At 41.3% G+C, this 72,089-nt stretch overlaps 1 protein-coding gene and 1 pseudogene across 1 annotated transcript; both read right to left on the bottom strand.

Annotated features, from left to right (window-relative positions):
* Nucleotides 1-13,143: 13,143 nt before the first annotated feature.
* Nucleotides 13,144-47,842, bottom strand: Ptgfr (prostaglandin F receptor). Its single transcript, XM_035451816.1, has 2 exons — nt 47,045-47,842; nt 13,144-13,446 (listed from the first exon to the last, which is right to left on the bottom strand). Exons 1-2 carry the CDS (start codon nt 47,840-47,842, stop codon nt 13,144-13,146), a joined length of 1,101 nt encoding a protein of 366 aa, XP_035307707.1.
* Nucleotides 28,571-30,524, bottom strand: LOC103162519 (annotated as a pseudogene).
* Nucleotides 47,843-72,089: the final 24,247 nt, after the last annotated feature.

The following is a 72,089-nucleotide window of genomic DNA, read 5'->3' as shown; positions in this document are numbered from 1 at the left end:
TAAAAGAAACAAGCTCATGGATATATCTAAATTTTGTCTCTCTTCCTCCAAAAATCCACACACTGATGACCTATCCCCTCCAAAAGTGATTGCATTTATGAAAAGGTCTTTAGTGGGGTATATAAGTTAAAGTCAATTGTGAAGGTGCACCCTAATCCGGTTGTGACTGGTGACTGTATATGAAAAGGAATACAGTCACAGAGGGAGGACCATGTGAGGACATGAGCATAGGTCTGCATGGCAGTGAGAGAGGTCTTAGAAGAAACCAAACTTGAAGATATTTTGCTCCTATATTCCCAGAACTGTTGAAAATTAATTTCTATTTTAAGTCCCCAGCTATGATATTATCTTGCAGCATACCTTACAAGCAATGGTTTACCTTTTTTTTCCTCTTGCAACAGAAACAAAAATTACCTAAATGTATAAAAATCAAAGTTGCAGAGTAGGAAACATAGCAAACATCTTGCAGTAAAATCCAAACAATTTAAATGGCTACAGAGTGGACAAGTGCGGACTGGCTTTGGTTGTTTTTGTTTTGTGTTTTCTCTAAAATGAGAAACATTTCAGACTTACTCTTAAAAGTGACCCTTATGTGTACACACATGTTTAAGCATGTTTGTTTCCTTATTGTTTAGTTTTAAGACTTCTTACTATATACTGGACACAAGATCTTCACCGGATATTTTGTTTGCAAACACTTTTAAGTTACTGTGCTTTTATTTGCTGAACAGAGTGCCTTACTAAGAAAACTATTTTATTTAGATGACGTAAGACTTAGTCCTTTCTTTAGTGAATCATGCTTTTGACATTATATCTAAAACTCATTACCAAAATAAAGACGAAAATGTGGTTTCTGCTCTGCTTCCTTTCTGAGTCTTTCAGTTTTGTGTTCACATGTTTGTCTCTAGTGTACTGAGAAAAATTTTATATAGACCTTGCTATGTGTCAAGATTCTTTTTCTTGCATATGGTGTTGAATGCCTCTCATTCTCTTTCCATATGTGTTAGACATTTATTTGACTGTGTCTATTGCATGGAAGACAATATGTAGAGCCCAAGTAAAAATACAAATACAATGTTTCAAAATACATCCCAACTGTCCCCTGAAGACACCCTAACTCTGTATCTCTGTAACTCTAACACTACTGAAATAGATTATACCCAATGTCTCTCATAAATTTGATCTGTGGGATTCTGTGTCTCTTTTAAAAATCAGCAATTGTATTAAAGTAGCTGAAAATGAATGAGCAGATGGATCTCTTGACTGCACCATACAATTCTTATTTCTAATTCAATAGAGCACAATTCATCCTTGTTAACTCCTGCATCAGACTCCATCTTTCTATCTTTGTACCTACCTCTACCTCCAGGTTTTTTGTTTAATTATATTTTATAAGAATGATAATCTTCACTTTCCAACTGGTCATTTAAATTATCCACACAAATCTTTGTTTTATTTGATGAGACTAGACAGCTCCTAAATAACCCACCATAATTTGTATACTGTCTTCTAGTTAGTTACATTTTCTACCTCAGTGCTCTGGGATTTTGTGGTGATATATTATTTATGATTTAATAAAGTTTGCCTGGGAGTTCAGAATTCAAAGCTAGCCACAAAGCATAGAGGCCAGGCAGTGGTGGCACATGCCTTCAATACCAGGACTCAGGAGACAGAGCCAGATGGATCTCTGTGAGTTCAAGACCGTCTTGGGCTACATGAGTCTAAAGAGTAACAGAGCTCACACCTTTAATCCTAGCACTAGGGAAATGGAAACAGGAGTGATATGGCCAGACAGAGAAAGGAACATAAGATGGGAGGAGACAGGAACTCAGAGCATTGCATTCTGAGGTTTGGTAGAGAACATTGCACTCTGAGGATTTGTGGAGACAGAATCACCTATTTCAGTCTGAGGTAGAAGTAAGAAATAGTGGCTGGCTTGAACCCAGATATTTGTCTCTGGGTTTTTATTATTCATGTTACAGACTTTTGCTTTCTTTCTCTTGTTATAATGAATAAAATGTAAGTTTATAGAAAGCCAGATATACAGATTCCCAGTTGAATTATTATTTTCATGAACAATATGAAACACATGGTTGTTTTGTTCTGAATTACTAAATGACCCATCCACTGGGTAGTTGGTCACTATTTCTCCCTGATCTTATCCAGGAATGGAGTCCCTCTACATAAATCTATCATAGGAACAGATAGTAGAAAATTTAAGGGGAAACTAGATGAATACCACTTTTCTTTGCAAGTCTCTCAGCAAGTAGACCTCAGCCAAATAATCAAGGAACTGGCCCAGTCCTCTGCCTCACTCACTCTCTGAAAATACTCACTATTGCTTTTTAGTAGCAGACCTTGTCCTGGTGCTTCTTTCAGACTGTTCATCTTAGTCTGTTGAAGATTTCATACTATTTTCCTGTAGACTGGTGGCATAAAGAGCAAATGCTCATGTTTTAGAGCTAAAAGGTTAATATGAAGGTGCCCATACCTCCTGTTTCTGGTAAAGGCCTGTGTCCATATTGGAAGATAGCTATCTTATTCATGACTCTTCACTCAGAGGAGACAAGAGAAAGACAACCCCTCTCTTGCCCTTTCTTATGTGGGTACCAATCCCACTCGAGGGACTCCACCCAGGTCACCCCCATGTATCTAGGCCCCACTTCTGTCTTGGACCACAGTGGGAGTTGGGTTTCAGCGTCTGAATTTAGGTAAACCCAAATGTTCATTTCATAGCACTGTTGTTGATATTACTTAGCAATACTTTTTTAAGTTTTAAAGTAAGTTTCCCAGAGATTCTCCAGAAATAAACTAGTTAAGTGGGAGATACACACACACACACACACACACACACACACACACACACACACATATATATATGTATGTATTTCTGTCATAGCTGAGTAAGTTAAAGCAAAATAAAGAGATCAAGTTTCTACAGTTGTCTAGTGCATAGAACTCCACTAGAACATAGGGCTTTCAGGCATGTAACAATCAATACAGTCCTTAAATATCCACAAAAATATAAAGATGAAAAATATAAACTCACTGAAAAGTCCTTTATGACCACTCAAAAATTAGAAAATATCTTGATATTTCATTTTTCATATATTTAATGCATATTAAACATGTATTTTGTTTTAAACATTGAGTTATCTTGAGTTTTCCCAGACTTGATATCCTATGAGGTATAAGAATAGCAAAACTTTTCATGTTTTCATTATAGAGCTTTCAGACATTAAATATTTTCTCTCCAGGTCATAAAATGGATCTTTGTGGTGAGCTTTTTTCTGATGAGGAGAAATATTGTATTTATTAATATTTCTCACTCTTGTTAGGAGGCTCTGCCTCTATGACTTCATGTGGTCCCTGAAAGCTCCCTGGGTCCTATCCAGGAAATGTTATTACAAGACTCTGTGTGATGTTTCCTGAAAAACTGGCTTCCTGTGACTCACGAAGAGCCATATAGGATTCTGCTGCAATTCCATGCAAAAAGGGTAAGGAGACCAGGTGGGCAGGAGGACAATTATATACAGTGATCACTAAACATGGTTACCTCTGAAGGTGAATTCAGGAAAATCATTCTAAAATCTTACAAAACCAAATGAAAACAAAGAGAAAAGAAAAGAAAAGAAAAGAAAAGAAAAGGAAAGGAAAGGAAAGGAAAGGAAAGGAAAGGAAAGGAAAGGAAAGGAAAGGAAAGGAAAGGAAAGGAAAGGAAAGGAAAGGAAAGAAAAGGAAAGAAAAGGAGGGGTGGTGATGTGACCCAGTGGTTAACAGCATTGGCTACTCTGTAGCAGAGAGGATTCAGTTAGCATAAAGATACTACAGGCTCCTTGAGTTTTCCCTGACCTGGTCCAGGAAGCAACATTATTCCAAGGAGTATGTTGCTAATTTCGCTCCAGTATGACACAGATAATCCAATACTTAGGGACTGAGAAAGATTCTGAGATCATTAAGAACCAGCCAGAATATTTGCTCATAGACTTAAACAAGAGGTGGACATCAGGACCATTTAGCCTAAGCAATAAAAGAACCAGATGTGCCATTAATTAAAATAAATAAGTCTGTTTGGCAGATCTGTGGGAGGTGGGAAACCAGGCTTAAATTTGGGGCATTATTAAAATACAAGATATTCTCCTGGAAAAGTTGAGTAGCCAATTGCTTCTGACTATAGTGCATGCATGGATGTGCTATCTATCCTTGAAAAAAAAAAGTTAATGTAGAGAAAGTGGAGAACTGCTTATTGTATGAATGAATTCCATTATTGCTGTCTGCCTATTTTCTCAGACTGAAACACTCCCTTAGGAGAGAGAAGAAAACTCACACAGCTTACCAACCTCAAGAATTTCAGAAGTGACACAATTTATAGGGCCTCTCCCAAAGCTTTTAAATGCAGTGAGCAATTTCAGGGGGAACAAGCTCTCCAGATATTGAGCCACTAAACAGGTCTCCTGAGGATAGAGTTTTTTCAAGTCAGCACCCATGCTGGTGAGCTCTACAATGGCCCAGATGGCTCCTGTAGTGACCTCCAATCCACGCTACATGAATAATCCCAATAATTTATCTATTCATCAAGTTAGGCTTGGCTAAAGTCATTTCTTTTATCTATTTTCAGTGTCCTATCTGGGATTAATAGGTGTTTACTTACATAATGGGGGCGGGGCATGCAACAACTACAAAGAAGAGAAACTCCAATGTGAATGTGTTGTAACACTGAAATTAATTACCTTTAAGAACATAGTTCCTGCCGAGCGTTTGTGGTGCACTCCTTTAATCCCAGCACTCAGAACATAGTTCAATGATAGAGTTTTATCCTAACATATGTAAGGCCCTGAGTTTGATTTCCAGCACACAACAAACATACACACACACACACACACACACACACACACACACACACACACACTATGGAATTCAACTGTATAAAGATTTATAAATAGATACATTCTACAACAGAACTCTATATAACATATTCATGATAGAAAGCCCACAGTAAACCCAAGTGTCAGTGAGTTCAAGGCTACCAGGAGGACAAACAGGCAAAGGAAAGCCATGTCAATAAATAGTGTTGAGAAACTGTCTATACATATACCAAAGAATAAAACTGTACCCCCATGTAACATCATACACAAGTCAATGCAAAGGACATTCAGTACCTGAAAGTAAAGCCTAAAACTGTAAAGCTGCTAACCAAAAAAGCACTTTCAACCAAATGAAACTTAACTTTCCCTGGCCATTGTTAATTTTGACATTAGCCATTTATGAATTGTTTAATATGTACAAGAATTAATTGAATCAAAAATTCATTAGCAGAGAATTAATCAAGTTTTCTTGTCCTAGATAAATTAACCCCTGAATCGGGTAACACGATAAGCATCTAAGTTATTCCTAAAATTACTATTGCTGTATGTCTACACTGCCCACAATAGATACTCTTGCTTCTAATGGTATGAAATTATCTTAGGGTTTTTAATTTTTAGGCAGAATAGTGACTTTCAATGCTGAATTTGTGACACAAAATTTCTTAGATTTTTATTTAATGAAGTGCTCAACATACACAGGTTTGCACATGATCTTTCTGGCCACAAGTCCTGAAAACCATGTAAGTTGTGTATATTTTTCCATACAAGGTCTTTCATTCTCAACTGGCTATGCACAAGTACTCTCCAAAGAATAAAGTTACTATAGAAAATAATTGGTGTCTTTCTGTTTATGTGTGTGTGCCTGGCAGGTAAAGTCTATGTCATATTCTCTGCATGATGACCTTCATGTCAATTTTTCAGCATAACAGATTTGTTTAATTCCAACATAATCATTCCTTGGTGTTCACACAGGATACCAAAATTTTCAGGTATTCGAGACTCATTATATATAAGATGAAATTATCTTCAAACCAAGGCATAGATATACACATATTCCTTTAAATCACTACTGGATTATTTTATATCTTTCTAGAACTTTATTTCTTAAGAAACGGCATCACTAAAAAGATGCTTAAACAATGATGGGCAATGTTTTATTAGAATTTTTAGATCTCTGGATGGTTGAATGCTCAGCTGTGACATCTGTGGGTGAGGAACCCACCTTTTTTATAATAGCAAGTAACTATAATACTCATTAATGGTTCTAATATTGTGCCTTAAATAGTAGGCAGTTTATATGACACTTTAGTTAAACTGTGATGTTTAAATTTCTGTTCACAGCTGTAGAGCAGCCTGGGTGCTAGGAAGCTGTAATTTTAGGTAGTTTCTATTTTGTCTATTTAATGTGATAGGTTGTTAAGATGCCAAAATTGTGCCAAAATAAAGATAAAATTGGAAAATTGATAAGCATATGAATCTAAAAGTCCAGGCAGAGAAGTTTGATTTTTCACAACTTCATGAAGCCTGTGGGAAATCTCCTTCATCTTAGCACGGAAGTAGAGAAGTGATGAAAGAGACTGGAATCTTACAGGAGAAAGGGTACTTTACACAGGTACTTTCTCACAGGAGAAAGGGCATTATCATCTACAAAGTTCATGCTCACAACTTCCAAAGTGGGGTTTCAAAAGGAGAATGTTTTAAGTAGGCTCACAATTTTGTGTTGGATCACATTCAGAGCTGCCTCAACCACATGTGGGTGCATGACTTCCGGCTTGGCACACCTGTGTGGGGCTGTTTACCCCCCAACATGATACACTGAGGCAGAGAGAGAAAGACTTCTCTTTGTCACATTAAATAGTTGCAACTTGATTCCGGGGGACAATGAAGACTAAAAGAGTTTCAAAGCAAATGTGTCAAATAGTTACTATTTTCAGGAATCAAATTCTGAATTTGTTGTGAAAAGTCAAAGCACTAACAGCACAGGAAAGAGTGGGAAGAAAGATGACAAGCACAGCTACATATCAAGCCAGCGTGGCCAGGTCTGACCTGTGGTGGTAAAAGCTATGAAGTGAGAGTAGGGAACCATTGTCTGAACAGCAGAGCAAATTATGACTTGCATCTATAAAAATATCACTGGACACTGGTGCTCCAAATGCAACCTCTAGCATGATGGTGTCAACCTTTTACAATGTAATGACATTTATACCAGCTTGCAAACAGTATCTGGAACTGCTGTAAGAATATTGAATTTCAGAGAGAGCTTGTAATCTTATAAAGAATTACTGGCAATGCCTGTGAGAAACAAATGGTTTCCAAAGGCCGCATCAAAGCACAGTGCTAGAGCGGCTTCCACTCTCACGTTGCAGGTTTTCTTCTGACACTGTTGACACTAAAATCGTCCCTGTTTTCTCTCCAATGCTTCCCCACAGGGCACCTCAGTAGTCTAGGAAGTTCCTGAACACATGGTCAGGTGGGTGATACTAATGCCAGTCAACAGGCTAAATGGCTGTTGTTACTTCCTTAGCTCAGAAAGAACTCCTATTTAATTCTGAAATCAATTTTGGCAAATGGGTCCACAATAATTACACTTTTGTTGAATAAACTATAAGGGGATTAAATCTATGGAGATCTAAATGACCTGTCTCTCCTGGGGTCAAAAGCTGAGCTTTCTGTCTGTTTAGGAAACATGGAACTGAAAACCAGTTGGTTTTCTAGATTCTCTCTCTCTCTCTCTCTCTCTCTCTCTCTCTCTCTCTCTCTCTCTCTCTCACACACACACACACACACACACACACACACACAAACACACACACACACACCCCGAGTCTGTAGCGCACATTACCCTTTTGCAAGGCTCCACTCCACTGAGGATGTTCCTTCTTCTCCCGGGGGGAATTTATGGTTGGTCACTGTACATTCAAGTGTGTTGGATTGGATTTTTATTGTTTTTTTTATATTATTTTTGTTTACTAGTTGGGTTTTTTGTTTTTTTTCTTTCCTTAAGAATATCATTTAGATTTATGTTAAAACTTTAATAAATAGCAGGGTGGCGCACAGCTTTAATCCCAGAACTCAAGAGGTAGAGGCAGGTGGGTCTCTGAGTCCAAGGCCAACCTGGTCTACAGAGAGAGTTCCAGGACAACCAGAGCTACACAGAGAAACTTGTTTTGGAAAAAAAACATTTAATAAATAAATGCCTTTAGGTTGAGACTTGATTGTCAATGTATCTTTATTTTGTTTTCAACCATTTAGTCTCAGTTGCCATTCTGAGCCCATTGGATAGAATCCACTGCAATAATTTACTCACCATAGCATGAAAATATTAACCTCTCTGTCATCTTAGTTAGAAACAAATACTCAGAACTCATCTAGAAACCAATTAAACATTTTTTTTTAGTATAGTGGGAAGTGATTTTAAAACCAACTGGACTAGACAGGGGTGAAAAAATACCAAGATCAAAGGATAATAGAAATATTATAAACATTGGAATTGCAGAGAGAAACATAAAATCAATCCGAATGGCCTCAAATTCTTTTAAGAAGGAAGGAGGGGGGAGACACAAAAAGAAAAGAAAAGTTTGGCTACAAAGTCAAAATCTCAACAATATCCTAAAAGTCTAGTGTAGAAATTTTGTCTGCTTTCTGAACAATCCTTCTGAAACTAGTAAGAGACTAGAGACCAGCTAAACCTTGTTTCACTGTCTACTTGGGTCATTTTTATACAACTTCTTGTCTGTTTTTTTTTTTCTGCAGACTTTTTTTCTATTCAACTTGGTTAGAATTGGGGAGAAAACACAGGCTAGGTATAATATGGCCAGCACGAAAATAGTGATGAAATTTTACAGATTTTTTTTTGAAATTTTACAGTTTTACAAGCTTCTTTGTTCTTTGTGCATTTCATGCCACAACTTATGACTGGTTAGCCACATGCTCAAATAGAAATAGACCAAAGTGTGTTCTTCAGACTAGCCTTGCCTGATACTCTCATCTGCAATCCTGTTGTAAAACAAATTCCCCTCCCACAACCCCAGACTTACCAAATAAGTCAAGGCAGCAGATCACAGCAATTTAAGAAACCACCCATCTTCTAGGCATGAACACCAATACCTAAGACTCAGCCCCCGTGTGTCAGTCACTGTATCTGCATCTCAATGTCTGTGCTGCTGCTACAACTGAATTGTGACCTTCTACATGCCGTACAAATTGTAATTATTTTTGATGGTAGGATCTAGAACGAATCCTATTCAAGTCTGACTGCTGCTACAGAGGCACAGAAACTCACATGAAGGATGATCACATGAAGGCACGAGGGAAAGACACACCTACAAGACAAAGAGACAGACCCTAACCATACACTGATCCTTCTAGCTATGACAAATGTAAGAAAAAGTCCAGCTAATGTCACTGGCTCAGTCTGTGGCAGTTTTCAACAGATCCAGCAAGCTAATATCTTCCTCTCTCACCTCAAACCATGTGACGTGAATAGAAACATATAATGGTGGCTAATTCATGTTTAAGTCCTCTGAAATGAGGCCAAGCACCACACTGCTTACTAGACAGAAGCCATGGGCATGGTCCAAACCTTTGTGAGGATTATGGCATTAGCATTTGAAGTTCTTTGACATGACGGACACCTTGAGACTACCTCACAATATCTACCCCACGAGTTTAGAATCAATGAAATCTTCTTGGGGGAAGTGAGGCTCCGATAAAAGAACCACAAATGCCACAGAAGATTGGGTGGAGAAGAGGTAATCAAAGCATACAAAGCAGACGGAAGTGCTTATCATCTAACTACAAGTTTAAATAAAATTTCCCCTTGGGTGACTTCCTAAAGCTAACTAACCAAACTAGCCAAAGCTTTTAATATGCATGCCATTCATATTAGTGCAAGCACCATCATTTACTCTTTTACTACAAGTATGAGGAACACAAAAATACATTCATTCACATAACAAGAGAACTGCTCGTCCTCTGCAGCTAAAATGTGTCAGTAATGAGGTGAAGTCCAACACTATTTACCAGGTGGTAAATTCTTTATAATCCCAGTTTTCATAATCTGATCCTGGAAAGCAGTTCATTTGCAGTAAAGCAGGCAACCCAGCGTTTCTATAAAATGTCATGCTATCCAATGAGTACCCTCATTTAGGTCCTAACCTCACATTAGGCACAAAACAAGGTATCATTGACTTTTAAGACTGAAGGTGAGAAAAGAAAACAGATCTCCACTTATGTGCGAGTTGGCATCTAGGAATTTCCTACTTCGTAGACATCCTGTCTTTAGAATATTTCTATCCCCTCATTAAACCCACCAGCAAGTATCATGTTTTTTGGTTGGTACCCACAGCTAATTACAATTCAGTATGCAATCTTAGAAAACGTGACATGTATTTTATCCCATTTTCATTAAATAGTTACAAAGACTCCAAAAAGTTCAACCATGTTTAGTGTTTGTTTTCCTATAAGAAAGTTATTCTCCAGAAACCCAGTGTTTGAATAACACTTGAAGTTGTGTATAATAATTGACCTCATGAAACAAACTATATATGTCAAAACAGAGCTTAAGCACTCACATTGGTGAGCTTGTTGAAAATATTTCTAGTATTTATTATAATGAATAAGAACACACTTTTATTCACACTGATAACTCAGGAAGCTATCAGGGAATGTTTCCTTCCATTGCTCATTACACAGCAAACTGCGCTGTAAGTAAGCTCTATACAACAGCTACAATAACACACAGAATTTTGGAGTCAGGTGTAACATTAAAGTTTTTTTCAAAATTTTTTTGGTTTACATTGTGGGTTTAGCCTCATCTTAAGATCAGTTAAAATGTCTGACAAGTTTGCTCAGGTACAATGGACAAATCTGCACAGATTAACTCCTTCCTCCATTCCCAGAGCCTTGCCTCCACAACCTGATGATATCACAAGATGATCTCACTGTAGATGCACATAGCCAGGGTGACATCACAGCAATAGAGAACAATTCTGTCTGTAGTAGAGACTCACCGAGAAGGGACCTGGGACCTTGGAGCAAGTTCCTTCTCAGTGCCTTTTCTCAGTTGAAATGCAGGGAAATGTGAATGGCAGAGTTTTATCAACTATGATGGAGAAAGATGGAGATTTGCTTCTTTGTGCCTCAGTTTACAGGATGTCAACACCTTATCACTGCAGGAAATAAATATTTGCTCTAAAAATAAGTGAACCATCCAGAAGTTTTTCCAAGCTTTAAGTGCTCTTGAAATTAAACATGATAATATTTATGTAAAGTAACAGCAATCACTAATTGTAATGGCTTTTTACAATCATATGCATTATACATACACATGCACATACAATACATAGACACACAAATTCATTTACACATGCATGTACACACAAACACACATACATACATGTCTACATATATACACCACAATAACCAACATGCAGTTGTCAGCTTAACTTTAAATAGGACACAACCTTTACAACTCCTGCCCAATTTACACCAGGATCTTGTTGCCTATTATCTGACATATTCTCCACATAGGAATAAATTGTGTGATTGATCTCTTATCGTCTTTAAGTTAAGATTATCACATATTAGTATGAATTCCTTTTCATTAATTCACTACAAATAATTTCCTTTAAGCCTTCAGCAAGGCTACTTGTTTAATTTCTTTTAATTTACTCGTGAGAATTTACCAAAATCATTAATCACATCTAATGTAAACTGCCAATCAAAAGCAGTTTATAAAAATTACTAATTTAATTTCATTGAATTCTCAGTGTTCCTAGAATCTGAAATCATTTTTTACAGATAAAAACAACTTTTAGAGGCTATAGGAACAGCTCAGCAGTTAAGAGCACTGACTGCTCTTCTAGAGGACCTGGGTTCAATTCCCAGCACCCATATGGTAGCTCACAACTGTCTGTAACTCCCAGTCCCACAGAATCTGATGTCATTTTCTGGTCTCAGTCGGTGCCAGAAAGATACAGAAATGCATTCAAGCAAAACACCCACACACATTGCAAAGTTGGGGGAAAGGCAGTATTTTTTTTAAAATACAGCCAAACCTGATGAAAACAAGAACTTTTAAATATTTTTAAAAAATGTATTTCTTTGTAAAACAAAACCACTAACTCTAGTCACTGATGGACCTACAATGCTTAGAATGGTTACTGAAATTAAAAACCTTTATGCTAAATTACACAAAAAAGCAAAGGAGAAGTGTGAATTAGGATTGGGAAACTTGGAGACAGAGTCTTATCCCTTGGTCTCTAATTAACTATAACAATGGATCGCCAACTCTTTCCCCTAGACACTGATAACACAGGCTTTTGAAAATGTGGTCTGACAGATTTAGTGAAACTGCTGTCAACAGAACTTCCTATTGCCTGTGCTTGTAAAGCGGAAGCACACTAGCTGCAGGCAGACTGGATATGTGATTGTTTTCTTTTATTCTCTGACACAGAAACGACAGCTCAGGTAAAGCAATATTTGTCATGTTCTTGGCATGTATCACTGGGACTTAGATGGTTTGCATAGTTCATGATAGGGCACGTTATCAGGAGCTGAATCTGTGCTAAGATAAAGCCCATGTTTCTCTGTAATTTTCAGAGGAAAGCGAGACCATTTAAACACTGATACTCTATTACTTTATAGAGAAAAATTCAAACAATGGTTGACCTTCAAAACAACAAATGCAAGAAAGTACATGTGTCAGTTGTGACAAGAATGGCCATGCTCATCAGCCTCATGAGGTCAGGCTAACACAGCGTATGTAGTGACCATCACGAGCACTGTGAATCTCAGATGCCTTGGTCATGCAGACATTGATTAAGGCTGTGTGGACTGGTAAACTCACGAGAACCCCACACACAAACAAGTGCAGAGTCTCGTGTTACTTTGAGCCTTGTCTATACGTCAATGAAATGGCCATTTCATGGTGCAGGTAGCATTAAGGTGTCTTGAGCAAACAGGTCAAGTATTCATCCTCATTGGGCCTCAACGGATACGTTTATTCCAAAAACACAAGTCACACAGCTAAACTCAAAAAGTTGTGTTCCACTCAACTCCACCGTATTGCATCAGTTTACCTCCTGTTGACAAAAACCAACAAGTGAAAAGGCACAACCATGCAGCAACAGCCAGTGTAACAATATTCGGAAGCTGTGTCAGTCCAGTGTACTCCCAAACTACACAGTGAGGTCCAAATGTTCCAGTTAGGCTATGTATCCCATCAGCTGAGATGTTTCCAAATCTTTCCCCAATTTTCTTCTAGCCCTGCGTTGGCCTACAGTCCTACTTCAACGGATGCTTGCTGACTCTCCTTCTCTGCAGCTGGTGACTCAGAAATGGCAGCAACCTTTAAGGAATTCTTGATGGAGCTGAGCTCCCAGATGTGCACACTGATGATGTGCACGCCACAGCAGTGACTGGCAAGCTTATATAAGTTCTTAAGGACAGCCTTCCGGAGCAGAATGTAGACCCAGGGATCCAAGATCTGATTCCACGTGGCCATTCGGAGAGCAAAGAGTGTCGTTTCACAGGTCACTGGGGAATTACTTCCGTTTATTGCAATGTTGGCCATTGTTACCTAGAAGACAAGCAAAATGGGGAAAGCTGTTGATCACAGGCATTCCTTCAGCCCCATAGTTTTCAAATGGACTACAAATTCGGCATGACCTTTGCATTACATCCCTCAAAGTGCTACTATTCTGCAAAATACTGGTGAAAGGTGGCATAAATTGCAGACACGAACCATAGAACCTTTTAAATTCAAGCTGACATGAAGACTACAAAAATTATATTCCACTGTGTACAAACAGACTTATGGGGAAACAAATATTGATATCAGCAATTATATATCTGGGAATAGGAATTTTAAAGCAAACACACATTTGCTTATTCAATAGAAAATGAAAGTATTTTTAAACAAATTATGCATATGCTTTTAAGTACTTTAAAACAAGAGCTTTGCTGAACACTGTAATGCTTGTATCCTAAAGATGGGAACAGGAGGATCATGAGTTCACGGCCAGTCTGAGTTGTAAAGAAAGACTCTGTCTCAAACAAGAAAAGGAAGAGAACTTTAGACTTTCCCATTAGTAGCTACAACATTACCAACTTTTCACTTGATATCCACAGCTCTGCCTTCCTCATCTGCCGCCTTTATTGAGTTACATTCCCAGGAATCTGCACAGAACTTCCCAAGGAATTTGCAGAGACGAGTCCCTTCTACAGCTCTGGCTTAGCCACACCAGTGTCTCTTGGGGTACACTTGATCCACTTCGTGCATGAATTGTAAAGATCATTTGTAGAGCTGGTTCCATAAGTCATTATCAATATATATTAAAATAAGGAAAATCACCAAACCTAGATTTCACTGCCACATACAAAGTTGCACATAAGAGAATATTGAAAATATCCTGTCTATGAAAATAGCAATTAATAAATGAATAGAAGATAATTCATAAATATTATACAGATGCTTGGAACATTGTGCCATCTGGGTTAAGAGATAATACAGCAAAACTGAAAATCCCGAACAAAAAGAAAATCAAGAGTATTGTAGGAAAGAAAGGTCTTTATGGCATCAATGACTGAAGAGCGGGGCCCTTAACAAAACTGTCATTGTCCATACAGCACACTCCATAGTGACCGATGCATGATGCACCCAACACTTGGCCCTGAAAACCTCCTATCACGGGCACAAAGCCTCTGCTCCCACTGCTTGGGAGGCATCACTTGCCCCAGAGGTGTGGCACCCTTTCATGTATCCACTTGCATTGCTTTTATTTTAAAAATCCTCTGCTTTATCTTTCTGTCCACTAATTCCTACTCATCCCAAAAACTGTACCTAAGAATAGCCTCACCTCCAACTCATCATCTCCATCAAAATGAATTTTCAGCTGCAGTGGTTCTGGTCCCTACCCAAGTCTCCATAGCCACTCCAAGCACATGACAATCCTGAACAGGTTTAGGCACCTTTGAGTGTCTTTTCATTTCTGCTACCAAGTACAAAGTCAGTGTTCAACATGCACTTCATAAATTCACTCATGTTTTTATCCCTCGAGGCTGTACCTCATAGTACGACTGATTACCAGAGAAAACCCTGCCCAGTTCTCACAAAGGTCCAATATTTTGAGCCACTAAAAGTTTCTAAGTGTTTCTGCAGTGCCATAAGCTAATGGGAATTCCAGGGTAATTGGCTATCACTCGAAAGAAACAGGATCTTCAGCCCAAGCAGATCTTTTGGGAAGCAGCTTCTTTTCCAGGAAAATAATGTATCAAACTGCAGACCTAAATGTGCTACAACCAACGAAGTGAAAAATGTATCTTGACAGAGCACCCAGATCAGATGCAGACACAGGTGTTATTGCTTCCCCTAATTACGCAGTACAACTGAAGAAACGTACCTGCATGGGCCTCACGCCTCACACAAGTGGGGCCAAGACTTGTTTGGCAATTGAAATGAGATATTTTCACTTTGCTTTTTGTCTCCACTCCTCAAATATCTGTGTAGCTCCTTTGGGCCAGGCAATGGGCTAGGCATTGAAGACACAGAGTGGATAAAGCAGACACTGTGAAATCTATCATCTGCCCGTGAGAATTTTATCGTGTCAGTTTTGGTTCAAGGATGAATGAGTCAATATTTCTCTTGCCTTACAAATGTAAAAAGCATGTGCTTTCTATTAGTGAACAAAATGTGCTCTTGGTATCTCAAAGCTCAGGCAGGCACAGCCCTGTAAATCCTGTAAAACCTTCTCCATGCAATTGTATCAAAGAGCCTGCCTTGAGCTGGATGGAGATATGCACATTTAAAGTGTGGGTTACATGGCATCACCCCTCTGATTCTCCTCTCCTGGGAACAGTAGTTTGATCACCAGGTGACTGTGAAGAGATAATCAGTCATCTGCTGAAATTGTCCATGTCCTAGCTTCTCTCTAGAACACAAAGCCAGTGCCCAGCCATTCATAGCTCTCCTCTAGCCGGTAGCTTCAGCCCAAAGAGCAGGGCCCACCCAGATCATTAATTAGTTAGCCATCAAGAAAAATATAGGTAGAATATTTCTATAAAAGAAAACACCAATTAGGATGTTATTGATAAGAAAACATTACTGATAGTTTACAGCAATCATGGTGTCCAACAAAGGATAAATTGGGGTCATTTTACACACTGAACTATACAGAGAAATTGGTGTTAGGATTCTTAAAGAAAGCAAGTCATCAAATGATTTTATATTATCTCAAATCTTAAAAAATGTTATTTTGCATACAATAAAACTATAGAGGTATTTACCAATGTTTCATTGGTTAACTCTGGATAATAGGATTCTGATTGATTTTCCTTTGGTTTTGTGTATGTGTGTGTAATTTACTAATTGTTTTTAGTGGTATCACACATTGTTTTATTAAGCCATACTTCTCCCAGCTCCAGTAGTTTGTGGAAATAACTATTTTACTAAAGAATAAGAACATGTGGGGTATTTTGTACATTTGCATATAAGTGAAACAGTATTGAAGGTGTGGGGAATTTCTGGAAAGCAGAGCTCTGATACAACTGGCAGGATGTTGGGGAGCTAGGATCAAGATGAGGACTGAGTGTCTGCAAGCTGTGCAGATGGTTTCATTTTATAGTCGTGTACTGTGGCCTCTAATGACAAGCATGTCACAAGCCTAGAAAGCATGCTCTGACTGGCCAACCCAAACTTACATTCCAGAAAGACTTTCATCAAACAGCCTTCCAACTAGTATACAGAGTTTCCTAGCTACAGAACTATGGGAAGGTACAGTGTGTGTGTGTGTGTGTGTGTGTGTGTGTGTGTGTGTGTCTGTGTGTGTGTGTCTGTGTGTGTGTGTCTGTGTGTGTGTGTCTGTGTGTCTGTGTGTCTGTGTGTCTGTGTGTCTGTGTGTCTGTGTGTCTGTGTGTCTGTGTGTCTGTGTCTTTGTGTGTGTATCTCTGATTGTGTGTCTCTGTGTGTATAAATTTGCATGTGTTAGGGTACACATGTGTTGCCAAGGATTGACATTGGGTATCTTCTAAGATTTATCTTCACTGATATTCATCTCATACACTGAGCTCATGAAATTAGGTAGTCAAGCTAGCCAAATGGCTCTAGGGATGCCCTGTGCTGGGGTAACCCCTCCCAAGTGCTGGGGTAACAGGTGGGCCACCATGTCACCTGAAATTTAGCTAGGGCCTAGGGTCCTAAACTCCATTCCCCACATTTGTGCATCAAGCACTGTTGCCATTAAGCCATCATCCACTTTTCAGTGGTTGGAAGAAGTAGACATATGAAGTGTTTGGATTGTGTACGAAAACAGTCTACTGTTTACACTGATAATTTCTCAGACCCTCACAACAGTGTCAAAGAAATGTATGAGGAGAGTTCATGTGAATTTCCAGGTTACAAAGAGCAAAATAAATGACATAATGACTTTTGTTCCATTCAGGCTATAAAATAAAATTATGTCAACTACTTAAGGTTATAATAGTAGTGGATCTGTGACTTCAGTGACAGCAACAGAGTCCATGTTACCAAAGTTTTACTATGGAGATTATCAAAGCTACACATACTCTGTGTCTGCACATGTCTTGACCTGAGTCAGGACTCCAATGGACATTTACAAGGGAAAGCAGTGGTAAATCAGACATGATGACACATAATCCCAGCACTTGAAAGGCTGTAGCAAGAGACTCTCAAGTTTGAGAGCAGTGTGGGCCACATGGTAAGTCTAAGCAAGCCTGAGCTACGTGGTAAAACCCTGTCCCAAAACCAGAAGAGCAAAATCGGACAGGAATGGCAAATTCAAGAAGCTTGTCTGTGTTTCTATCTCTTTGAGCTTCCAAGAAACACACTAATCTAGCAGTGAGTGGATTTCCAGATGTTATGCAAGATGACAATAGTACTGAAGCAAAGCTTTAGGAAAATCCTCTCTAACAAATGATTTAGCTTCATTACCTAGCAAATCATCACACTGAAATATTGTCATCTCGAATGCACATTCTTTTGTCTAACCAATTCTTAGCTCTGTTCCAGCACCGGGCTTACAGGAGGACAATAGGATTTTGCTGGGTGAGTTGGGATGTGTGATGTCTCTAAGTGGAGGGACCAACATGGTGCAGTTACAATGCTGCATGTAGCTCAGTAAAGACAAGGAAATTGCTCCAAGGAGGGCTCTTTATAAAACACCATCATAGAAGTTTGTAGTGCATTGGTACTTCATTGTTTGGGCTTCATTAATTTTAAAGCACTGGCGATGCAGCTTAGTGGTTAGACAATTTCGGAACCAGCCTGAGATCCTGGATTTGACCAGAGCACCATGAGAACATAAATACCCCTGTTGTCTGAGGAGTTAGTTGTAAGCTTAGCATCCTTCAGATGTAGAATCAATTTCTTCCTGGCACAACATTTTTTAAGTGATTTAAGTGAATACATAATCAAATCATTTCCTGGAGAGATGCCCTATTCTTAGATACCAAAAGCCTTTGTGTAATAGTCACAAGATCTCTTTCCGTGCGAATGACGTTTGTGAAAATCACATAGAGTTCTCATCTAGTCATTGAAGCAGACTATGCAGGCTAGCTTTATGTCAACTTGACACAAGCTAGAGTCATCTAAGAGGAGGGAACCTCAACTGAGAAATTTGCTTCATAAGATCTTGTGTAGGCAGGCCTGGAGGACATATTCTTAGTGATTGATGGGGCAGGGCCTGCCCTTTGTGGGTGGTGCCATCCCTGGGCGCTGGGTTTATAGGAAAGAAAGCAGGCTGAGCAAGCCAGTGAGCAGCTCCCCTCCACAGCCTCTGCATCAGCCCCTGGCTCCAGCTTCCTTTCCTCTGAATTACCGCCCTGATTTCCTTCAGTGATGAACTGTTACATGGGAAAGTAAGTGAAATAAACCATTTTCTCCCTGTCTTGCTTTTGGTCATGGTGTTTCATCCCAGCAATGGAAACATAGCTAAGACACAGAAGTTTTCACTGTGCCTGACTTCACGTTATAGTTTCTCTAAGCAGACCATTCTCCCTCTTTCGGCTTTGGAGATGGCTGATCAGTCCTACAAGGAATCACTTGTGTGTGAGGAAGTCAAATGCACTGGCTGGCACACTATCATCATTCACAACTGTGTTACCCAAGGGGTGATCATTACATTTTACACTGAAGTCCGGAAGGCTGACCATGATTCAGTGACAACTCATCTTCTCATATAACAAAAGCGATTCTTCCCGGTACTTTGTGGAGGGGCTGCCCTGGGGACCTTAGCGTTCAGAAAATTGACATTTACAAACTATTTTGGTATTGAATACATTTGAGGTGATTTAACTCTACAGATTGACCCTATTCTTGCAAACAGAATCTTATTTTTACAAGTTCAACTTTTTTTTTTTTACATTCCAATCCCAGTTCCCCCTCCCTCCTCTCTTCCCGCTCCTCCCACTCCCTGTTCCTCCCATCTGCTCCTTGGAAATAGTAAGTCCTCCCCTAGGAAGTCTACTAAGCCTGTCCCATCATCTCCTTGAGGCAGGACCAAGGCGCCTCTCCACCCCCACACCCCTGTGTCTAGACTGGGCAAGGTATTTCTCCATATGAAATGGACCCCACTAAGTCAGTTTGTGCATTAGAGTGAGATCTTATATCCACTGCCAGTGGCCTCATATAATGTCCCAGTCACACCATTGTCACCTCTATTAAGGGGTCTAGTTTGGTCTTATGCAGATTCCCCATTTGTCAGACCCGAGTCAATTATCTCGCACTCACTCGGGTCAGCTGATCCTCTGGGTTTCCCCATCATGCTCTTGACTCCTTTGTTCACATTATGGTTCCTCCCTCACTTCTATTGTACTCCAGGAGCTTGGCACATTGGTTAGTTGTGGATTTCTGCATCTGCTTCTGTCTGTTTCTGGAGGAGGGCTCTAGCTTCTCTGGGGTTGTGGATTGTAGGTAAACAATTTTTTTTAATTCTTTTTTTATTTTTGTTCTTTTTTAAATTTTTAATTTTATTTAAATTAAAAACAAGACTGTTTTACATGTCAATTCCAGTTCCCTCTCCCTCGTCTCCTCCTCTGCCCCCAACTAACACCCTATCTATCCAGTACCATTTCTGCTCCCCAGGGAGAGTGAAGCCTTCCATGGGGGTCTTCAGAGTCTGTTATATCCTTTGGGGTAGGGCCTATGCCCTCCCCCATGTGTTTAGGTATCCCTCTATGTGAAATGGGATCCCAAAGTCCATTCCTACGCTAGCAATAAGTACTGATCCACTACAAGAGGCCCCATATATTTCTTAGGCCTCCTCACTGACACCCACATTTTTGGGGTCTGGATCAGTTCCATGCTGGTTTCCCAGTGATCAGTCTGGGGGCCAAGAGCTCCCTCTTGTTCAGGTCAGCTGTTTCTGTGGGTTTCACTAGCCTGGTCTTGACCCCTTGCCCATCACTCTTCCTTCTCTGCAACTGGATTCCAATTGCAAACTTGTACAGCCACTTTGGAAATCAGTATGGCGGTTCCTCAGGAAAATGGGAATGAGTCTACCACATATACCCAAAAGAAGCACATTCATACGACAAAGACATCTGTTCAACTATGTACATAGCAGCATTATTCGTAATAGCCAGAACCTGGAAACAACCTAGATGCCCCTCAACTGAAGAATGGATAGAGAAAATGTGGTACATTTATCCAATGGAGCACTACTCAGTGGGAAAAATAATGGAATATTGAAATTCGCAGACAAACAGATAGAACTAGAAGAAACCATTCTAAGTAAGGTAACCCAGTCACAAAAAGAAAAACATGGTATGCACTCACTCATATATGGATTTTACACGTAGAGCAAAGGATTACCGGCCTATAATCCACACCACCAGAGAAGCTAGGCAACAAGGAGGACTCTAAAGGAGACATACATGGTCCCCCCCGGATAAGGAGAAAGGGACAAGATTTCCTGAGCAAATTGGGAGCATGACGGGGAGGGGAGAGGGAACTAGGAGAATGAGAAGGGGAGAAGAGGAGGGGTGAGGAGGACATAAGGGAGCAGGAAGGTCGCTGATGGCTCTGATAGGCTGAGAATCCCATAACCAAGGCGACTGTCTATCTGTCAGAACCCAGATGCCAGGACTGGAGAGGCAGGTCCATGTTTAAGAATACTTACTGTGCAGTCTTGGGGGCTGGAGTTGCAGTCTCAGCAGGGCATCTCACAAATGCCTGCACCTCTAGCTCCAAGGGGTCTGGTGGTCTCCCCAGCTTCTTGTATGTACACACAGGCACATACATACATACATACATACATACATACATACATACATACATACATACACACACACACACACACACACACACACACACACACACACACACACACTGTTTTTTAAGACATAAAGAAATGATAGTTGCCAAAATGATACTAGGTTAGAATCTGTTCTGGAATAAAAGGGTGATTTTTTAAAATTATGAACCAACAAACATAAAATGATTGCTAGCATGAGGCAATGCCAGCATTTTTTATTTGTTTCTTTTGAGGCAGGGTCTCACCAAGTAGACCAGGCTGGCCTCTTAGCTTTGCTCCTGCCTTCTGAGTGCTGTAACCAAAGGTATGCACCACCACACCTGGCATTTTTAAGGTAAGATGATAGCATAAAGTGGTGTGTCCTTTTTAGGTGTCTTTATGTCCATCCCATGATGAATGCATGTTTTTCATTTTGATAGTCTCTGTCATCTCATCCTTACATGGGTGCTCAGATGTTTGTTGGACCTGCTTTTTGTCATTTATTCAAAGCAGTCATTATTCTGGTTGTGATCCTTACTCCATCACTTCTGTCTTTGGCAATTATGAAAGTAAAAAGTTAATAGTCAAAATATCAGTTTTAGAAGAGAGTTGGCATCTATCCTGCCAGCATTTGAGGCTTTTTTAAAAACTATGCATTTTACGGCATGGGGACTTCTGGTTTCCAGTCATGATGACTGCTATTAAACCCACAGTTAATATAAAAATTTGTTTATATTCTAAATATAGACATAGGCATTTTCATTCTAATCAAGAAGTGTTTATCTTTTATGGCATAACCAGAGCAATCACAAGCATCGTGTGTATGAATTATGATGAAAATGAGTAGCTGCAAGTTGGTCACAGAATTAGAAAGGCATTGTTTCATGAGCAAACCCTACTTTATTTGACTGTTTACAACACGCCTTTTATAGCAAAAGCAGACGGTACCAATAAGGTGTTTTGGTAAACCATCTGTCCTGAAATAGAGAATGTTTTTCCAGAGAGAAATTTCCAATTGCCCCAGTGGTTTATTATTACAATAGTTTGAAAAGATTGCCCAAAGCATTTCCAAGAGCTAATATGATCATTTGTCACTTGATGGGAACTCTTAATGAAATGGGTGTTCCATTAAAAATAAAAGACATCCATAAATTCTACAGAAACTAAGGATTTCAGAAAGCTATCCTAAGCACATAGACCACATGTACTCTCCAAAACTCTCTGTATATTTTTATGTTCTCTTTCCAGACCAAAGGAAAAAGGAAAAAGAAAGAAAGAAACAGTGGATTGCACAGCTGGGAGGAGCTGGACCTGGAGGAGAAATGAGGTCTGCTTGACTCTAAAGCAGAACTGAAGTATAGTCAACAGCAAAATCCACACAAGCTTCAGCTCAGGAAACAGACCTTGCTGATCAAGTTAATTGATTAAATTAACAGTGGAATTAACAGTCAAGTTAATTTAAATAATTTTAGTTATCATGATTTTTTAGTCCATCCACTTAATAGGTAACAAGGATAAGGCAATATTAGATATTGTTTTTCAGCATCTGAACTAACCCTTCAGGGTCACACATAATTATGTTTTATGTTTGGTCTCTGGTTAATTCTCATTTTCTTACACAAGGTTTCAGATAGCCAAGGGTGTCCTCAATCTCGCTGTGTAGCTGAAGCTGGCCTTGAATTTCTTTTTTGTCCCTATCTCTTGCTTCTTCTTCCTCAGTGCTGGGATTTCAGGTGTGTGTTACCATGCCCTACTAAAATTGTGCTTTTAATTTTTTTCAGCAGAGCAGCAGACTCAAATTCCTCTTCTTTAGTTATAATCCAAGATAGGCTCTGGCGTTTTCTAGATTACAACTTGTTGACTTGAATCTTTGACCGAATATGCCTTTGCCCATGTAATTTTCAGCACTTTGAATACCGATCCTATGATGTGTATAGATATAGATAGGTATCTAAATTTATAAATACATAAAATAAGTATAGCCTAAAACATTTGTCCATAGAATGCCATCCTTAGTCTATTTCCATAAAATATCTAAGTACACAGTTGTTGGTACAGTCTAGTCATGGGTCAGAGGTTTGAATCCATGTTCATTGTGTATCAAGACTGTTGGTGTTTCGTGGCAAATCAGAGAAAATTGTTCAACTAATGACAGTCAGGAGTAAGGAGGAACAGAGCAGGTGTTAGGACCCTAATATCCTTCCAAAGGTATGCCTACCATTGTCTAACATTCTTCTGCTAGACACCATTCCCCAAAGCTTTTACTGTGGACCAAGCCATCAACAAACAGGCCTCTAGGGTACATGAAAGATCCAAATTATAGAAATGCTCTTTAAGAAAGGTGTGAGAATGACATTGATGGCTAAGGAAATGGCTTAGTAGGGGAAAGCATAGTTGTTCTGCAACTGTGAGGACCTGAGTTCAAATCTGAGTATCCCCATAAAAATCTGGGCATTAAGACAAAACGGCAGCCCACAGACTGGGAAAAGATATTCACCAACCCCATATCTGACAAAGGGCTGATCTCTGAAATTTACAAAGAACTCAAGAAGCTAGTCTCCAAAACACCAAACAATCCAATTAAAAAGTGGGGTACAGAACTAAATAGACAATTCTCAATAGAGGAATCTAAAATGGCTGAAAGACACATAAGAAAGTGTTCAACATCCTTTGCCATCAGGGAAATGCAAATCAAAACAACTCTGAGATACCATCTTACTCCTGTCAGAATGGCTAAATCAAAAACACAATGACTGTTTGTGCTGGAGAGGATGTGGAGAAAGGGGAATACTCCTTCATTGCTGATGGGAATGACAACTTGTACAGCCACTTTGGAAATCAGTATGGCGACTCCTCAAGAAAATGGGAATCAGTCTACCACAAGATCCAGCAATTCCACTCCTAGGCATATACCCAAAAGAAGCACATTCATATAACAAGGACATCTGTTTAACCATGTTCATAGCAGCATTGTTTTTAATAGCCAGAAACTGGAAGCAGCCTAGATGCCCCTCAACTGAAGAATGGATAGAGAAAATGTGGTACATTTACACAATGGAGTACTACTCAGGGGAAAAAAAAAAAAACAATGGAATCTTGAAATTTGCAGGAAAATGGATGGAACTAGAAGAAACCATTCTGAGTGAGGTAACCCAATCACAAAAAGACAAACATGGTATGTACTCATTCATATGTGGATCTTAGACATAGAGTAAAGGATTACCAGCCTACAATCCACACTGCCAGAGAAGCTAGGAAACAAGGAGGACCCTAAGAGAGACAAACATTGTCCCTTGGAGAAGGGAAAAGGGTCCCGATCCCCTGAGCAAATTGAGAGCATAGGAAGAGGGGGGCGGGAGCTACGAGAATGAGAAGGGAAGAAGAGGAAGAATGCAGAGGTCATGAGGGAGCAGAAAGGTTCAGTCAGGTGAAGAATACAAGAAAGGGGATGTGATAGGTAGGGTTTTAGTTAGGGGTGGTAGTGGAGGACGGGAGGGAGAAGGGAACTGGGATTGTCATGTAAATCAATCTTGTCTCTAATTCAAATAAAAAAATGATAAAAAAAAAATCTGAGCATTGCTACTCACGCCTATAGCTGTAGCATGGGCATGGCAGCAGAGAGGTGGATCCTGAAAGCTCTAGGGCTAATCAGGGTAACAGAAACAGCAAACAGTTCAGTGAGAGACCCTGCCTCAGGCAATAATATGGAGAGGAGCAGGAGAGCACACCCAGTGTGCTTCTTTATAGAAGATGAAAGTCCAAACAGTATCATAAGACTTCAGTGTCTGAGCTTTGGCTACAGAGCCCTGGTGACACACAGCAGAGGCAATGGCAGCTGTCCATGTGGGAGCAAAGACAGTGAGTCCATCTCAACCAGGAGAAGAGAGAAAGCAAGCTGCCAGAGTCAGGCTTTTGGACACCCCTTTCTTTCTTTTTTTTCTTTTGTTTTGTTTTTGATTTTGTTTTTTGAGACAGGGTATCTTTGTGTATCCCCGGCTGCCTTAGAACTAGTTCTGTAGACCAGGCTGGCCTCAAACTCATAGAGATCTGCCTGTGTCTGTCTCCCAAGTACTGGGATTAAAGGCGTGTGCCACCACCATCCTACCATTGGACACTCACTGGAAGTAACAAGGCATCTACAAAAATTTAGCCTCCCAAAGGAATACCTCTAGTAACATAAAGTGCTCCCACTAGGTCTCTCCCTCTAACAGGCAAACCTGAGGACAAAGCCTTTGCTGGCAGTCCTTTATTCAGGGCAAAGAGCACACTCAATATCCAAATTAGATGAGGTGGGGGCTGGTGGAGGGTTGGATAAGGGAGAAGGGATTGACATGTGAAGCAAGCTTGCTCCTAATTTGAACTAATTTATAAAAAGAGAGAAAGGAATGGAAAAAAATCAAAGACACTTCTCCATACTCTATACCAGCAACACCAATGATATCCTATAACAAAAATAAAATCCCTTTTAAAATACCACTTACACTGGTAATAACCCAGATATCTACTTAAGGAACAATACTTGTAAGATTATTTTTATTTATGTTTATGAGTGTCTGTGTCTGTCTGTGTGTCCACACATGCATGTGGATACCTGCAGAGGCCAAAAGAGAATTTCAGGTCTCCTGGAGCTGGAAATACATATGGGCAGTTGTGAGCTGGCCAATGTGTGTGCTAGGAACCAAACTTCGGTGTTCTCCTGGACCAGCAAGCATGCTTAAGAGCTGTTAACTGTTGAGTCATCTCCCCAGTTCCAACAACAACCAATTTAAAGTACTGAAAATGTCAACTTCTAAATTCTTGATGTTATGTGATGGGTACACATCACTCACTTTGTTCGTTGCAATGTGCCTTGCCGTGGTCCTATTTAAAGTATTTAGAACACCAGCACAAATAAGTTAGAGTGAAATGAGTCATAACCCTGTAGCTGAACTCTATGGAGATGACACAATTGCATAGGAGAGTTTCGCTCTATGGTTTAACCAATAGCTGTGTTTCCCTCCTGGAAGTAACTGGGGGAGATAAGTACTAAGCTTCTACTCCTTTTATGAAGAATTTCTGGAGTTAGGTATGGGGAGATGGCTGCTAAAGTGTTTGCCATGTAAGCAGGAGAACCTAACTTGATCCCCAGAACACTCACAGAAGCCTGGGCATGGTGGGTCACACTGGCACTCCCAGCACTCGGGAGGAGACGGGTGAGTTATGGGGCATGTTGCCTACCCAGCCTATCAAAGGGGGGGTTATCTCAAAAGAACAAGGTGGGTGGGGTCTGAGGCATGACATTTGAGTTGACGTTTGATCTCCACAAACAGGTGTGTACATGTGCAATTCACCCACATACATGTAGATATACATATACAAGCATACACAAGGCATGCGGGCATACACACAAACACACACACACACACACACACACACACGCACACGCACACGCACACGCACACGCACACGCACACGCACACGCACACGCGCACACACACACACACACACACACACACTTTTGTAAAGAAAAAAGAATTTCTCTCATCTAACAATTTTCCCATCATTGGAGAAAATAGCACAATCATGACACAAAGGTTAAAACAACTCATATTAGAGGTTTCAGAGATCAGAAAGGGCTAGCATAGAAGAGAGAACGGGTCTACAGCTCCAGGCTAGCATAGAAGAGACAATGGGTCTACAGCTCTGGGGAAGGGGATTAATAAAGGCAGCTAGCCCATGTGGCCAGAACCTGACCAGAAGGATGGCTCTCCTGTCCTGCCTGAGGGGACAGGGTCAAAACTACAGCTCAGATGCCTCTCCATGTATGAGCTCAGACTTGCTCCAAACATATGAGCCTAGAAACCTTGCCGTTACATGACTTCAGATTGGGAAATGACAAAATTAAAAGGCTCCCCTGGAATTTACTCTTGGGCCCCAAAGAGTAATGAAAAGGCAGTGTTAAAGCCCCAACATCCTTCTTCAGGACCTTGACACAGCTCACCATAGTTAATCTATGTAAATAAACATAAAAAAACAGTTTCTAGTGTCAAATTATGTTTAAATTGTGAATACATTCAAGATAGGCAATAGGGACATCTTTGTATGTATTTTATAATCATTTCCAAATCCAAAGCACAGTATCACCAATCTCTACTCACTGTTCACTCCTGTCACTCCATATCACTGAGGCTCTCTTCCTCTAGAGAAATCAGTAAATATCAGGAAGGTTATTTCTTGCATGACTGTGAAAACTGAAACCCCACTGCTACCACCTTTTGTCCATCATATTATTTCTATTATTGTCTTCTATCAAGTTGCCAGGTCTTGTGCTGTTATTTGTAACACCAGAAAGCCAAGCCCTTCCTCTGCAGTTATGTGAAAGACACTGTATTCATGAGAGGTTTTGCAAATCACACCTCAAAAATGGCCTCACTTCAAACAATATGGTTTCTCTAGAAGCACACAAGAGAAAATAAATGAGCCGATGGTTTGGACATGGGTAAACCATTCAATACAGATGATGAAGTGGATTAGCATGCAGCTGGCCCTGAGTGGTTTAACTAGCTGCTAGGATGAGATCCTGAGCCCGCAAGGACTAAATTCCCTAAAGATAGCGGAGTCTGTATGGCACCCCAGAGAAGAGTTGACCTTATTAAGCACGCTCATAATAAAAAGAAAACCAGAATATGGCATGAACTTCTATTGTCATTTACTACATTTATGGCAAAGAAATGTATGAGGAAAAGACAGGGTCATTTAACCCCCTCAAGAAAGCAAAGTTCATGAATTATCCAGAAAACTCAGAAGGCAAGGATTGCCCTTCTGAAACAGAGCACAGGTCAGAACTCACTTCATAAAACAGAGTCTATATGAGCCCAATTTCAAGGGCTTTGGCCAAGAATGCAGTATGTACCTGTAGAAGAGGTTCCTCAGAAAATGAGTCCCTTGAAAGGCCATGCATTCCGTGAGTCTTTTGTAACAGAGCTAGTTCTGCCCATACTTCCACAAATGAACTGTGCATTCATTTGAAGTTAAATCTTATTTTAGTCATGTTTATATGCCCATGTAACACATGTGGTCACTACTTTTCAATTACCACTGAATTTCAATAGAGGATAGAGTACAACCACAACCATGGCCATAATAAATGAGGACCAGGTAGCACCTTAATTTATTAGATACTTATGAGATAATATGTCCCTTATCATAAGGTCTCTTATCTATTTTTATCCAAACTGAATTTTACATAGACTCTTTTTTTGTGCCAATTTAAATAGTTTTATTTAGACATTCCATTTTCCACCTTATTAGACATTGTATTTTCCATTTAGGATACAGTGTGTATAAAGTGCAATGTTTTATTTCCTGTGTACATTTTCCATGTTTAAATATTGAGAATGCCCAGGAATTTATTGTTAGCAGTTTAAATTTAAAAACTACCATGAAACTTTGCTAAATTTAGGTCCTTCTAATGTTTCCCTGTGGAACAATGCTACACCTCTACTTGGACTGACTTAATCCACCTCTTCGGTGGTAGGCCCTGAGGAAGCACCATCAGATAGATGGCGGCGCTCCATCACCAGGGAATCCCCCAGGCATTCCTCCAGGCTTGCCACCAGCACTCTGGTACAGCTTGGTAATGATGGGTTGCAGACTTTCTCCAGTTCTTTCTGCTGGTGTTCAAATTCTCTGCAGTCTGATTCTCATCCAGCCAACTGATGATGTCATTACACTTGTCTAGAATCTTCTGTTTGTCCTTATCATTGATCTTGCCTTGAAGTTTCTCATCTTCAACTCTTGCTTTCATGTTGAAAGCATAGGACTCCGGTGAACTCTTGGAGGAAACCTTATCTCTCTGCTTCTCATCTTCAGCTTTGTACTTCTCAGCTTCCTGGACCATGCGTTCAATATCCTCCTTGCTCAAGCGACCCCTGTCATTGGTGACGGTGATCATGTTCTCCTTGCCTGTTTTCTTGTCTACAGCAGAGACATTGAGGATGCCATTGGCATCAATGTCAAAAGTGACTTCAATCTGAGGAACAACACGGGGTGCTGGAGGGATGCCTGTAAGTTCAAACTTTTCAAGCAGGTAGTTATCCTTCGTCATGGTCCTGTCGCCTTCATAGACCTGAATGAGCACACCAGCAGTTTCAATACCAAGGGAAAGAGGAGTGACATCCAAGAGCAACAAATCCTGAACATTCTCAGATTTGTCACCAGATAGAATGGCCTCCTGGACAGCTGCACCATAAACAACAGCTTCATCAGGGTTAATGCTCTTATTCACTTCTTTTCCATTGAAGAAGTCTTGAAGAAGCTTCTGAATCTTGGGGATGCTGGAAGAGCCACCCACTAAGACAATGTCATGGATCTGTGACTTGTCTAGTTTAGCATCTCGAGGGGTCTTTTCTGCGGGGTCCAGCGTGCCTTGGAACAGGTCAGCATTCAATTCTTCAAATCGAGCACAGGTGATGGAGGTTTAGAAATCGATTCCCTTGTAGAGAGAATCAATCTCAATACTGGCCTGGGTGCTGGAGGAGAGGGTGCGCTTTGCCCCTTCACAGGCAGTACGCAGTCGCCTGACAGCTCTCTTGTTCTCGCTGATGTCCTTCTTGCGCTTTCGCTTAAACTCAGCAATGAAATGGTTGACCATTCTGTTATCAAAGTCTTCTCCACCCAAGTGAGTGTCTCTAGCTGTTGATTTGACTTCAAAAATTCCATCCTCAATAGTTAGGATAGACACATTAGAAGTACCACCTCCCAAGTCAAAAACGAGCAATTCCTTTCAGCTCCAACCTTCTTATCTAGTCCATAAGCAATAGCAGCAGCAGTTGGTTCATTGATAATTCAAGGCACATTGAGGCCAGCAATAGTTCCATCATCTTTTGTAGCCTGTTGCTGAGAATCATTGAAGTAGACTGGCACTGTGACCACAGCATTCGTAACAGTCATCCTGAGATAGGCCTCTGTGAGTTCCTTCATCTTGGTCAGAACCATAGAGGACACCTCCTCTGGGTACAAATTTTTTGCCTTTCCTTTGTATTCTGCTTGGACCTTGGGCCTCCCTGCATCATTCACCACCATGAAGGGCCAGTGCTGAACAACAGTATCAGACTGAACAACAGCATCATCAAACTTACGTCCAGTCAGACATTTGGCATAAAAAACTGTGTTGGTGGGGTTCATTGCAACCTGATTCTTCGAAGCATCCCAATTAATCATTCTGTGTCAGTAAAAGCAACATAGTTTAGCGTGGTTCGGTTACCCTGGTCATTGGCAATTATCTCCACCTTTCCATGCTGGAAGACACCCACACAGGAGTACATGGTGCCAAGATCAATACCAACTGCAGGTCCTTTAGACATGGTTGCTTGCCTGTAGGCCCGGCTGTGCTGTCGACGAGACCACACAAAACCTCACAAGCTGCCTCCGCATTCAATGAGACCACACATAGACTCTTAATAATTTGTCAAAGGACATGCGGATAGTATGCTCAAAGTTGATGGGAAGCAAACACTGCAGCATGCACTGAGCTGACTTTATAGAGGTCCAAGCATGGACCAAGGAGACTAACTTCATACTCTCACTGAAACGGAGTCAGCGCTGACAGACATGCTCAGTGACAGAAGTCATACACTTGAGATCTGTCTGCACACAGTGACTGTCTTACAAATGTTTGGTAGGTGAATACAAGATCAAAGGAGGAAATGCAGTTTCCCTGTTTCTCTGGGAATGAACACAAGCCCTTCTTCCTTCCTGGATGCAGAAGCCTGAGTGAAGTGTGTCTACTCAGAAACCATTGATATTTCAGGACAGAACTTGCTTAGACTACTCAAGGCAGCACCATCATTCTTTTTATCTCTAGAAATGTTTGCTTCTTTAGGGGGACTTCTTAAAATAGTCTAAGGGTTTTTTTAGAAAAAAACAAAACAAAACAAAACTTTGCAGTGTCATAGATAGCTGTATTCTTTTAAACACGCAGCAGTTAGTTCCTGTGATACTGCCCTTGGCCATCTGATCTGAAATATCCCCCCATACCCACCCCCACTTGGGGAACCATAATTTGAAATTTTCCTGAAAATTTTTGTGCTAACTTATCTTCTGTCACACTCTACACTGAACTTTACTCTCAGCAACCAACACCTACAGAAGAGCCCAACCTACATAAGGGAAGACACTGCTGATCACCTAGCAGCACTGCCTTAGCTTTAACAAACATTGTCTGACAAACACAAAACACCGAGGAGATATTGATTGGATAAATGAATGGAATTTGTAAACATAATACATTTACATGTGTGTTTTCATTGACTTCTTTTAAAAATAGTAAACCATCATTAAAGCCATACCTTTGGATCTGCTCAAAAACCAAGAACTTAGAGCAGGAGAGATGTCTCAGCAGCTAAGAGCAAGTACTGCTGTTGAAAATTCAGTTCCCAGAACCTATATCAGGTGTTCATAACTGTGTGTAACTCCAGCTTCAGGAGACCCAACTTCTGGCCTCCAAGGGACACTGTACTCATTCATGTGTGTGTGTAGATACACGTCACACATGCATGTGCACACATGCATGTACAGGAGTGGGGCGTGAAAGCATGAGGACCTGAGCTCAGATCCCAGCACTCATATAAGAAGCTGGGTGTTGCCATGACTGCCTATAAACCCAGCACTTCAGAAGGGGACACAGGAGGGTCTCTGGAGCTCCCTGGTCATCATCTTGGCTCTAGCTTCAGTAAGAGAACCTGATTCAAGGGAAAAAAATGAAGACAGAGCAGCCTCCCTCTGCTATGTGGACATACATAGAATTCACACAAACACAAAGAACTATAGTGTCCTCTGAGTACACATATGTCTGGGTATGAGTGCAAGCAGTGGTGTCTGGGTCTTAAACCATCAGAGGTTGCAAGACCCTTGGGCCAATAAGCATTCTGTTCAAAATGAGATGAATACATCAAGATAAAGGTTTGCTTTGCTGTAACAAAAATGCTACAGCTGGCTCCTTGAAGCTCCGTCTGGTTTTAATGGAAGTCTGAGAGGTATGGGTCTTCTGTGAACACATGGGGGACTTGTGACCTCTGGGTGGCTGTGAACACATGGGAGGGACTTGTGACCTCTGGGTGGCTGTGAACACATGGGAGGGACTTGTGACCTCTGGGTGGCTGTGAACACATGGGGGGACTTATGACTACAGGGCTTTAACATTTCAATGACAGGAGTAAAGATGCTTCTCAAAGACCAAAATGCTTCTTACAAAATCAAGAGTGATTTTAATATCAATTGCCAACTAACAGAGCTGCCTATTTTTAAATTTTAGATTTTTCTCAGGTAAATTAGAGGCCAGTTTAGAAGGAGGGCAAGATGAGAGATTAGGAAGTGTCATGATCTATAAAGAAGAGAACAACTATTTTTTAGAAAATATTTAAGTGTTAATTTTAGCAAATTCGTCCAGACAACCCTAGAGTCAGATCTACATTATTATAACAATAGAATATAAATTGGATACTCTTTTTGGCCACATTTCTTTTTCTCCACAAATCATGGTCAAATCAATTTTTTTTGCATTTTGCTTCCCCTATGCCTGGGGATATTTTGTTTTTAACTAAAATTTCAGATATGGCTAATTGTGTTGGATAATAACTCACAATACTAAATACAGACATGGAAAATTGTTACATCTTTTGGGTGAAGACCTCTGAACACTTACTAATGTTCTCTGTGTCTGAGCACAAGTACAAGAAGAATGCTGTGCAATTCAACATGTTGGCATCTATAAGGTACCTTGAGGTCCTAGCTGCCTGTGCAAGTAGGAGATGAGCTTGAAGGGCTTTCGCTAATACAATAATTAATTCTGAATTCTTAGAACAAAACTTCTAAGCAAGAACTTTAAAAGCAAAACAATCACCATCATGACAGTTTTATAGTTATATTTCAAAAAAGTGATAACATTCTTCAAAAAAATAATATTTTTCAAGCAAAACCCTTATATGATATCCTTGGCACTTAATAGTCATTGCCATAATGATGTTATTTCCTTCATGATTTTTTATATGTGATTAAAGGGTTCTAAAGGAGGGCTATATTTTCCTTGGACCTTTCCAAACCACATATGAGGCACAAAAAGAAGCAAAGTAGAAACAGATGACATTGGCTTGTCATTGAGGATTTTCCACTAACTTGAGAGATGGTCAGTCACAAAACAAACACACTAGGAGCAGATTAAATTTGATCTGTTTTGTCCAATGTGAGATAAATGTAAACCAGAATAATTAACACAGGTTCAATATAGAATACCACAAAAGTAATGAAAGGCAAGTCAAGAATTTCAGGACTGCAATTTAAAAAAAGAATTCAATTAATGTAATATGCTATAGTAACATACTTTTGGTTGTTTGTTTTTGTTTTGTTTTGTTTTGGGGGTTGGGATATCATGTATCCCAGGTTGACCTTGGACTTAATTTGTAGCTGAGACTGAACCTGAGCTACTTATCCTCCTGCCTCTGCCTTCCAAGGTAAAAATACTCTTAAAGATGATTTCCACTAGCCACATATAGATTTGAATATTCTTGTGATTTTTCACTTGAAACCATGCAAGTTTAGCATTTTATCAACTAAAGAATGTGTTGGGGTTTTTTTTAATACTACAAGGAGAAGCATTATTGACATCTAGCATTCACGGGGAAACGTTATGATTTTAGCTATAAGAATGTTACTTAATAAAGTCACCTTTTCCAAGGAAAACAATCCAAGGAGGCCAAGATTTCTCCTTTCATACAAAGCCGAGTGGCCTTCCATGGACAGGGTAAATGAAGTTCATTATAAAGACAGACCTTCATCCTCTAAGTCAAAGTGTGTTGGCAGTGCTTTGGTCTTGCAAGGACTGGAGTGGAAGCAGAAAACTTCCTTGGGACTTCTTGCATGATAGGCCTTTGTTCTGTACCCGACCCGAAGGTGCAGGGCACCATTCTGAAACCACACTGAAGCATGCCTTCTAAGTGATTTCTCCTGTCTCCTTACACTGTTTAGCAGATAAATAATCTCTGGGTGAGCTGTATTTATTTCAGCTTCAGTTTTCAAGAAACAAGCAAAGCAAACTCAGAAGTCCAAGAGAAAGGGGGTCCATCTGGATGAACACAGAAGGATGCCTGTCTTCCAGGGTCATTCAAAAACAAAAGGAAGCGTTTGAGGCAAGGGACGGATGCATGCAAAACATGTTACCCCCGCCCCACTGTTTCAGCCACATATAAATAAAATGGTCTCCTAGATGGACAGTGTGGAGTAGCAATCTCATCTGACTGACTGGCCTTGCATTGTGAATGCTTAGCTTACAGAGACAAATCAGAATTGCGTAAGTAGGGAAAGGCATGTAGAATTCATTCCTAGATAGGGCATGGTCTTTCTTCATACCCAGAAAACACATTTAGCAAGTTGGCCTCGATGTTGTACATCAGCCTTTTCTAAGTATAAATGGTTCATGATGATAAGCAAAGCCCACTGTTCACTGTCATGCTTTTGTAATTATTTGATATTATTTTCTTTGTTAGCAGAGTGGTTGTTTGCATCGCCTTGAATTAAGAAAGAGCTGGCCTTAGCTTCTTCAGGCTTTCAGTGGGGAAAAGAGTCACCACATACCCTATAAAAGTGCCAAAACCTACCAATTTTTATAAGGGCTTTAGATATTTGTTTGTTTGATAGATTGTCTTGTTTTTTAGTATTCAGCAGGGTGGGCACTTTTCTCATTTAAGGATAGATATGGCCTCTCTGGTTTAAGGCAGTTCTTTCTTCTTGCCCTGATTTCATTGGTATGGCCAAATTATCAACACCATACAAGTCTATCAACCTTTGCAAAAAAAAGGGGCAAAGAGCTGAGATGAACTCAGAATAGGGAGAAAAGGACCACACAGTGGAAAGTGTGAGAACTACGGGTGGTAAAAATATAGGAAGAGAGAAATGTAATTAAATTGTAAGCTCAGAAATGAAAAAGTTAAAAACACATAAGTTGCAAATATGTGATACTAAAGTACACCAGAAATGAACTCCCCATTCATTGGAATGACAGAGCTGTCTGTCGCCCTCTTAGTTGCAATTAGAAAAGGAACTTATGTACTAGGATAAGGGATGCAGGGGTCTCCAAACGGTTTCTCCTCCTCTATTCAAAGACATTCTGAAAAGGAAGATTTCTTATTTAAGCAAAGCCTTAGGGTGTACCACACTGAAGGGGAATTCTCAGAAGTTTCTTACTAATACACAGGTCTTGGGCAACACTGAACCCAAACCATGGCAGGACTGCAAGAGTGATACAGCAGTTCCAGGTACTGAGAAACTCTGTGGTCAGCACCAAGTTCCCGGAGCTCTTTAAAACCAACCTTTTAAAACTGGATTTATTCACACGCTTCCACCCCTAGCCCCATCTGGTATGCCTTCCCATTTTTCTGAATTAGCAGAGAATGCACCCATGCAGGCACAGGCTGCTACATGGGGATGGGAAGTTGCAGTTGCATGGGAGTAGGGATTTTCTGTTCACATTTGTTTTCTTGCTCCCAGCCTCAAGCACAAGCCAAAAGGCACTAAAGGCATGAGAGAAGAGGAAAGAAAATCTTGACCTGTTTTGCTTGAAAGATGCGTTGCAGGAATGTCTACACCCAAACACGAAGACAGCTCAGGACAATCTGAAAGTTGACTCAGAACTGTGTGGTTATGCTGAGCGTTCCAGCATCTTACAGACAAAAAGACTGCACTGGCAAAAATCACATATTAAATTAATTCGACAATGTAAAACCACTTTTTTATTATTTATACATAATATTATAAGAAATATGAGTTTTGAGAAACAATGGCCTCTGTGGTTTAAGCAAGTGACTCATGGTTCTTGGCCTGATTCCATCAATATGACCAGTTAGTGGCACCTTACACATCTACCAGCCAAAGGGAGTGCAAAGAGTTGAGAGGGGCTCGGTTGCAGGGAGTGATGACCACATGAACATGAAACATCTCTGCAGTGTACAGTACGCTCTGGCACTCTGTGGGGGACAGTAACTAAGTCCTGGGCTGTCTGTGGCATGATAAAGGCAGTCATAGCTTCCAAACAAGCTAACAAGGGTCAAGATGAAACAGGGGTTGTGTGCAGGTAACCCTGGCTGTAATAGAACTTACAGAAAGGGGTTCCTTATCTAACCCATGCTGTCTTCAAACATGCCTTAAAGGAAACTACTATTACTGAATTTCAGAATACAAAAGGTAAAATAAAAACAGGACATCAAATTTCTTTGGACAAATTGTACAGAATTTTATGAAGAAAGGGATGAAAAGATATCTATGCTGAATAAAAGAGAGATAAATACCTGAGCACTATGGCCCATATCTTTAATCCCAGCACTCGGGAGGCAAAGTCAGCCTGGTCTATGATATATGTTTATCTTATTGGTTAATGAATAAAACACTGTTTGGCCAATAGCCAATAAAGGCAGGAAGATAGGTGGGAGTAGGAGATGAGGAGAATTCTGGGAATGGTAGGCAGAGAGAGCCTGCCAAAAGAGAAGACATGTAGCCGCCAAAGGAAAAACAGGTCTGGGTATTCTCTGTTAAGCTAAGACCATGTAGAAATACATAGATTTATAGAAATTGGTTAATAATTAAGACAGAGTTAGCCAATAAGAAGCCCCAGCCATCAGCCAACATTTCATAATTAATATAGCATCTGTGTGCTTATTTGGGGCTGAGAAGGGTGGCAGGACCTAGCGGGACAAGAAAATCCATCAACAGGTCCACATAAAAAACTTCCAGGACAGCCAGGGTTACAAAGAGAGACCTTGTCTCAAAAACAAACAAACAAACAAAGTAGAAAAATAGATTTCGCTAACAGGTTCATGAAGATCCAAGTATGTGCTATGTAAGAATTCCATATATAAGACAGGTAGAAATTTAAAACAGTTGCTAGTTATTTAAGGGCAACTAGCTAATTATTCAAAACAAAACTCAGATTATTAATTTCCAAATTTAGTTGTAAATGTATTTAAAATGTAAACATAGTGGGGACTACAGAAATGACTCAGTGGTAACAGCGCTTTCTATGGAAACATGACATCCACACCCTGTTTTCAAAAGTTTATGGCAATTGCTTTGGAAAGGTTTTTCTCTTACTGGGGTCTCTGGCCCCTACCTGGGAGACACTCACCCAGTTCTCACCTCAGGAAGGAATAGGCCAATGAAGGAGTTAGTGTGTTAAGGAAAATATAATTACATTTTTCAGGTTCACAATTTCTATTATTAAAATTCTTAGAAATTTTAATTATTTTTTAATTTTTAGTCTTTTCCAAGATATTTTTAACTGCATTCTTGGAAAGTACTAAAAAACTTCTGCAGCCCGTTTCTCACCAATGTTTTCTGTGTCTTCTACTTTCTGAGTCATGTCACTTATCTAAAGATTGTATGAAATATTAATTTAGTCATTCAATATTTATTATCCAATTCAACTGTTCCAGTGTTCATCTCATTGCTTGAAAAATATCTCCCAATATTAACTCACTGCAGGCCCATACTGGGAAGAGTGGAGGGAGGCAAAACTATAGTCACAATGAGAGAAGAGTCTATTTTCGATTTGAAAATACTAATTCTCTGCAATCTACTGTTGTCTAATGTCGAAACCTGCACAAACAACACCATCTCCGATGCACACTTTCCCATCTGTGACTTTATTCTATGGTAGACTTCATTCTCTTTTCCTTTGGGTTTGAACACTTCCGTGCCTTGGCTTTGGATTTCCATGCCAAGTAACTTTTCTTTCTACGAAACATTCTCTAGACACCTTTCCATTTTATAAATTGTCAGAGATAATCTCATCTACAATAAAATAGCTATTACTTTATTTCAACTTCTGACACACATCCCTTCACCTTATTCAAGTAGCCTTGCTTCTGGAACAGTTGAATCATAGTGATTGATACTCTAGAATAACCTAACAGTGCCTGTCACATGACAAGTGAATAATAAGAATTTGTCAAATCCGTAACTAAGTATTAGTGAGTCTCCAAAGAGGAAGGGACAGCCCTTGTGTAACACTCACTTCATTAGCTAAGTAATTTTAAAGTCCTTTAAGATTATCTCATTAACAAAATTACTATATGACAGGATTACCATTTAATAGTAACAGCAACAATAAAAAATAATAGCATAATAACTGAAAATACATGGCACTTGATGTACATGAGACACAATTTTAAGAGCTTCTTCTCACATATTAATCTATCCAGTTTTTGCCACAAACCTATAAAGCGGGTACTGTTGAGATGCGAATTTTTGTGTCATGGTCATATGGGAAAGGCAGCTTGCAAGCAGGCTCTGAACCACTGCACTCTGTCCCTTCTCCAAGAGCAAGCCCTACTCCTCTTCCTTTTTCTGAGTTGTCCCCTCTCTCTTGTCTTCTTCTCCCTGACGCCACTCACAACCCCAAGCACAGTGCCTTGTGATGGCTCCAACAATTTTCGCTAACTTTCACCTGACTCATTACCTACAGTATAAGAATGTTTAAATGGAGCAAGTTACAAAGGATTGGCAGGCACCATCTACTTCTGATGAGATACTAAAAACAGGGATCAGAATCAGGAACAAGTCAAAATGTCCACAAAGCTTTTCTGAAACTACAAAAAAAAAAAAAAATACCTTTCAGTCAGCACTTCTTAGTGGAAAAAGCAAGAAGCTCATCTGAACTAGACACAACTAGCTCATCTCAACGACTTTAATCCAATAATATCTCTGAAAAAGTATAATTATTTCGATCAGTTGCCATATGCACATAATTAGCTCAGAATAACTCCAAGGTGATAGCTAAGAGTTGGTGAGGCTAGCAGTCCAGCTCCCAGCCTGCTCTCACTCCTCTCAAGGGAAGGCTTGATTTGCCACAAAACTCTACAGAATCCGATTGTCTCTGTCTCCTTCACTATCTCACCACAACACAACTCCCTCTCAGCACCCTACAGTCTGGGTTTCATCTGAGGACTCAATAGCTGAGGAGGAGTGAGGAGACTGCCTCCCTGTCTGTGTAAACAGCAAGTGCATCCAGTCCTCTGTGGCATTAACACCCTCACATCCAGGTCAGAGAACAGAAAGTGACAAGTTTGCACAAGCTTTGAAAGATCTATTTACAAGGATCAAAAGACAAATTTCCCCCATCCCTCCCCGAACACAGATAAACAAAATGGTTATGCCAGGACAACTTGGTGTGACTGTCATGGCCTTCCAAACCAAACACAGATGTGATTACGCTTCATATACCTACTGTTCACGCATGTCCAAGCACATAAAATTACATCTGGAAATCCAGGAAGGTCTGAAACATTCACTTCTTGAATTGTTGCTTAAATGTGTGGAGCCTTAATAAAAATCCCACACCAGAAGACATGAGGACATAACTGTAATTCACATGCTTGTGATTTGTTTATACTTAAATGGTTCAAGAAATGTTTTGTAAGTGTTGTCTCCATGTCTGTGACATCTTTGGGCATTTTTATGTCTTTCTTGTTGAAAACAAGAAATCTTGTTTTGCCAAGAACAAATGAACTTAAAATAACAAAATCTTCCAGACCACCATGCTCATTTTTAAGCAATTGATTTTTTGTGTAATACCTCAGCCTAGTGCTGTCGTTTCTTTAACTAATTGACGTTCACTGGGAAGATTTTTTCCATCGAGAAAAAATGTCACCCTTCTCAACCAAGTTCCGTCACATGTGCAGAGTACAACATGTTTATATGGTCCTATTCCAAGTCTACAGGCAGAGTGCATTATTCTGTAGATAGGACATGAGCAACAGACTTCTGGATCACTGTCCCAAGTTAAACTGTGAAGGAAATTAGCAATGAGCTGGAGGTCTGTATTCCAAACACTTTCCAAACTGTGGGTCGATGAAGGTAGCAAGACTAGCCAGATGCCAAGCTGCCAAGAAAGTGCGAGGAAGCCTTCTGCTGATACCTCAGCAAGCGTGAAGCAGGAAGTGACATGTGGGCATGACCCAAATGAGACACTGAACAGAGTTCTCTAGTTTCATGCTTATGTATTACAGACAGAAATACAGACAGTGATAACAGACAGAAAGGGTGGCATAATCGTGGGTAAGGTAGCTACTCTCAGCTGAAGGAAGCTGAGGAAGACTCATCCCAAGGGCCTTTTCCGTGGGATGCTTCCTAATCCACAGACAGTCTGCCTAGTTATTCTGAGGATTATTTCTAAGTATAAAATGTGTCCAGTCTTCTAGTCTTACTATACAAACCAAGATCTGGAAACATGACTCCATTGACCAAAGACCTGTGTAGCATCCACAGCCTTGGATTCCAACTCCAGCAATGTGTCAATCAGGTGTGGTGGCCTACACCTGTAACTCTAGAATTCAGGAGGTAGAGACAGAAGTTGAAGTCATCTTTGGCTATATGAGGTGCTTAAGAGCAACCTGGGATATCTAATACGCAAATCAAAACATCAATAGGGAGTTAGGTAGGTAAGTAAAACACACACACATATTAATTCAATCAGCCAGTAGAGACAAGACATTACCCAGCCCGACTGTAGACAAAGCTCAACATTTAAAGATTTCATTTTAAGGCAGGGAGCATGCAACATCTGGAAGTCTTTATTCTAAGTAATTTTCTCCTCGCCTCCTGAGAAGATTGCCACATGCACTACGGGGTGTCAAAAAGAGGAAGACAATGCTAAGAACCATGGGAATAGATTACACTACCTGTTTATTGCTCAGGATTTTCTTTGCCCTCAGTGCTTCCCATTCAGTGCTCGGCTCATTAAGTTTTTTGTTAAACACATGTTGGCTAATCCCCCATACCTGGGTGTTTAGAAACTAAAACACAAATGCCATAGGGCACAACACCAAGAACCACTGAGGCTAACTGAGGAAATGACACATAAACAGATCATTGCAATAATAAAAAATCAAATCCTGACCCTTGTTTATCTATAAAATTCTTCTAGATGCTGATGAGATGAACCCTAAATCCTAACTCAGACCCAAGCTTCAGAATGCCCAGGCTTCTCAAAGATTCTCTGACTCCTGAGATTTCCTCCTCTCAGAACGTTACAATTCCAATCATGAATTGGAGATACAAATCCAACCAGGTCACATATAGAATGTTAAGTTGAGACAATATAGTCAGACATTAAGCCTTTCTTTGCATGATATTATGATAGCATCTACTATTTAAAAACCAACCACAGGCCCAACACTGGTCTAAGATCTGAGAGTATAGCAATAAACAAGGTCCAACCTCTTGGAGTTTACATGCAAGAGGTAAAAGCCAAACTAAGAAATCTTACATACTTCTGATGCTTTGAAGAAACCAAAGCAGAGGAAGAGAAGAGGGAAGTAGAGGAATGATTTTATTTTGTTTATTTATATTTATATTTATTTATTTGGGGTTTTTGTGAGACAGGGTTTCTCTGTGTACCAGCCCTGGCTGTCCTGGAACTCTCTTTGTAGACCGGACTGGCCTCAAACTCCCAGAAATCTGCCTATCTCTGCTTCCCAAGTGCTGGGACGGAAGACGTGCACCACCACTGCCCGTGTTGAAGTGATAATTTTTAAGACTTCCTAGAAGAGGTAATATTCAAACAACAACAACAAAAAAAAAACAATATAAAAACCACAGGAACATCAGGAGGTTGTTCTGGGCAAAAGATGCCAAGACTCAGGGTGCTCCTAGAGTTTTCAAGTTCACTTCTGTGCCAGTCACCCCATGACCCTTGTTGTCACCTATTTCACGCCTACCCAGTGTGTCAAGGCTGCCGTCACCTGCATAATTCAAACTGTGCTGGCACAATGCCACTACTGTATCTTTTCTTCTGCATGTGTCTGAGCTGTCGAGTACTTTTACAGAAATAGAGCCCTGGAGTGTTGCATCCTGCCAGGGACCTGCACTGTGACTCCCATATTCCAAAGACACATCGCCATTTAGGAGGGAAGCTGCTGAGACAATGGGAATCAGCAGTAACCTAAGGATAATCAGAAGAAGAAAGAAAACACCTTTTGCCAAGATAGGGACTAGCACAACGTGAATCCACCCTGCTCTTTTGTTTGTTTGTTTGTTTAACTTTTATTCCTCTCTCATTACAAACTGATCAAAGGTTTCTCTCCTTCTACTCTAGTCTGTCTACCCAGTCGCTCCCCACCTCCACCCTCCCGCAGACCAACTCCTCTGTTTCCCTTCAGAAAACAAGAGCAGACCTCCTGGGGATGTGCACTGAACCTGTCTCAACAAGATACAATCAGGTTAGGCACAAACCCTCACATCACAGCTGGATGTGCCAACCCAGTAAAAGGGAAAGGGTCCCAAGAGCAGGCAGCAGAGTCAGAGACAGTGTTAGTATTCCAGCATCTGTGCTGTCCTGCTTTGGAGTTCTGACAGGATCCGCCCTTAGTGGCTGCCACGAGGAGCACCACCTGTGCACATTCACTACAACCCCCTTTAAGGGGCCCCGCCCACCTCCCACCTTCCTCTTTCTTTCTTTCTGTTCCTCTCTCTCTGTCTGTCTGTCTCTATCTGTCTCTCTCTCTTCCCCACTGTGTGTATGTGTGTGTGTGTGTGTCTGTCTGTGTGTGTGTGTGTGTGTGTGTGTGTGTGTGTGTGTATGTGTGTGTGTGTGTGTGTGTGTGTGTGTATGTGTGCATGTGTCTGTGTATGTGTGTATGTGTCTGTGTGTGTGTGTATGTGTCTGTGTGTGTGTGTGTATGTGTATGTGTGTCTGTCTGTCTCTGTGTGTGTGTGTGTGTATACTGCTTCTCCTGTCCCAGAGGCCAGTCTCCCCACTCCCCTTTCCCTCTTTACAATCCTTCCCCCCCCAAAAAAAAACCTCTGCTTGAACACTGTCACATGGTGTCTCTCAATCTCAAGCTGTTTTTATGTATACATATACGATAGAAAGGTCCTACCCCCTTCTGGAGAAACACAAACTCTGTATGGATCTGAGCTTGGTCTTCTGCATAAACCTTATGGTTGGTTGGGTAGCGTGATGTCCACTTGGCTCTTAATTTCAGTGGAATCTCTCTTATTTTACATGGTCAGACATAAAGGTGTGTTGGTTATTATTTTTAATTTTGTAAATAATGTAACAGTCCATGTGTAATCTCTCTGAATACATGCATGCACATATACAAATGTGTATTTCACATGTATGGAAATACATGTGCCACTGGAGAGATGACTCAGCACTCACAAGCATTTGCTTATCTTCCAGAGGACCTGAGGAACTCCAGCCCCAAAGAATCCGATGCCCTCTTCTGGCCTATACATCATACACACACCCACACACTCACACAAATAAATAAACAGCAATTATAAAATAATAAGCAAAAAATTTAAAGAACATACATTACAAACATACTACTTCTATACACAAACACATGTTACATGCACAGATTAAGACACACAGAGATTGGTGGAATGTCATGTACACAGACTGTCAAGAGATTAGGATTAGAGATGCATGGCCAAGATCCAAACCAGAATGTATGGTTATAGATTTTCTACATTTTCTTTTCATTTAACACATACAGATGTGCATCCATCTACCATCCTTCAGTGCTAAAATAAGGACGGAGATTCATTGTGTTCTTCAAAAGTGATGGGAGCCAGCCTTCTGCACAGCTACAGGATAGAGATCCTTCTTGCCTGTCATCGGCTACCTACGCTACAACACCTGGTCAGTATAATACCGGGACCTTCAGCAATCTGAGTCAAAGTTAAACTAACCACCCAATCAATATGCATCTGATAACCACCCTAGGGACTAAGTATTTAACTGCAAAGGTGACTAGAAACATTTGTATGACAGTTACAGCCTGAGAAAAATCAAAATTCAATTCTACTTAAACAAAAACACGTCTTGGGTAAACTCCATACGTAGGAAATCATATCGTTCCTCAAATACTTTGTGTCCTTCATTTAAAAGTATCCTCTGACCAGACAGCAAAATAAGCACCTGGCCTTTTACTGAGAGATAGCTGAATTTCAGCATTTCAGAAACCAACAGGTGCTGACGTGGAAGACGTTAAAGCTTACCACTTCGTTTCAGGACTTGCTTAACTGCTACCTACAAAAATCAGAATCCATTCTGGTCAATCATTTCCAATCTCTTGAAATTCATCCTACTTAAGTTTCAATCAACCAGTTAACAAGTATTTATTGCCGTACCAAATTGGGGAAATATGCATAGCAATGATATCAAACTCCTTTTAAAGTTATATGTCCTATAAAGAGAGCATTAAAAAGAATCATTGCATATACATATACAAAGGCAAAACAAAGATTATTAAGAAATTGTTACTTGGAGCTGGCCATAGTGGGGCATGCTTGTCATTCCACTGTTCAGGGAATAGTGTGAGAGAATCACCCTAAGTTCAAGGACAGCAGGTCTGCCTAGCAAGTTCCAGGTAAGGGTAATTTGCCTAGAAAGCTCAAGAGATCATTTTATAATTGTCATTAGACTCTAAGAGTTTGGTGTGAGCCTGTCTCCACATGGAACTCTATGCTAAATGTGGACCTTGAGTTCTTACATTTGTCAGTCAGAATGTTAATTCAGTGAATTTATCTGACTTCATCTTAATTACAATTATGAAATACAGATATGGCAAGACCTAGATGCTACTAGGAAGTTGTATTTTAAATAAATGCAATATTTACTCTTGACTTCTAAATCTCAGTTCCTGGGAAAAGCAAATCCATTTTCCTCCTCCATGAAATGAAATATACCACATGGGTTACCAGCCAGAATGGGGTGACTGGCAGATGCTTGGCATCATCGTATATCAGCCAAAGCCCTTAGAAAGGCTGAAACAACTCATAACCAGCCAATGGAGAGGCGCCTGTGGTGCATCTCCTGTGCACTCTGCACATAAGGACTTCCACAGTCAGCACCTGGGAAGGAACAACACGGAAGCACATCAATAATGCCTAAAGGGCAAGTGAAGACAGCGCCGCAGGGAACCTTACTCTGCATGCTAATCAAAGCAGAGGGAGGTAGAGGAGGAACAGAAAACAGTCTCGTGAAATGAAACCAATTGAAAATCATTTAAAATATAAATTAAAGCCGGGTATCTGTCCAATCAATAAAAGAACCCAAAATTTCTCAGCAAAAAGGAGAAAATGTAAATGCAACATATCGGTGCAAGATTCTGGGAGTCCACTTCTTCCATGGTCTCACGTGAGCTAATCTTTCACCCCCTCTCCTCAAAGGCCAAAGCCAGAGTGGGGAGCACCTTCATGATGGTTAGGAAGCAATCAGCCCAATCTCAAGACTGCCTGGCCTGTGTGAATCATTGTCCCTCCTTCAATGCTCTTGTTGCAGGGTCCTTCTGATCCATGACCTTCTCCCTTCACACTCAAAAGCCTCCGTAACATTCCTTCCCATGTTTTTCATTTACCTCCACAATCACCAAATTAAGTACAATTCACTCGGCCTCATTCTGTATTTTGAAAAACCACATTAGTTTAAAAACTTAAGAAATTCCTTGTGCCAAGTATCATAAACTTATTAAACCACTCAAAATGAACACTGATGTAATTCAAAATGTTTTATCTGTTTGTTGTTTGTTTGTTTGGTTGGTTGGTTTTTATCCTTCAATTAGAGCATGCTACTACTAAGGACAAATCAGACTCCAGCCTTAATTAACTGCAGGTCCCATAAACTGACAGCGCACAGTCTTCCGGAAGCTGAATTTTCATGAATAATCTCAGTACTCTTACGTAGACCTGTCTACCTGGCTAGCCCAGGGAAAACATGATTAGAATCATAAATGATTCAACAATTTAAGGCACTAAATTGAAATTGCAAAGCAATACAATGAAACCAAGTGAGCACTTATAAAAGAAGTCTTTTATGAAACAAAACCATCTCTTTCCTTGACTCCTGAGCGTAAGCCATGCTCACAACCTTTTATGTGCATGACGATCATCTACGCTGTGTATCAGAGCCATGCATTCTCTGACAACTGGTATACCTGGGATGTAGAAAAGTACATCACTATCAGACCTTCAGCTAACAGCCTTACTGATTGTCATAGCCAGCATTGCCTTACCTCCACCTTGCTTCTCCTCCTGTCAGGTTTCGACTTTGGTCCAACCTGGATACTCATCTCTGGATGCCAGCCCACTTCCCCACCACTGCAGGCAAAGGAATGAAATCACCTGACACTCTCCCTTCCTCTTGCAGAAGCTAGGTTTTCCTCTTTACTTGCATATTATCATAAAGTGAATTTGTAAATGAGCTTATAGTTTTTCTGACTTCTATCTGGAAAAGAGTATGAATGCTTTATGAATTTCTTTACTTCCAGGTTAAAGTGCCAAGCTGTCACATGTCACATGCCCCTGCTGACTACAGAGCATTGGAAGAAATGAAAGTAAAAGGTTTAATTCTAACCTTCCTGTCAGTCACCCTCCCACACAGTCAGCATCAGCATCACTGACCTTAGTGAACTTAGTGATGTCTTCTCTTCATTATCTACAGGGCTGGCTGACCTGTCAGTTATCTCAGCTCAGTCCTCACAGCTGGCAAGCGGTGAGTTCATCTTTACATGTTAAAAGTAACCTTGCAGCTGCTCTATTGTCTACAGATTAAAATCTGTGTCACTTTGTATCAAAACCCACCTGATTCTGACACAGCGGTCTATCATAGCCACTCATTCTATCAACGCTTTAGTAGATAATCACACCCAGTACACTGAAACTACTACTTGTATTACTTCACACTGTCCCATGTGGAAGCAAGAAAGACCTATCTGAAACACATTTTATTTGGGGCCTATGGAAAAGTAAACATGTGGTCCAGAGATGAGCACGGAAGTCAATTTTAGCATCTAGAAGATTGACATTCTAGACCAGCAGCTCTAATAAAGACAACAGAGCTTGCACAGAACATAGATAAACCTGAGAAAGCAGACTGTCCATACTTTAGGATCTTACCAGAAAGGGACTCCAGCAGACACAGGAGACACACATTATGGCCAGGAGTTGAATGACCATCTCAAAGTGATAGGATCTGCCTTGTCTATGCTGCTGGCTTTTAAACTTCACCCTTAGGAGTGTCACTCCTGTGATGGCATTGCACAGGAACGAAACACCAAGAGCTAAGAGGCCCAGAAATGAAAAGAACAAGAGATAAAACCTGTCTTCCCAGTCTTCAATGTTCTGTGTGTTGTAGAAACACCAGGTCCTGGATGCTTGGATTTGATAGTCTCGGTGTCCAAGGATAGGCAACAAAGCCACGAAAACAGCCAACACACACACACCACCCAGTACCATTTTCACGTGCTTAGATGTAATTTTCGTGGAATGGAATATAGGATTGGTGACTCCAATACACCGCTCAATGGCCATCGCACTGCCTAGCAAAAGTGGGCACAAACCGGAAAACACCATGGAGATTCCAAAAACACTGCAGAGGATGTTCGATTGGTCAAAGCGGATCCAGTCTTTATCAGAAGCATATACAAAGACAGCTATCCCTCCGTTGATGAGATGGCCAAAGAAGTCTGTGATCACCAGGCCACTAGCCAGGAGCAGAAAGGAGGCCTTGGACTTCTGTCTGAATCTCTGATATGCCTTCATGAGAATGGCAATGGCCAGGCTGTTAGATAAGATTCCCACTGTCATGAAGATTATTGAGAAAAACACTGAAAGTCGATTTTGCATCTGGCAGGTGGTGTTTGCGAGGAGTCCAGCTTCAGGGAACACTGGCTGTTTGGAACTGTTCATGGACATTGTTGTGAAGATAGAAGCTGTCCCCTCAGGTCATCTCTCTGTCACCACTGTACAGTCCCGAAGTGCAGGCATCTGTAGCATACAGGACAGAAATTATAAAGACCAAATTGCCAGTCCTCGGACATTTAAAACCAAGCGTCCAGCTCCTTGGGATGGGGTGGATTTACCCAGCCTATCCTAAGTCAGGTGGCAGCCTTCAGAAAGCAGCATACCTCTCTCTCTCTCTCTCTCTCTCTCTCTCTCTCTCTCTCTCTCTCTCTCTCTCTCTCTTTCTCTCTCTCTCTCTCTCTCTCTCATACACACACACACACACACTCACGCACACACACTCACGCACACTGACACGCACACTCACGCACACTCACACTCACACTCACACACTCACACTTTGACTCCTGGAAGACGGTGTCATTGCTCTGGGTTCTGATCTCAGAGCTTTTTTCTGCCCTCCTTTTACCAGGGTAGAAATCGCTGCCCTAGATGGATGGGCAAGGGGGAAAGCAGCGTCCCATCAACACTCGGGGCTGAAAGATGCTGTCGGGTTACTGCAGCCTCCAGTGAGCACTGAATTGTCTTTTCTCAAGCACCCCGCGAGCTACAGGACCACAGCCACCCCACCCTTAGCTAATTAGATCGGTTTCCCAGAGAAGCTTTCCGGGAGGCCGGGGATTCGGCAGCACAGTGGCTTTAAGCGCCCCAGGGAGAGGCTGGCTGCCCGCTCTGTGTCTTACTCACAGTTTGACTTTCGCCAGTTGCAAACCCCGCACCCCACGGGGCCTCGGCTTGCAACATCGCCTGGAAACCTAACCAACTTGCTGAAACTTTTTGCAATTCCTCAAACTCCAGCGAGTTCTTTCCCCTCCCTCCCTGGAGGGCGCCAGAGGTCTGTGGCAGACTGGGTAAGCAGGGGATCTCGAGGAGAAAAGGAGGTAGCCGGGTTTGCCTGCTTCTCTAGTGAGGATTGAAGGGGGATGCTTGCTGCAGTCCCCTATCCATACAGCCCAGCCCAAACACCCTTCTTTCTCTACAGCGCACCACGAATTGGGTCCAAAGTAACTGCCAAGCGCAACCTAACGTGCTCTCCAATAGGGCCCTTATGGCTGTCTCCGCAGTTTATCAACCCTGGATTCGGCTGAGGAATCCAGGCGCCATGGGAATCGGCCATGGGAATGCAGTCACCGGTTACCTTGGCATCCTGAGCCATCCAGTGGCTGTGTCCGGAGCAGATCTCTGCGCCTCGCTTGCCATGGCGCATCCAGCCCGGCGCAACTGCAACCTCAGGTTTCACCGCTCAGCACTTCCTATGTCCGCTCTGCGCCAGCCCGGGATCACCCGCAGGACCTGCTGGCCCAAATGCACCCTGAACTCCAAGGCACCTAGCCTCTCACAGCCTCCGCGCGGTGGAGGGCTCAGTGACCTCCGCCCCTTCCTTGTCTCTCTCCTCTCCGCCCCCTTTCCCACCCGCACAGGCTGAGGCAATGGCAGGGTCCTTCGATGCTCGGGCCACCCACCAGCGGCAGACAACACTTCCAGCCACCAGACAGCTAGGGAAAGTTTTGCTTTAAACTCATTTCCAAGTGGAAAAAAAAAAAGGCCATTTCTGAGGCTGCAAGACTGCAAGAGGGAGGGCCAAGTCTTGTCTAGCCCCTGATGTGTTTGGTTGTGGGATGCAGCTTACAGAATGAACTCGTTCCAAGTCCAACCAGAAAGGGTCACGGGGAGAAAGGGCTGCCTGCTTGAAAGAGAACTTCGCGGCAGATATCCCCAGGGAGTGAATCAAAAGAATTCTGGCCAACTGCTGTACGCAGAGCAGTCTTACACTCCACTGTCACTGTGTTGTGTAAGAGAATGAGACCACAGTGTGAGCCGCATTCCTGAGCACCTGCAGGCCTGGGGGTGGAAACCTTTTGGTATCATCAAAGTCCTTGGGAGAATTTCTGGTGGCATCCACTACAAAGGATGTGCACATAACAGAATTTGTAAAAATTAGTTTATGATCAAGTAAAAGACACGCTTATTTTTGCATTAAGAGTTGATGTCTGGCGTAGAACGAACCTGTACAGCGTGAGTCTTTTTTACACTATAATTGCTTTTAGCTGGTAATGAGCACCCACCCCCGGTAACATCCCCTTTCCCAGCCCAACTCACGTGATTCTATCACTGTTCTTGCTTTCTCTTCTGAACTTAGTAAAATGTTGTCACTAGCTATGTGAAGAAAAAAAAAAAAAAAAAAAACAGTGCCACATCGAAATAAACCGTTTCTCCATTCCAGAACCACGGGGGCACTTCTAAATTCCTGAAAATTGAAAGGGTCATAAAGTGCAAAATGAGATAAAATAAATTATCCATTAACTGTAGAAAAGAACAATTGCACACCTTCCCCTGTGGTGGAGATAGAGAATTTTTTAATTGATAGTATCATACAGTGTTTTAAACTGTTACTTGGGTATGGGCAGAGAATTGAATGTTTTAATTAGTAGAGAAAAAAAATATCATGCCTGGATGGCCAGTGTCCAAAGAACAACCATGTCATAGGCCACACTGAAAATGTGACATAGAGCGCCACTCTTTCCTTTAATGATTAACAGGACTTAGTACAGCGTGTTGATGTTTTTCCTCCTGTTTCTCTCACTGAAATGAACCTCCTAAGAGTTCTTATCCATCCTCCTTCTGTCCTCACCTGGGGTAATATCTGGACTCTCACCAAACCTTGGAATTAATAAATTCTCTAGTGAGAATTCCTGTTTTGGAGCTCTGCAGTTTGAAGACCAGGGCATCTCCTACCAGCTGCTGTGGCACTGGGTATGGAATGAAAAAAAAAAAAAAAAAACCAAGCTTGCTCCCTCAATGTCAAACTGTAACTCTTCAGAAAATCAAAGCAATAGTACCCTTTTCAAAGTACTGCAGAGATTACATCGTTTCTCCAATCTACCCGCCATCTGTTACCAGAATTCCTTCTTTAGAGCCCTTACTCCTTCACCAAGACACAGGTCACCAAAGTGCTCATTAGAAAGTCTTAAATACAAGCATGTCTTCTCAAGACAAACTAGACACATTAAATTATCAGGGCAAGGTGCTTCGGAAGAGTAGACAATTAACAACTTTCGATGATGCACCCAAACCCATGTGCAACCCACACCTGACCCCCTATTTATATTTCTCAGAGATAGCTCTTGAAAATTGGTAGATCCAAGGAAACAAAAGCTTTCAGACCAAAATGTAAGAGGAGAGGGTGAGAGGCTGGTAAATGCTTCTAAAATGTAGTTTAATTTTATCGCTGCCTGTGAGAAGTTGACACTCATGTAAAGCTATTTATAGATTCATCCACTCAACAGATTCAGTGAGAATTAGCCCTCTGCCAGTACTGTTTCCAGGAGACAAACACAACTCCTGTGTGAGCAAGCACAGAGCCTTGAACTGCTAGGAGCATGCTCCTGAGGGAACATAATGGGGTTTGAGAATACCAACATTCTCTCTACATTGAATAGGGATGAAGTTGATGCTGGCTTTACCTCCACTTAAGGAGACAGATGTACTGCACATGTGTGCTTAGCAATCACCCTTCAGGATTAGACCTGGAGAGATTTAGACAGTAGATGTGCACACACTATGACACTGAAATAGAAACAAAACTCCACAAAAATCAAGAAGGAATATTGAGAATCGAGTTTTGTCATTTTAATTAAACTGCCTATGGAAAGAGCTTGATTGAACTGTGTCCATGCCTTGGCCTTAGGTCGAGTGATGAGGTACAATATCTAGCTGAAGAAATACCTAACCAGTAATACATCCAACATGATACATGACTTGTTTTAAATGCCACCCTAGAGCCTTCATCCAGTAGCTGATGGAAGCAGAAGCAGAGATTCCCAGCTAAGTACTGAGCTGAATGCCTGGAATCCAGTTGTAGAGAGGGAGGAGTGATGAACAAAGGGGTCAAGACCATGTTGGGGAAACCCAGAGAAACAGCTGACCTGAGCAAGTGGGAGCTCACAGACTCCACACTGACAGCTGGGGAACCTGCATAAGACCGAACTAGGCCTCCTGAATGTGAGTGTCAGATGGGGGGCTTGGGCAGTCTATGGAGCCGCTGGCAGTGGAACTGAACATGAGTATCAGTTGGAGTGGCTTGCAGGGTGGGAAGATGGAAGGGAGAGAGAATTGGAATTGGTATGTAAAATAAGATTGTTTTTAGTTTAAATAAAAATTAACGTAAAAATTAAAAAAAAACAAAAACTGCCTACGGAGGTTCATTGGAATTTGCCATCCAGATTAATGGAGGAAACGTGCTCCAGTTTGGTTGTTATGGAAACAACAACTCCTGTCTTTTCATTTTCATCCTGTAAATACTTGATACATGAAAACTAATGCATGTACTGCATTTGTGAATAGTGATTTTAAAAATACAATAAAGTTAACTAACAGATCTAATCTAATAAAGGATTGTGTTAGTTTCCTAGGGCAGTGTAGCCAACCACATACCGGGCAGTATAAACAACAGAAATCTAGGGCTCTGAAGTGAGCGGCTAGAATCCAGATTCTAGATGTGGGGAAGAAAGGACAGGTTTGAAGTTAGAAAGAGCCATCAAGGGACCCCTCCTCTGAATGAAGCAGAAAGAGTTGGAAGCAGAAGGCACAGTTTGGGTGTGTGCATTTGGTTAGGAATTTTAAGAACACTCAGATGAGTATGTCTTGATTCAGGAATTGGGAATCTCTAAAGAAATAATTCAAGTAATAGATACAAAGTAGGTTGGAAGAATAATTCACTTTATGTAGTACCTAATTAAACAAGTGCTACGATTTGGCAATGAAGGAGTCAGCATTTCTTTTCTCTCCACACCCAGGGCTGTGATCAGGCAAACAGTTCTGCCCCATATCTCCTCTTTTGAGGATGAAAACAATGCCGGCTACCACTCATGGTGAGTTGAAGGAGTTTGTCACAGGCTGGACACAGGACAGGAGATCTAAAATGTCTTTTTTCTCTTTAAAAATCTTTATTTTTAAATTAGATTTGTTTAGTTGTTTTGTGCATATGTGGGGGTGTGTGATGCCTGAGTACATACATGTCATAGGACGCGTGTGAAATTCAAAGGAGAATCTGGGGAAGCATGTTCTCTTCTGTCATTTGGGTCTCGGGGATTCAAATCAGATCATCAGACTTGGTGGCAAGTGCCTATATGAACAAGCTCCCTACCCTCTGAAGTATCTTTCTATTCAACTTCTCCTCAACTTTTTTTCATCTCCTAAGCTTTCTACAGTGTCACCATAAGCAGTTAACAACAACAACAACAAAGAAATGTTATGACTGGCCTGAGATGTTGTGAAAGAATGTGGATTGAATATTGCAAAATTTGTGCTCCCAAACCAAAACAATGCAGATGTCTGTCTGTCTTCTGGTTTAGTTCTCATCAGCAACCTTGGAAATGAGGACAGCACTCTATGTTTTATTAAACCCAGGGCTACATGAAGACTTGGGAAGAGTACCAGCCTGTGCCAGACAAACTAGGTTTTCTCACAATGTTTTTGCTGTTCAAGAAGCTGGGTTACTTGACTTATTTGTGCTTAGGGTCACATATATGTGTTTAAGTCACTTCCTTAACTCATCCATGAAGGCAGGGTTCAAATTAGTCAACCAGATCCAAGATAAATGATAAATAGGTAACTATTAGGGAAGCCCTTACACAGATAAGAGTAAATAACCTCCATAGAGTTTCCTGCTCTAGAAGATGTTACGATAAATCTTTCTGCCAAAAGCCACCCGAGTCCTACCTACACGTGGGTGGTCTCACCAGCCGCCCAAGTTCTGCCCACCATGTGGACAGACAAAATAATACAGAGACATATTAGGTACAAATGCTGCTTGGGCAATGACTAGGATCTCTCATCTGTTAGCTCACTCTCAATTATCATAAATCTATATATTTTGTAAGACTTATTTATCGGATACCTTCCATTGGCATCCCTCCTTGCCGGGGGATCACATTGTGCCATTGGAGGAAGAGCAGAAGGGAAAAATGACACTTTGTGTTTCTCTTTGTTTAAATAAGAGTCTCCTTGATATGTCACTTCCTGCCTGGATCACCACTTCTCTACTATATTTCCCAGAATCCTCTTTGACTCCTAGTACCGTCTAACTTGCTGCCTCATTGGCCAAACAGCACTTTATTCAATAATCAATAAGATAAACATACACAAAAGTACTTCCCCCATCACTGCCCTTCTGAAACTCTCAGGAACCCAAGAGAGCTCTAGCCGGCCCCTCCTCTACCTTATAATGAGTCATGTCTGCACCTGAAACCACACCCAAAGGGTGTGGCCACCACTACAAGTTCACTGTCAAGGCAAGATGCCACTACACATTCATTTGTTCGTTTATTTCTAAAGACCTAACATAATATATAAAGTTGCCAATAATACAATGACAGTAGACTGACAGTTAGCCTACAACATAGACATCAGTCTTTCTTGTGCAGTACAGATCCCTTAACATTGACTGGGAGTGGCAGTCTGTGTGATCAGAGCAACACTGTAAAGATGGAGAGGGTCCTGTGTGAAACCAAACATATTTTAAAAGCTAAGGGTATGGGCTAAACCTAAGACTTTAAAGAGTAAGGAATCAGAGGCAAGCCTTGGGGGAGAAGAAACTGGGCAGACCTGGAAGGGACCTGGAAGCTAGGTTAAATAGGAGAGAGTTGATGAGAACATTTCCCACATGGTACTTCCCAATGGGACTAGAGTTCAGTGGGGCCCATAGATCATTATCTACTTTCTGGAAGATTGACAGTGTTGGTTAATTTTTTTTTTTTACAATAAAGAATTCTGTTCAGTTTTTGTTTAAGAGCATTCCCAAAGGCGATACATGTGAAAACTATTATCCTCTTATGGACGGAGGGTCCAAGATGTTGTTTGGGGGGAATGGGGATGCATTCCCATTGTAAATGAGGGACTAATAAAATCATGTGTTGTTATATAAAGATAGAGCAATAGCTAACACAGACACCGCTCTAAATACCTTTAAACTACTTAATTCAATCCTTGTAACAAGGCTGTGTGTGGTGTGGATAGCCATTATTATATCTTTTATCATTACAAGGAAGAAAACAAGGGTTAAGGAGTGGGGTGCTTTCCTCTGGCTACATACCATCATCATGTGTGGAAAATCTTGAATTATGAACTATGTCATCCTGCACCATAGCTGGCATACAATGGGCCAGTCTAGTTGCCTAGGAAGGTAGACTACAGAAGAGACTAGAGACAATGAGGAAGGGGATTGTTACTGTAATTCTGGCAAAAGTTAATGCAGATGCAACCACAATCAGGTCATGCCGGAATAAGTGAGATTTCTGGTCCAATATGACTGAGGTATTCATCCACAGACAACTCTGTGAGGGTATAACACAGAGGTGTCTACACGCATGTGAAAATGAAGGTATGGAGTGAACTGATGCAGCTACCGAGCCAAAACCACCAGCCAGGCACCAGGCAAGAACGTGGCAGGGAACTGACTCCCCACCACAGCTCTCAGAGGAGTCAATCTTTCACCTTTGCTTTGGTATTCTAGCCTGCAACCACCTGAGACAGTAAGCTTTTTGTTTTCCTTGAACTCACCCATGGAGCTGAGGATAACCTTGAGCTTCTTCTTTTGTTTGTTTTTATTTTTGTTTTTATGACAGAATTTCTCTGTAGCTTTGGAGCCTGCCCTGGAACTCACTCTTGAACTCATAGAGATCCACCTGCCTCTGCCTCCTGAGTGCTAGGGTTAAAGGTGTGTGCCACCAACGCCCGGCAACCTTTTGCTTGTATCTCAAGTGCTGGGGTTACAGGTGCCCCCTCATTCAGTGCTAACATCAAACCCAGAGCTCTGTACTGGTATTAGAGGAGAATACCAACTGCCCTGCACCCTTAGCTGCAGCTTATGTTGTCTATACTACCCAGTTTGCGGCACTTGGTTACACGGCTATAGAAGACAAGTGTAATCTTCTATTGGCTCTCAGATTCATTGGTTAATTTTATTATATTCTTGACAATCAGCCCATCCATTCTCGTTGAACATGGAGTCCAATGGCTGTTATGTTTAAAATCCACATTGGTCAGTCACCAACCTGACATCTTAATTATTTTGCCTTTAAGTTTATATTTTGCAAGTATGCACAATGCCAAGAGAACAGTAGCACATGGGCCAGGAACCTGGAACCCCATCTCCCTACAGCCCTGCTTCCCCAAGAAGGGTCTCCCAGGAACAGTCTCTCACCCAGAACTTTCCTATTCCCAAAGCCCTATATGTTCTTCACTCTTCTTTCTCACCCATGCCAAGTAACTGTTTCTACCCTTCCCTGGGGAAAAGTTTGGTCTCATGCTGGATAACATTAATCAAAGCCATAGATACCTTGTCACAACTCCATGACAAGGGAGGGGAGAAAGATCCTCTAGTCCACTCTCACCTAGATACTGGCACAGAGGCTTGAAGATTTTCAGATGTCACCACTACAGCATGAGTTAGAATGGTGGAGACAAGAAATTGAGATATACCTGGCTCAGGAGCCCCGCCACAACCCTGCCAGGACACACACAGTCATTCCCGTGGATGCTGTATTTAGAAAACAAACTCACTATCCTTCAGGCTCAACAGTGCACAGATGCACACAAAACCACTAAGCAGGATCAGTGTTGGCCCCCTAAGGATCCCTGCATGCTAAGTGTTGGCTGTCAGCTTTGCACCTATAAGGCCCCTGATTCTTCCTCCCAAACACTTTGACCCTGTCTTAAGTCTTTCTCCTCTAACCAGTTAGTCACATTTCAAAGGGGGACACAGATCTGATGATTTTCAAATCAAGTGAAATGTTCTCTTTGTATTTAAATTGGCATTGTACAAGAAAGATGGAGAGTAAATTCATGATAGTAACATGACATTTCAACTTCATTTACTTTGAGTATATCACCAACGACCAGGCTTCCTCCCATTAGGCCACTTCTAAATGTTCTACCACCTCCCAGTAGCTTTACAGGCTAGATACCACAACTTAACACAAGAGCCTTTTAGGGGGCTTCTAAGGTTGAAGCTATAGTATAGAGTGAATAAATGAAAACCAAAGAAGTTATTCTTGATTCATCCAAAGAATAAGGTTAAAAAATATTGCCAGAGAAGACTTTTCACTCTTAATTTCCCAGCTGATTCTAAAATCTTCCAAATGCCTCATGCCCAACTGTTAGCAAAGTGTCATACCTTTTTGACATCTTACTCTATTAAGAAGGACACAAGTTCCTATGTGAGATTTCAGGCTGGAAATCAAAAGTACAATATTTCAGTGAATTTTTTAAATGTGGAGAAAGATTGGGTCTGGAAAGATGGCTTGGTGCAAGAGAGCTTGCCGCTCTTCCAAACCGTCTCGGTTGGATTCCCAACACCCACATCAGCTTTGTTTTGGCTCTGGTTTCAGAGGCTCCAGTTCATGATGGTTGTCCCTGCTGTTTGGGGTTATATCCACATGATGGTAGGGGGTATATGGCAGGACAGTGCTCCTCCTGGGATGGCCAGGAAGCAATGAGAAGGAAAAAAGAGAAATGAGTTTCAATAGCTCTTTCAGGGCACACACAATCATCCTTTATCTATACCCCATCTTTGAAGGGTGCCACTGACTTCCAGTAAGGCCATGGACTCTGAACTAAGACTTCTTGGATTCTCGAGGACTTTTGATAGCTAAGCCCAACACTAGCTATGTAGACTTCTTGGGTCAGTCTGCTAACTTTGGAGTAATTCCAACTGCCTAGACCAAGACTCTACTTAAACAAATTTTGATGGAGGAGGTCCTTCTGTGTATGTTTATCTTATTGATTGTTGAATAAAGCACTGTTGGCCAGTAGGAGAGCAAGTTAGGTGGGACTAGGAGTCAAGGAGGATTCTAGGAAATGTAGTAAAAAGAAATCTTGTGGTCCAGGCAGGAAGTGACATACAGGCAGACTCAGAATATAAGCAGGGACAAGCAGGAAATCTCTTCCTCCTCCTCTCTTCTCTGAGTCAACATGTGATCCTCATCAAGACGGGACGCATGCTGCCAGTGTCCTCAATAAGATAAGTCTTTATAAATGTATAGATTAGCAATTATGGTTGAAAATTAAGACTGAGCTAGTGGATAAGAAATCCTAGTTATTGGCCAGCAGTATTATACTTAATTATATTATCTCTGTATGTTCTTTTGGGGGTCCTACTGTGGAGGGCAGAACTCGGACGACTGGCAGAAAGACTTATCGTTACAAAATTTGATCACCCTCAGTCTAATCTCTCGGCTCCTCTTTCTTCCTGCTTTGAATCATGACACACAGTGTTGATTAATTAATCCACATAAATTAAGCAACACAAAGTCTTCCTAAAATTCAAATTTGAGGTTAACATCTTCAATAATTTCAAAATAATCATCAGTAAGTATCCCCTCTCTGTAGTTGACATACCTCCTCCATCTTTGGGGTTCTTCTCTTCTTCCTTATCTTTACCTACATGCAAACCCCACCACCTTCCCAAATACACCCTAGATTTTCTCACATCCCCATGCCTGTGCACACATCACCTCCTCCTCCTGAAATTCCCTTTCCTCACTTCTCTACATGTAAATCTTGTTTACATTATAATCCCCATCCAGTGCCCATCTTCTCCATCAAACTTTACCCAAATGTTCCTTTTGCCTATTTCCAAGCTGAAATCTGGACCAGGAAATGACTGAAGATACAACATCCTTTCCAACATTAAAACTATGCATTTTTCAAGATGTATATGTTTGTTTTTATCTTATTATCCTTAGTCACTACTAATTTCATAAGAGCACAGAGACCAATAAATGGGTAAAGACCTGTGTCTCTGTAAGTGTGCATGCAATGAAGTTTTTGATCATCAGATCTGATAGGATGCCAATGAATCAGTGTACACTTAGAGCATACATGTTTGTCTACATGTTCCTGTAATTGGAGATCTGTAGATAGAGAGAGAGACATATAACACGTATTGTGTTTCTCTGACAAGTCCTAACACATCCCTCCAATCCTATTCCTTAGCCTACTGTAGGAAATTTCATCTCCTTTGTACCTTGTAAATGGCCGGGGGTCCAAAAGGCACAGCACTCCATACATATCACCAGAACCACAAGGGAAGTTGGCACAGAGAAGAAGCCAGAAGGGGAGCCTGCTTGTCCACAGACGATTAACTTGGGTAACAGAAAGAAGACTCAGCTGAGTAGACCTGCAGAATAGGGTGTACACAGGCACCCCATGTGGGAGGGGTTTTCCAGCTCTCTTCTGCTGACCCTGGATGGCACTGAAATGCCTTCCCTTCATATGAGACCAGACTCAGCAAGCTATAAAAAGTAAAAGTTTACTGAAGCCAGAAAAGGCAGGAGCATATCCCCCACCACACCCCACACCCCACACCTCACAGCTTCCAGCTAATTCTAACACTGGTCTATTCATGTAGTCAACAAATATTTGTTTATTTAGCTTGAACAAAATTCTAGATACAGCAATTCTACACAGTTTCTGGAGTTTGCAAAGATTGTTTTTGCCAATTTTAAATGAGCAAGATATCATTGATAGAACAGGCATGATAAACATAATCCAAATACAACATGAGAGGAAGAAAGTGAAGTTGAACTCACAATTGCACCACATCTGCAGGTGATTTTAGAATTTAATCACATCCAGGGTGTGGAATGGAAAACACATTGGGTAAAAACCCTGCTGTGGTTGAAAGGTCCAAGGTGCTTGGAATACGAATTAAATGTGGGGCCAGCAGTGTGCTGGCTCCAGCCACTGTGTGCCTGTGACTTCTACTTTCCAGGACAGCTGCTGCAGAAGAGAAGACCAGGCCAACCCAAACTCAGGAAATGCTTTTGATATTCTGATCTCACACAAAGAATTAGTCACAATTTCAAATTCATCAAATATACACCTAGATGATAGCAAATGGAAGTCTTATCATCTGGAAGTGTAGGCTAAGAAAGTTAAGAAACTATTTCAACAAGTTCTCAAACTTTGCAAACAGTCAAAATTTTACTAAAAATAGAAGAGCAAAATTGAAAGAAGCTTACTTGGTTTGCAATTGGTTTCTTATCTATTTACACTCCGAATCTATAAGAAACTATTTTAATCAATCTGCCTTCCAAAACACAAGTTCTATTATAGTATATAGCACAGTATGGTGACTATTGTAAAAATGATTGACTGTATATCTCAAGTTACAAACTATCTTGAATGTTCTCAGTTCAAAAGTGAAGAAACAAATAGTTGAAATGAAAAAATGCTAATCACTAGACAAAATCAATGCATATCGTGTTCACGTGCTAAAATGTACACTGCACCCATAAATTTCTACAACTGTTATATTTTAATTAAAAATAAAGGCTAAAATAGCTTCGGAAACTGTGGGAGCCTTCTGTTTTCACTAGAGCCATCTTCCCACAGGTTTCTTTCTTCTATGTCTATGTTGTTTTGAAGTTAACAAGGAATATGTCTGCTTTACTTTGTTGGTAATCTTGTTCATTGAGAAGTATTTTACTGGTGACAAGATGACCAGAAAATTAGTTCTAGATGACTTAAAAATTATTTCTTCTTGCTAAGACTAGACGTTTCAATGGCTGTGAAAGCAGTTATGATTCTAATATCTTTTCAATTGCCTTCACTTTGGCCTCCTCGTTTTTTGTTTTTTATTTGTTTATGTTTTCTTGAACATACCAGACAGGCCCAGGTTTAGCGTGTTTAAACTCCTCCGTGTTCCTCCTGGAATGGCCTTTCACAGGTAGCTAACACCTGCATCAACTTCACATCTTCTCTGAAATCTCACCATCTCCAAGAGATCTCTTTTGACCCCTCTAATTAGCCCCTTCCCAACAGCTCTAAAACTCCTGTCCAGAAACAGCAGCCGGCTATTGCTCTTTCCTTCCACCAATACACTTGATGGCTAATCAACTGGTTGATAGCAATGATTAGTGCTCTCCACCTCCTCTTCTGCACTGAAACCCCTGTGAATGCTTATTGTTGTGACTACTATAACACAATCACCGCAAGCTCAGTGTGTTCACTCCACTCTGTAAATCAAAACTCGGGTTTACTGTGTAAGAGTCACGGCTTTGGCAAGGGGGCTCTGAGTGGAAGATTATGAAAACGTGTGTTTGAAAATACATTCCACTGTTTAAGCTCTGTCATGATCCACTTCTTCCTGTGTCACCAGGGATGAGACTCGCTGTGCCGCTGTATGTGAAGAGTAAGTGAGAGGTGCGTGGACCACGTGCGGCATGGACGCTGTAAAGGATTATTGAGTGGAGCCAGTCACGCAAGTGACATGGTGTTATGCCTCACTGGAGGCAGGAAGACATAAGCACCCATGCTGGGGAAGGGCTGTGGCTGAGGAGCACATCCCCATTTACTACAAAAAGAGTCCAAACGCTAGTCTGTTACATTCAAAACACTCTATAGTTCTGTCTCTAGCAATACTTCTTGTAAAATAATTTTTAATTTATTAATAAAAAACGATAAAGTTAACCAAACTTTTTGCTCACCTTACCAACACAACTATTGTCTCCTCCCATCATCAACAACAAAACAACAGCATCCACATCTCATTGGATGAGGGCTTCTCTACTTCTCCAGATCATTCATTAGACATTTAGTAATCCTCGTGGACTATTGCATCCTTTGAAACTCTTAACATTGCCTGTTTTCTTACACAAACTTTGCCAACAGCATGCTTGGGCTTTCTGAAGGGATCGTTGGTGTGTGAGCTCCTACTAGGTGCCCAAACACTGATCCAAGTACTTACATGTGTTAACTCATGAATGCATTTTACTCTCAGCATGGCACTATTAGGCATGTATTCTTATTTTCTCATATTGCAAGTAAGGAACTGGGGTGTCAAGAGGGCAGGGCACATGTCTAGGACCTCACAGCTAAACTATATGGGGTCATGAGGATCCAGAATCCACATTCTTAGCCTGATTCTGCAGACTGAGTCCATAGCAAAGATCAGGTAGAGCTGGAACTTTGGCTGTTGGCATTTCACTCTAACAAACCTGGGATTATTGAAAGAGAAAAGAAATACACAACTCTCATGTCTTTTTACCCAGAAAAGTAGCCGCTCTTCCTCCTCTGTGTTCCTCCTAAATCAACATCCGATTGTACTTGAGCCCACATTTCTATGGTATTCGACAGCTTGCTACTGTGCTGAGTATGAAACGCAGTATTCTCTCCTGAGAAATGCACAGCTTAGACACTACATGACCCTTGCCCCAAAGTTGACATCACACACAGCAGCTAAACTCTCTCATTCCCAGTAAAGTTAGGGTAAATTAATGAGTTATTAGAAACTAACGAATCTATCATAACAAGTAAAATTACTGAGGGTTAATCCTTATTTTATGATGTCTGACTGCTTTTTACATATGGATGACACTTTCTTGAATGGTAACTTTGTATATTTTATATTTAAACATACTTTTATGGATGAGATGTACAGTTGAACACGATGGTACTCGCCTGTAATGTTCAGGAGGCTGAGGCAGGAAGATGGCCTATGAAGCTTAACAGTGTTAAAATATTTGCTTAAATTAGAAATAAAGAAGAGGCAGATGAGACATAAGATTAAAAGACATATTACACATATTAATCGGTTTATTATAGGCCCAGCAGATTAAAGAGACTGAGAGAGAAGAGGAACAGGGTAAATGGCTGACTGCCATGGCCGGTCGCCATAGAGACAGAGAGAGATATAAAGAGACAGAGAGAAGAAAAGAATAGAAGCAGAGAGAAGAGTAGAGAGTGTAGAGAGAGAAGTGTAGAGATCAGAGAGAGCGTAAATGGGCAGGGACCTGTCTTTTAAAGGGGTCCTCTGCACCTGCATGCAGACTTAGTTCCTATGGAACCCTGGCTGACCAGGGTACTGCCTGTTTTGCCAGGTAACAGGGGCAGGCCAGCATAATGCCTGAAACTTTCAAATGGGATCCTGCTTCAAAATACAACATGGGTAAATGGTAGAGCGCTCTCCCAGAACTCACCACTAAATTCTAGGGACAAGGCTTGCTGGCTGAACCCATTAATTAGTCCAAACAGGCCCTAAGTTTTGATCCCAGTGCTAAAAATAGCTAAATTGATGGATGGATGAGTAGTTTATACATGTATATATTCTATATGTAATCATGACTTGTTCACATTTTAATTTCATTAACTTATCTGTAAACTTTTACAGTTTTTAAATTAGTCTGTTTCCATAGAAAAGTTCTAGCTACATATTGTACCAAACTTTTGTAAACAACAACAACAATAATAAAGATAATAATAATTTTTCCTGGTCAAATCCTGTTGTAATTCTATTTCATGGTTTTTGGAAGTTGGTTCAATAACTGAATTATTTACATCACCATTTTAGGTAATGTTTTAAGCAACCAAGCAGCCAAACATTTAAAATCCATTAATGTCCTATGGAGGTTTAAATACAATTGGCCCCCAAAAGCTCATAGGGAGTGGCACTATTAAGAGGTGTGACCTTGTTGAAGTAGGTGTGGCCTTGTTAGAGGAAGTGTGTCACTGCGGGGACAGGCTTTGAGGTGTCTTTTGCTCAAGCTTCACTCCATGTGACAGTCCACTTCCTGTAGCCTTCTAATCAAGACGTAGCCAGCACCGTGTCCGCCTGCCTGCTGCCATGCTCCCCACCATGACGACAATGGACTGAACCCCTGTACTGTAAGTGAGCCCCCACCCCAATTAAACGTTTTCCTTTATAAGAGTTTCTGTGGTCATGGTGTCTCTTCACAGCACTAGAAACCTTGACATCTATTCACATGCCCGCACTGTTCAAGCAGAGTGCATCTCTGTAATGGCAAGCTGTACTCTATCCTCTGCCTATGATCTGGAGGGATAATAAAGTACTTTCCTTTAGCATTTATATTTCCCAATTTGAGATCCAGTACTTAAAATAACAAAATGTTTTCATTACAAAAGATTAAAAGGCTATCCATGTGTGGGCAGATACACATACACACACACACACACACACACACACACACACTCACACACACTCACTCACTGTACCCAGACTCTTTACACCACTGTTATGGGCCGCTCTCCCACCACTAATTCCTGGCTATCAGGGTCCTGACAGCCATGCTCTAGCTAAGTAGCCTGAATCCAGGTCCATGGGCCTTTGCTCACATCTATGAGGTTGTGAAATGTCATGAATTTCATTTCTGCCTTCCTTGTTATGAGGAATAAGCAAGTTCTGCATATGTCACAGCAATTGTTTAATAAATGTGTACTGTCACTTCAATCATAATAGCAGGGGACCTGCAGCCATTTCTACAAACACCGGTAATAAGTATGTTGTCCCTAATGTTCCCTCTGTTACAGAATAGCATAAGGACTTCATGCTATGTGAAGGACATAATGTGCTCCTCAGAGTAGTCTATTTCCTGGTTAAAAAAAAAAGAAAAAGAAAAAAAAAAGTTCCAAGTAAGGAAAAGTTCAGCTGTAAATGCCTGCCTCCTTATTAGTGTGTGTCATAACCACAATATTAATAGCATATCCAGTAAGTGAAACGACCAGATATGGATACAGCTATAACTTTTCTGTCTGTAAAATGGTAAAATGTGAGCTTTTAGCCGGATGTTAGTGGTGCACGCCTTTAATCCCAGCACTCAGAAGGCAGAGGCAGGTGTATCTCTGTGAGTTTGAGGCCAGCCTGGTCTACTGAGCAAGTTCCAGGACAGGCTCCAAAACAATACAGAGAAACCCTGTCTCAAAAAACCAAAATTAATTAATTAATTAATTAATTAAAATATGAGCTTTTAAAATATATATTTCATATCAGATTGGTGACTACCCTAATTGCCATCAAAGAACCTTCATCCAGTAACTGATAGAGACAGATGCAGAGATCCACAGCCAAGAACTGGTCGGAGCTCTAGGAATCCTGTTAAAGAGAGGGAGGAAGGATTGTAATGGCCAGGGGGTCAAGGACATCACAAGGGAACACACAGTAACAGCTAACCTGGGCTCAGAGGAGCTCATAGTCTGGGCTGACAACCAGGGGGGCCTGCGTGGACCTGACCTAGGCCCTCTACATATGTGCAGCAGTTGTGTAGCTTGGTCTGTTGTGGACTCACAGCAGGAGCAGGGCTGTCCCTAATGCCTCTGCTGGCTTTGGGGAACTTACTCCCCATACTGTGTTTCCTTGTCCAGCCTTAATACAAGGGAGGAACTTAGTCCCACAGCAAATCAATATGCCATGCTTTGTTGATTCCCAGCAGAGGGATGGTAGGAGGAGGGAACAGGAGGTGAAGAAGGAGGAGAGACTGAAGTCAGGATGTAAAATAAATGAAAAAATTATGGAGTCCAACAAGATTGTGGTTGAACAGAAAGGATTATTTAACAGCATTGGTGAGACAAAAGAAAAGTGTCAAAATAATAGTTCAGGGATTTTTAACATGATTGAATGCTTGTATGAATAAAAAATGTTGAAGTGTGCAGTTCAGCCTTGAAAACATTTTATTTTACAATCTCTTATAAACTGAAGCCTTTGGTTTCTCCCTAGAGGTCATAAAATGTCAAAGCTAAAAGTGGGCTTCTCGTTTGCATGTAAGCATATGTGTGCCTGGGAAAGGCACACGGAAGGCTAAAACAGATTCAAGATGAATGGATCATCTATGAGCTACAGGTGACACCCAATGGCTTAAGTGAATTCACTTTCTCATAAAAACCAAGACGTAGTGAGAAGCCCTCTCCCCCTGTCAGATGTGACTGGACTGTGACTCTCCCTAGCATCATTTTCTGTCTGTAAGACTTCAAGACACGTTGCATGATTTGTTACACTAAAAACTCACCTGCATTTTTATGAGGTAAGAAAACTTACTACAAGCTGAAACTTAGACGAGATCTCTTCCAGAGCATGGAAAATACATAAAAGTCCCTCTGCCCAGGACCAGCACCATTCTCACACCTGGGAAAGCAGGGTGAGAAATTCAGAGCAAACACAAGACTAGAAATCCAAACATCTCAGTCAATTTGCTCCCAGCAGCTGTAGGCAGAGGACTGTGCAGGGCCAGCCTAGCCTGGAATGGCCTAGGTGCCGCCACTCACATTCTTGCAGAGAAGCAAGTATTAAAATATTTTTGAACTAGCTGGCCACAAGATTCCAGATAAATGCTTGACTGTTACTTTTTCCTTATTTAAAAAAAAAAACGAAAAATAAAAATTTCCATCTAAAAATAAATACCCATTTTTTATAAAAGGAAAATCCTAAAACTGTGTATGATTTCAATTAAATGGTCTTTTCTCGGCTACAAAACACATCTTATCAGTGGCAAAGGGAAGAACTAGAAGTTTAAACAGAAATAGCAATCCAGAGCAAGATGGCAGGAGGGGCAAGCTCCTCTCCACAAAAATCATCAAGTATCTTCACAAGAGCCTAGGAAACTAGGTGAGAGGTCCCAGGACCTGGTTTTAGCACATGAAGACCATTGCATGAAGAGATAGGAAGAATTACTCACACGACCATGCCCAGCTCCAAGCACTGGTGGGGTGGTTGGGAACATCCCCTGCTTGAGGAGAGAAAGGAAGTGAGCTCAGGAGGTAAATTTACAGTAAGGTACCAGGCAAACCTTGCTAAGAACCAGGAGCGGGTGGGCTCCTCACACCCTCAACCCAAATGCCACCCAACCCCGTCTCCTGCCTAGCTTCACATCAGCCATGGGGGCAAGAGACTGCTTCTAGCCCCCTCCACAGCTTCATGCAGCAGCACACACCACAGGAGAACCCACGCCTGCTGGGGGTAAGCTGGAAAAGTAAGAACAGGACTTTGTCGTGGAACTATGACATCCAGGCTTACTACAGTGAAACCCAGAATCAGGCAGAATCCAGGGACACCTTGTTCCCTGGCCAGTGTTTGTAAACAGTCTCTGGACCTGCCCGAGCACCTAGAAAAGACTTGTGCCCCAGAAAGGAAGTATCATGTTTCACCCTGCACACCCCCAGCTGTGGAACGGGCTCGGGGCACACACCCAAGACTGTACAAGTTCCTGAAGCCATGAGACTCGGAGCAACCAAGCTTGCTGTCAGTGTAAGCCACTGCGCACCTTACTCATCCCCAGCCCCAGGAACCACACCAAAGTGATGTCTACATGAGGAAAGAAAAGAATGCTGGCTACGAAGTCACCACCGTCTGAACCCAGGTGCTCCACTGCTGAGACACAGAACCAGACAGCCTCCTGCAGCAATTGTTCACAGAGTAATGACTGTGGGTGAGGCCTCCGGCCCTGCCCCCGTGGAGGATCACAAGTGTGAATTAACCTTTTAAGAACTCTGATTTCATTTTGAACATCATTACCGGCTGCAGCTTTTGGGCTGATTCTTGTTTGGTGCCCCTCTGGTATAAACAGTAACAACACACACCAATTACATACATGTGGCATATTTATTTATCTGTTTATTTATTTATTTACTTTATTGCTTATGGCACCATCTAGTACTAACACAGCTTAAGGGGTCATGTTTCACTAGAATTAGAGGCACAAGGCCAAACTATGAAGACAGGAACAAGTACCTAATTCCTCAGTGGATAAACAGCTTCGCTCACCAAAACACATCACAAACTGTCAAAGAATGGTGAGCTCACGTAGCCGACCAGAGGCTGAGTCCATAGCAAACATTATGTGTGAATCTGTAGTGATATGTTATTTATGATTTATTAAAGCTTGACTGAGGATTCAGAAAGCTGTCAGCCACAAGCTATAGAGATCAGCAGTGATGATACATACCTTTAATCCCAGCAGCCAAAAGCTAAGAGGTGGTGGTACACACCTTTAATCCTAGGACTCAGGATTAAGAGACAGACTGATCTCTGTGACTCCAAGGTTACCCAGATCTACATAAGAGTGACACAGTCTAAAAGAGAATTATAGCTCACACCTTTAATCCCAGAACTACAGGGGTATAAAAGACAGGAGCAAGGATTCAGTAGAGGCATTCGATCGCCAGCCACGCTGAGGAGAGGTAGCAGTTTCAGAATCCTGCGTGGACCAGCCCTTTCAGCCTGAGGTAGAGGTAAGAAGCTAGTGGCCAGCTGCTTTGATTTTCTGATCTTCAGTTTGAAGCTTGGACACCAATGTCAGTCTCTGGGTCTTTTACTTTTTCATGTTGCAAGAATCCAAGGTTTGTCTTAAAGAAGGTGTTGAGATACACATGCTTTGACTGGCCCTGCAATCCCAGAATTCAAGAGCTACACAATAAATGACCACAAGGCTGAGGTGAGCCTTAGCTATGTAACAAGAACCTTGTCTCAAAATTTGTCTAAAAAAATTTTAAAGACTAAAATCACATCAAGTATCTTTTCCAACCACAATGGAATAAAACTGGAAACCAATATGGAAAACCACACAAATTATACAACACAAGGAAATTAAACAACTTCTGAAAAACCAGTTGATAGGAAAAGAAATTAGCTAGGAAACACTTTAATTATTATAACAATTAAATGTAGAAGAACAACATGCCAAGACCTGTAGGATAATGCAGCAAAGACATTAGCAAGGGGAAGTATTCGAGGTTGAAGAGATCACCAAGAAGACAGGACGACATCCTATGTCCGTGGATGGAAAGAACTGTGCTAACTCTTCCAAATGCCCAAAGCCGTCTACTTTGCCATCACCACAATGCGTTCTCTATCAAAACATGGGTGATAGTCTTCAGAGAAGTAGCAAACCACAAAACATTCCACATAACCAGAGCAACCTTGAGCAAAGAGAACAAAGCAGAAGACATTTTACTACCTTACTTGAAAAATTAGTTGAAGTCTTTAGTCAAGAAAAGATGATACTCTCATGAAAACAGATACATAGACCAATGGAACCAATATATATATGGAACCAGACATAAATTCAAGCATCTGCAACCAGCTGACTCTAGAAGTGCAGCACAAACGTTTAACAGACAAAAGAGAGCCTCTTCAGCAAATCAGATACCTGTAATGCAGAAGGTAAACTTTACTCTGGTATCTTACAGTGTACAGTAAGAGAATCCAAAATATCAAAGGCCTGAAAAAACGTAAGGGAAAAAAATAAAGAAAGAAATGGAGTAAGAAAGAAAGCAGACAGAGGGAGGAAGGAAAGGAGGCATGGAGAAAGAGAAGGTGAGAAAAGGAAAGAAGTTGAGTAAAAGAGTCAAACCATACCATAGTAGAAATTCTTCAAGATGTGGTACAAGCAAAGGGTGTTTTGTTTTGTTTTGTTTTGTTTTGTTTTGTTTTGTTCTTGTGTGAGATCCCAAGAGCATAAGTAAAATATTCGCAGTGTAAAAAGAAGTATGGTTAATAATAAAAACAAAAAGTCCTGATAGTAAATTACTGTGTGAACCACTGATCCATTGCTGGGTATACATCAAGGGGAATTAAATCAGTATATTCAGGAGACACATGCATTCCCCATGTTAATAAAGCATGGTTCAGAACCACTATGGCACGGAGTCAACACATGTTTTCACAGTCAGGCAAATGAATAAAGAGGATAACGCAGTGTGTGTGCCTAGCAGACTACGTCTCATCCATGAGCAGCATTCTCTTCTTTCCGAGGGTTCAGATTCAGTTCCCAGCACTCCAGGGTGGCTCACAACTGACTGTAACCCCAGTCCCTAGGGACACATTGCCCTCTTCTGAACTCTTCAGGCATCAGGCATGCATGTAATGCATATACATTCACTCAGGCAAAACACTCATCACAAAAAATAAAATAAATAAATCTTTTTTTGAATTTAAAATAAAATGAAATCACAACAGACTGTTACCAGCCATAGAGAAGAACCCTGTCATCTGCAACAACACTCACTGGCCTGGGGGACACCATTTTCTGTGTGGTACGTTGCACATAGTAAGGCAGTACCTCACGCTGTCACTCAAGGGAGAGAGGAGGAAGACACATGTTGGACGACCATCAGCAAGTCAAGCAGGAAGAGGAACTAACTGCTCTTGAGCTTCATTGCAAGTGAGGCAACTGTGGGGTACTTCACAGTAACCCACAAATGAGCCCCAAGCTTCCCAACACAGGGAGGGAGGCTAGGGAGGCTGCTCAGAAAGTTCAGTGCTTGCTGTATGAGTGTGAGGGCCTGGATTCAGTTTTGCAGAACTTATGTTCTGGGACAGTATGGCAGTATCCCCTGCAATGAGGGGATAAAGACATGTGAGAATCCCTGAAAAGCCATGGGCCAGCTAGATTAGTGTGCACAGAAACAGACGTGCTGCCTCAACCAAGGTAGAAGGCAAGAATGGAATCCAAGGTTGTCCTCTGCCTCCATGTGGGCCATGGCACGCATGCATCTGCACCACACACACACACACACACACACACACACACACACACACACACACAATCACACAAACACACATACACACACACACAATCACACACACAATCACACAAACACACATACACACACACAATCACACACACACAATCACACACACACATACACACACACACAATCACACACACATACACACACATACACACAATCACACACACACATACACACACACACAATCACACACACACAATCACACACACACATACACACACACACAAATACACACCCACACAATCACACACACACATACACACACACACAAATACACACACACACAATCACACACACATACACACACACACACCACACACACACACACACACACACACACATACATAGAGAGGGGGAGAGACAGAGAGTGGTGGGGTAGATAAAGAGACAGACAAGCAGAGAGACACACATAAACCTACAGACACAAACACATGAGAGAGAGAGAGAGAGAGAGAGAGAGAGAGAGAGAATAGGAGGGAGGGAGGGAGGGGAGAGAGACAGAGAGTGCATGTGGGGTAGATAAAGAGACATGAAGAGAGAGACACACACACAAGCACACAGACACAAACACATACATACATACATACACGTACACGCACACACACAGATGTAGGGAGACACCATAACCCACGCCTCCTAAGGGCGTGGTCAAGGGGAATTCAGGATGATGGATGTTAGGTTCCTAAGGTGTGGCAGACACGTGCAGGCCCCTTCTCTCCAGCCTCCCTGCCTTGCTGCCTCTGGGCACACTCTGGCTTGCCCTTGGCTGCTATTTATCTGAATAAAGGTATTTTGAATCTATAAGCCTTCTCCATCTCCTTCACAAAGAGAAAAAGAGAGGGGTGGGGAAGGTAAAAAGACAGACAAGGAGAGAGAGAGAGGAGAGAGAGAGAGAGAGAGAGAGAGAGAGAGAAAGGTGGGGGAGATAAAGAGACAGACAAGCAGAGAGATAGATAGATAGAGAGATAGAGAGGTGGGGGAGATAGAGACAGACAAGCAGGGAGAGAGAGACACACACACAAAGACTGAGAGGGGAAGACAAACACAAGATAGATTAAAATAAGAAGAAACTATATTTTTGAGGGAATAAAAAAGCTGGAGTGCCCTGATTTAATCAATAGACATTGTTGAAATATACCACCATCCTATAGAACATGTACCAATGTACAAATACTGTCAGCTGAAAATTAATTAATTTTAAAAATGCAAAATAGTAACTGTAAAAAAAAATCTGTGCATTAACACAAAGTGTAGGCATGTCAGAACTACCTAAATGCTGAGTGCTGGCTTGCTGGTACACTGCGAGAGTGTAGCAGAGACCACCACTCTGCAGGCCAAGGAGACTGAGGACAAGCAGATAAGAGGCTGTTGCTCCTGCCTTGAGTGAGCTGTGATATTATTTTGCAGTCTATGTATTTTTTTCTTATTTTTTATTAGTTCAAATTAGGAACAAGCTTGCTTCACATGTCAATCCCTTCTCCCTCTCCCTCCCCTCCCCTCAGCCCTTTCCTCAACCCCCACCTGCCCTCCACCCATCCACCCTCCACTCCCCAGGCAGGGTAGAGCCCTTGACAGTGGCTCCCCAAAGTCCACCACATCATCCTAGGCCGGGCCGAGGCCCTCACCCATGTGTCCAGGACAAGAGTGCATCCCTTCACGTGGGACGGGCTCTCAAAGTCCCTTCTTAACCAGGGAAAAATACTAATCCACTACCAAGGGCCCCCTAGAGTGTGGAGACTTCCTAATTGACATCCATGTTCAGAGATCTGGATCAGTCCTGTGCTGGCCTCCCAGACAGAAGTCTGGGGTCCATGTGCTCCCCCTTGTTTAGGGCAGCTGTTTCTGTGGGTTTCACCAGCCTGGTACCGACCCCTTTGAT

Source organism: Cricetulus griseus (assembly GCF_003668045.3).
Source record: "Cricetulus griseus strain 17A/GY chromosome 1 unlocalized genomic scaffold, alternate assembly CriGri-PICRH-1.0 chr1_0, whole genome shotgun sequence".
Taxonomy (NCBI): domain Eukaryota; kingdom Metazoa; phylum Chordata; class Mammalia; order Rodentia; family Cricetidae; genus Cricetulus; species Cricetulus griseus.
This window is presented reverse-complemented; position numbering and strand designations above follow the sequence as displayed.

What these genes read in the sequence shown, in the direction of transcription:
- Ptgfr (XM_035451816.1), bottom strand. Translation starts at nt 47,842, where the DNA reads ATGTCCATGAACAGTTCCAAACAGCCAGTGTTCCCTGAAGCTGGACTC. An exon ending in TCTGCTGGAGTCCCTTTCTG is followed by an intron (nt 13,447 to 47,044) that starts GTAAGATCCTAA and finishes CTTGTCTTCTAG; the next exon opens with GTAACAATGGCCAACATTGC.